General features: G+C 45.6%; 1 protein-coding gene across 3 annotated transcripts; it reads left to right on the forward strand.

The window, feature by feature from the left end:
* Window positions 1–31,962: 31,962 nt before the first annotated feature.
* On the forward strand, window positions 31,963–41,336 carry Iyd (iodotyrosine deiodinase). Of its 3 annotated transcripts, none has more exons than XM_048354280.1 (5): window positions 31,963–32,175; window positions 33,024–33,218; window positions 34,950–35,112; window positions 37,486–37,642; window positions 41,152–41,336. In XM_048354280.1, the coding sequence occupies exons 1-5, from the start codon at window positions 31,974–31,976 to the stop codon at window positions 41,332–41,334; spliced, it is 900 nt and encodes a 299-aa protein (XP_048210237.1). In that variant the 5' UTR covers window positions 31,963–31,973; the 3' UTR covers window positions 41,335–41,336. The 3 variants fall into 3 exon arrangements, with proteins under 3 accessions (XP_048210237.1, XP_048210238.1, XP_048210239.1); XM_048354281.1 differs by having other exon boundaries at window positions 34,953–35,112; XM_048354282.1 differs by lacking the exon at window positions 31,963–32,175 and having other exon boundaries at window positions 33,024–33,150; window positions 34,953–35,112.
* The last annotated feature ends 30,124 nt before the right edge of the window (window positions 41,337–71,460 follow it).

Consider the following 71,460-nt stretch of genomic DNA (forward strand, 5'->3'; position numbering starts at 1 on the left):
TGTTTCAGCAAGTGACTGAACCGAGGGAGGGGATTGTGGGAATGCCCCAAGTTATAGTTTGTTTGTCAAAAGAAGAGCAGTGGTCCCAGCTTGGCTATTGGTGTGTGTGTGTGTGTGTGTGTGTGTGTGTGTGTGTGTGTGTGTGTGTGTGTTGCTCAGGCATTCATGCACGGAGGAATGGAGTTTCTGTTGGAATTGTGCCCTTACCCTGCAGTAGTGTCAGAAGTGAGTTGAGTCAGGGGATGATCAGTGTTGGGAAATTGGTTAGTTTCTGATGGAATTGTGCCCTTACCCTGCAGTAGTGTCAGAAGTGAGTTGAGTCAGGGGATGATCAGTGTTGGGAAATTGGTTGGTGTAGGAAAAAAAACCACAGACAAACAAACCCAACCCACACAGTTGGTCACAGAGGTGGTGGTGTTGAGTACTGGGAGTATAGTAAGGAGAAAACAAAAAGGCTTGGCTGTTCTAGCCTCATATGCTCAAGTTGAATTGTGCTAATTTTTTTTTATTGTTGTTCATTCTTTGAATTTTCATTAAAGCACTTTTGACACAGCTAATCTTGTGTTGGTGATCAAGGAATGAGGGAATTGGTATGGTGTCAAAATAGCAATGAGGCAGAAGGATGGAGGAAGATTGAGAGGAGAGAATTAAGAGCAACCTATCTCTCAGAGAGAAGAGCGGGTAGAGGGAGGTGGGGAAGAGAGAGGGAGGGAGGGAGAGAGAACCAAAAGGGCTCCATTTCTCTGAGACTCCCAGCAGATATAGGACACGGGGCTTCAGAAGGAATATCGGATGGGCCCAACCCACCGTTCTTGAGCGTTGAAGGAAAGGGCGATGTTCTATAGAAAGCCTTGAGAACTGACATCGCGGGAGCAGATGCTTAGATTACATCAGAAGGGTTCTGTGAAATGAAAGAACGCCTGTCATGCCACACATATTCCTGCCCCCAGTTCTGATGGACACCCCCTCCTCAATCCTGGGGCTGAGACCGCCCATCCTCATGCACATCCAGCTGTTCTTCATGCTCCATCTCTGTGCTCCCCAAAGAATAAAGCCGTAAGTACTCCATCATGAGGCAGACAGGTTTACAATAGCTGGAGCCAGATACTTAATTCGAATCCCAGGAAGGGGCTTGGGTTGTCAAGGAAAAAGTAAGGGATCTCCCTAGCTCTCCCCAGCTTTTGTAGTCTGTAATTTTAGCAAGAGAAGAGCCAAACTCCGGTTTTGTACATTGATGAATAAAAATGGCCTGGCTGGGTGTCAGCTGGCCTGCCGGTGCTGGCAGCTGAAGGGGAAAGAATAGAGAACGTCCAAGCAACTGGCTCGATCTGTAAATGAGATTTGTCCATACATGCTCTTTTGCATATAGAGTATATAATAATATCCATGGCATGCAGAGAGGGCCAGGAGCCTTGGGAATAAAGGCAGCTCCGAAGTGCACCATTTCTAGGGCAACACAAATCAGAATAGAGATCCTGGTGTCATGCCTGGGGTGAGCTCCGCTGCCAGGGGCTGTTCAGCAGCTAGGGAGGCACATGTGAGGACAAAGGAAGTCATTTCCATAGTGAGGGCCCCAACCGGAAGCTGGAGGGGTGTTGCCTGGCAACGGCAGTCTTCCTTTCTTTCCCTTTGCCCCAGTCACAGTGCAATAAGACGTCTCTTTCGTTTTCCTTCTTTTCTGAGAGACTTTCATTGCTTACCTGGTTTTACCTGAAATTTGTTGGGAACCCAGTGTGATTTGTCTGAGGCCTCATTGGGATACCGATTAACAGACAGGTTGTTCCTCACAGGAAAACGGAGCCCCAGGGAGCTAAATCTGAAGCATCTGCTTGCTCCTACAAGTTTGCCAACTTCTACTGTGGGCAAAATGTGGTGACACAAGCTCCCAGCTAGAAGGAGGAAAATGACATGATCCTGAATGCCTGTGGGAACAGGAGGTATTTTACTGATGCATTTGTATGATTGTTCCTACTCTTGAGAATTGGGCATTGGCTTCCAATCCAAGATTCACGGTTTGTGGCCACTTTGCCTCTTGAGGCCTCATAGTCTCAGTTACCTTTAGTATGACGTTCTAACGTACCTTGTAGGAGGGTGAAAGAAAACCCACTGGATTATAAAGACTTGAGAGTGGTATCAGCACTTCTCATCTCTATTTACTTTATAGGCACCACTCAATTAATTTATAAACTATATTGGATGACTGAAAAGTCTCTCTCTTTTTTTTTTTTTTTAAAGGAAGCACTGTACTTCTGGGCTGCACTGACCTTGGTCTTTCCCATTCCCTCTCTCCATTTTCCCTTAATATTCAAGAAAAGGGGTGGCCCTCAGAGTAAAGATTTTTGAGAGGGATGTCCTTCCCTGACTTGAAGCTTTGACTGTGGCAAAGATGGAAGAAAATGGAGGGAAGGAGGTCCTGTAAGAAGCACCTGACGTAACGCTGAATGAGTCTGTGAGAGTCATCGGGACTCATGCCGGAAGCTTTATAGTTTGGGTTTCTGGTATGGTGACCCAGTAACTCTTTGTAGCTTTTCTCTGGTTTTTGGTTATCGTTGCTTTCTTTTTGGCGGATCTGAACCAATTTTATTTTATTTTATTTTTAACTGAGCATTTATTCTTTAACTCACCTCTCATTTCTATCTTGTAAATGCCTGTCCCAAGCAAAGCTGTAGCAGTGACAGAGGCCCAGTTTGCTTCCGGCTGGTCAGGCTAGCTTCAGGCTACCCACCCAGGCAGGGTGCAGTGTGGCCTTGGCAAGCAAGCCCAAGTCTTTCTTTGTTACTTTGTTGAGTCAAGGATTTCTCTGGCTTCTTGGTTTTCTTTCTTTGAGGATGTTGGTGATGTGGTCATCAATGTCTCTAGATTGGAAGCGTCTCTCCTCAACTTCTCTGACACTTGTCTGAAAATTCAAGAAAGCTACGGACAGATGATTTGTGAAAAGCACACTTCTTTGATATTTCCTCAGTTCTGACTCTACATTTATGAAAATCAATTCCCATGAAGAATAATTCCCACTTCCTCAGAAAAGAGCATTGTAAACCATCAAAACTACAGCCAGAGCTGGGCACGGGCGGGGGGAGGTGGGGAGGCTTAGGCCGGTAATCCTAGCTACTCAGGAGGCTGAGACCTGAGGATCCTGGTTTGAAGCCAGCATGGGCAGGAAAATCTGTGAGACTCTCCAGTTAACTACCAGAAAACCAGAAATGGTGCTGTGCCTCAAAGTGGTAGAACACTAGCCTTGAGCAAAAAAACTCAGGGACAGTGCTGAGACCCTAAGTTCAAGTCCCCAACTGCCCAAAGAAAGGGGAAAAAGAAAAAAAAAGTTAGGGCCAGATAAATAAAAAACGTTGGTTCCCACTGCCCTCTGTTCCTGGAAGGGAAGCCTGGATAGTTTTTCAAAGTGAACAGCTGGCGACTCATGAACAAGAATGCACCAAGAACATAAAACACCAAGTCAGAACTGGTACCAAGTAGAGCCTGACCTTGACCCTCCACATGACCCTGCCCCCAGGCCCATGCTCCGTGCTTTTCTACTTCTTCTTACTGAGCTGACTTGAAAGTGGTAGGTTGAGAAAAGATTGCTCCTTCCTACCACTGAAGGAGAATATTCACACAAGACCAGACAGGCCAGGCTCCAAGGTCAGATGTATTGATTCATAAATGAGTGGGCCCCAACCGCTCCCTCCTGAATTTTAACTTTGACATAGCTTTCTGATGAAGTCAGAATGTTTTTCCCTGTGATGTCAAGAAGAGACATGTCAGATATCGACGGAGCAGGCTCTAAGTCTCAGGAATGGGAAGATCTAGGCCGGGGACCAGTAGAAGCAGCGCCGGGTCCGTGGGTGGGAGAAGGATGGTATGGGTACCATGCAGGATTCACAGTGGAAAGGAGAGTGGAGAGCATCCGTTACCGCACCTGAAAAGTGCCCTGTCATAGTGTGAGGGCAGCGGAAGTCACTGGGCTCTGATCATCACCGGCTGAAAGTTCCCGCAGAGATTCCCAGTTGCAAGACTACTTTAATGACTTGTTCAGTCTCGCTGAGTTGGAAATGCAGTCTCTGGGACACTTAGTTTATGTCACAAAGCCAACAAATTGGCTTAGAGGTCACATTGTTAGGATGCTGGCTAACATGAGTCAGTTTATCCAAGACTGGATTCCCCTCGGAAGACCTGAAATCCTATTTTCAAAAATGCCTCTTTGAGGACTAAGACTCTGTGGGAAACAATTCCTTGGGGCCCTCCAAGGACGTTATTGTGTGGTATAGACCCCTCCCCAGAGTGACTCTAGGTCCTTGAGTTGTTTATCCTGACATCTCTCCCTTCCCCTCATCCCTGCTGGGTGATTGATGGTCATTTGAGAGGGGAGTTAACTTTGTGTTGCCAGTTATGAAGCTGGTATCCATAGCTGCCTTTCCAAGAATGTGTTGGAAAACAGAGTAGGGGAATGCCTTTTTCCCTGGCCTCTCTGATGCCAGTCACAAAGAAGCCACTTGGTGCTCTGTGTTTCTTGGAGCCGAGTCCAGGGTCCAGTGCCCAACAGGGACTGGAAAACTGTGATGCAATGAGACTTGCAGACATACCCAGCATGAGCCACCATGCCTAGAGAGAAGTGCTCACTCCCGCTAAGCACTGCTCTTGCTCTCACCTCTCCCGGCTCCTTGAGTCGCAGTCCAACACAATTCACACTTTCTGCTTGTGTGTGAGAAAAAATTGTTCTCGCACAAAGTTCTTGAAAAGAGTAATTTTTCAGCATGGTCCCTGGCCTGAGAAGACGTGTTGTGATAAGCCTGGGCTTTTCTGCTCTCTAATTTTGATCTGGTTAGTGAGGCGGCAGATGGGAAGGCAAGGAATGAAACCATGGTGGTCCTTAAAGGGATTGGAAAGGGTTGAGATTTCTGTCGGAGACCCAGTGTTCATATCAGTTGTGTCATCTGGGCTGCAAGTCTTCATAATGGATGATGGAGGTCCAGCTTGCTGGGGCTGGATTTTGCTGTGTAAAATAGAACACAAATAATATAACACAATCTAGATGCTCCTGTGACAGTCTGGACATAAGGATGCCTTCTTAACTGTATTCGTTTGTGTTCTGTTGCTAATTATAAAACAGACTAGATTGGGTAAGTTTTAACCAAATGAGATTTAGTATCTCATGGATCTGGAGGTCCAAGACCAAAAAGCCAAATCTATTGATGGGTTAAGTTTTCACTCTCTTCGCACCTCAGAATGGCCTTGGCAGATGCAAATATTTCACTTCAGTGCATAAATGCCTGTATTAAAAGATAAGGCTAAGATACTAAGAGCTTAAAAGCATGACAATAGGAAATATTTAAAAAATGATTCAAAGAGGTGATGTTGTCCAAAAAGAAATATACTCATTACCTGATTTATGTAATGGTAAGTCCTCTGTATAATCACCTTTATAATAACAATCGAATAAAACTATGTCCAAGGTTTCAGTTTTAAAGGTGACCCACCTGTAGATCAAATCCTATATTTCCCCTCTGGGAGGGGACAGCTATTGCTGACACACAGGTCTTATGTAGACATGAAGGAGGGTCCTCCTCTGTTAGAACCCCCTCAGTAGATTCTCTAAGCAAACAACCTGGTTCTTGGTGGTTTTACCTCCTCACACTGGAACCTGTGCGACCACACCCCATAGATTGCTGTGATCTCTTTTCAATTCTAAGAAGTCCTCTCCCACGGAACTGGACCTGTCCTTGGCTAGCCCAGGCACCAAACTCTGAACTCTAATCCTGCCCCTGTGACCTCATGAGGACATTAGAGTGGACTCCCTGAGACCTTGGCCTGGGCACTCTGACAAAAATGCTCTGCTTTTTATTCAGATTAGATTGCAGAGGAGGAAAGGGGATACCAGATGAATATCTCAAATCAGAATCCGAGATACAGACTAAGGAACCACCCAGTTCTCCAGAAGATTCAGTCTGGTGATGGTCCCACGTCAGGAGATGGTGATAATTGGGCTTATCACTGGATGAAAGCCTTCTAAGCCAAAATTTCCTTTGGTTTTGGTCAAGGGTCAGAGGTCTTGGTGTGGTAGAACTGAGCAGAGAGGGAAGCAGGCGGGCACACCAGAAAGCCAGGCAGCCCCGGGCCAGGAAGATGAGATGAACTTAGGTTAGACGACCCCAAATCACAGAGCCACTGTTCCTTTAAGGATAAAGGCGTTTCACCTAGAAGAAGGAGCACAGAGCTGGCCGAGGGGTCTTGTGGTCAGCTCGAGAGGCTGGGAGTGGGTGGAAGGCCCTCAGCACCAGCTAGGAAAAGTTGGGCATGACCTACTTCCCCCACCACTCGTGGCTAATTATAGGCGAGCATGCTTGCTAGCTAGCACCCGAGTATCACTGCCCGGAACCCGGCGTAGAGAAAACCGCTTACCCAGGGCTGTGTCCAGCTGTGTCTTCTGTCAGTCCCAGTGTATTTCAGCTTTACTTTGGAGCTCAGGTAACAGCTCAGGTTTACTTAGTAGAGAATTTTAGGGACCTATTTACTGCTACACCATTCTTTTTTATGGCTATGGGGCTTGAACTCAGGGCCTGGGTACTGTCCCTGAGCCTCTTTGTGCTCAAGGCGAGGGCTCTACCACTGAAGACACAGCACTACTTTTGGGTTTGTTTGTTTTTCTGTGATTAATTGGAGATAAGAGACTCATAGACTTTCCTGCCCAGGTTGGCTTTGAGCCGCAATCCTCAGATCTCATACTCCTAAGTAGCTAGGATTACAGGTATGAGCCACCAACCCTGCCCCCTCTGCCCCCCACCCCCCACCTTCCCCCACCATCACAATACATTTTAAGGGAGAAGCCAAGTGTGTTATAGTTTGGATAGCAAAGTGTCCCAGGGGCTCCTGTGTTCCTGTGTTCAAGTCTTGTGGTGCTGGTTGAGAGGTGATGGGTTCATGGAGGTGCTAACGTCATCAGCAGCAATGGACTAGTCCACAAGTTGGTTTATATGGAATGAACTATTGGGAGGTGAAGCCTGGTTGCAGGAAGTAGGTCATGAATAGGGGTGGGGACAGTGTGCCTTTGAAGACCTTACCTTGTCCAAATTCCTCCCTCCCTCCCTCCCTCCCTCCCTCCCTCCCTCCCTCCCTCCCTCCCTCCCTCCCTTCCTTCCTTCCTTCCTTCCTTCCTTCCTTCCTTCCTTCCTCCTTCTCTCCCTTCTTCCTCCCCTCCCTCCTCCCTTCCTTCCTGCCTCCTCTCTTTACCTCTCTCTCTCTCCTTCCCTCCCCTCTCTTCCTCCTGCCCTCCTTCCCCTTTTTGGCCACTCTTTGGCCACCAGCTTTGTTCTGCCATACCCTCTGCGATGCGTGTTGTCACCTGTGCCCAGAAACAACAGAGTCAGCATGGACTGAATCATGTAATACTGTGAGCCAAAATACATTTCTTCCTTTAAGCTGTTTTTCTCAGGCATTTTGTCACAGCCACAAAACCGAACACACCAAGGTTCTAGCAAGTTAACGAAAAACACCAAGTCACAGTTCTGGTGAACAAATCTGCCCCCGGAGAGCCTGACTTCTCTAGGCCTGTGCTTTTATTCATTTTTTTTTCTGCTGAAATACCCAAGCAAGGTCTTACCAACGAGGTGGTCCAGCCCAATATATCCAGCCCCAGTTCACAGTCAGCACCCTGGAGTTGCAACATAGCTGGAAGCAGCTGTTAGTCAGCAGACTACGGGGCAAGAAGATGGCTGTAAAGCTGCTAATGGATTTTCTTTTTGTGGGCCTTGTGGGCCGCAAGGCCTTCCTCTCATTGTGACATGGGCCAGAGTCAAAGCTTGCTAAGGCTGGCAAACCCTTCAGAGAGCATAAATGATTTATGAAAGAAGCCTTTAGCTCAGGGCATCTAGTGGCTTTGTGCAGCTGTCCTAAATTCCTGGAAGCTTGCCTTCCTATGACCTCCAGGAAGTAAGAGTCCATGTGCTCTCTCCTATCCTTACAGCCCAAAGCACCTCAGACCCCCCCAGTCTGACTCCAACTGTGTGGGTAATGGTGGTTTTATTGCCCCCAGGCCTTTGAGGGTCCACATAAGCTGCACACAGACTCCAGGCTATCCCCCGATGAGAGGAGTTGATGGACTTCCCCTGTGCATTAGTGTCCACTTTTCAGAAGCACATGAAGATGTGTTCATGTCAAATCTGTCTCGACATGGAATAGTAAGCATTTGCGAGTTTATGAGAGCTGAGCCCGGGAGACCAGAGGTGATAGAGAAATCTGTACTCACAAAATGAGTCATTCAAGACCCATTGTTCTCACAAACTGACATGTTGAATTGAAACCCTTTTGTACCAGTACTTCATAAAACGTAAAGATAAATTAAAAAAACAACAACAAAGAAAGGAGTCATCATTCGCAGGCAGTACTTACTTTTCTCTATTGCTTATGTGCCAGGGTCTTGCCTGAGTTGACAAGGAAGGAAGGGAGGGAAGGAGGGAAGGAGGGAGGGAGGGAGGGAGGGAGGGAGGGAGGGAGGGAGGAAGGGAGGAAGCCAGAAAGTCAGAAAGTCAGAATATGCATTTCTAGGCAGTTGGACTCTTTGGATGTTTCTGAAGGTGAAAATGGTCTTAAAGTTACCATGTGTCCTTGGATCCTGGCCCTGAGCCATTTCTCACTCCAGAGCTGCCATCCCTTATGAGAAAATCACTGAGCTAATCTTTGCATGAGCAATCCCTCTAATTCTCTTCAGAAAAAGCCCTTTGGGCCCCACAGTTCATTTCACTCTTTCTGAGTATAGCAGTGTCCATTGAAGCACCCAGTTCTGTTCTTTGGCAGGGGGGAGATGGACTGGAATAAACAAGAGTGTTTTCAGAGCTTTGGGGACAAAGATCAAAAGCTAGCTTACCGCAGGTTTATCACAAAGGAGTGAGATTCACCCTGATGGTGGTAAGCATGGGGAAAGTCTCATAAACCAAGGAGTTTGGAGGTGTTGCAGACAGCAATTACTGGGTGACAGTTCTGTAGGATTCCACTAGCAGGGGTGTGCTAAATTTAGCATTTTGTTTTATTGGTGTTGCCCAGTTGGGTTTCAAGGATGTAGGATGCTAAGCATTCTGATCTTGGTGTTGAAGCCTGAAATCAACAGGAGTTGTGAAGCCCATTTGGCCCAGGAATGGAGTAGAGCTCAGGGTTTCCTAGCTGTGAATGCAGAAATAGGCGGGGAGGATCAGTGGAAGCCGGGTGGGAACCAGCCCTCCCCTGGGTAATTACTACCTGGGTCATCTATTTCAGCCACATGGGCACATAGGGGGCCCAGCTGTCTCTGAAAGATTCCTATCACAGTGAACTTCCGCGGAAGTAATTAAAAGCAGGCTTCTCTTTCTAAAGCTACATAAACTATACTGGTTAAACACATGTAGAGGATTCCCACCACCGGCCCAAGCTTTGCAGGCAGGCCTTTCTGATTCCCCATTCGATGGGCAGACCCTGAGCTCTCTGTGGTTCATTTCTGTTCTCTGTGGGTTTAGCAGAGGTTTCTTGTGCTGTTTTTTTTTCTTTCTTTCAGAGTTTGCTTTGTGATGATGCCTACTGGTTGTTTCCAGGGGACTTTGGATTGTACTTATGGGTGTGTGGCTGTGTGTGTGTGTGTGTGAGAGAGAGAGAGAGAGAGAGAGAGAGAGAGAGAGAGATTGTGGTCTTCAGATAAGAGCAGATGTGGCGAGCAGTAGCTTCTTTCTCTAGGGACTAGCCTTGTACTTTTCCTGGCCACAGTCAGAGCACAGGGACTCCATCCTTCCACCTTGTAGTAACACGAATATGACCCAGCATAGTAAGAAGTAATGAAGAAAATGGCCCAAGTCTGGTTTGGGTATGACAATTAACACCACAGGACATAGAGTGAGTATGAAAACAAAAATAAATAAAAACAAGCTGATTTTCTTCTCCCAGTAATAAAATTTGCCTGGGATGAGCTTCTAACTAAAAGAGACAGGTGAAAGGCAGGAGTGGAAATTAGCTTTCCTCGCCATTCTTGAGGAGCAATCTGGCATTTAGCTGGAGGCAGCTACTGTAAAAGGATGTGTGGCCAGTGACTGTGAAAAAATAAAAAGAAATTTCAGTTTCTTCCATGATGAGAGGTGGGGGGAACCAGAGTATCCGGACTGTGCAGACGGCACCCTCTACCAATGAAGCCACTGAAAATAGATTTTAAAGGATATTTTGGCAGTGTGGCAAAGGATGGTACTCAGACATAATGGATCTGCACTAATAAGAGGCTCTGTGAAAATGTTGATGGCTACGGATGCGGCTGCGGGAGAAATAAAGTAACTTAAAGAGAAAACCAGAACTTGAAATCGCATGTGCCTTCTGCCTGCAGGTCCATACAGCATGCTCATTTCTTTAACACTGAAAGCGTGTGGAGTCATTTGTTGGATTGGATTCGTTTGTAAAGGGCAGGATTATCAGCCCTACGTCATGGTGACTGTGGTGGTTAATTTTGATTGTAAACTTGACTGGATATCAAGCTAGGAAAACACATCTGGGTGTGTCTGTGGGACTTTATCCAGAGGATTAATGAGTGGGGGAGACTTGTTCCAAATGTGGGTGGCACTACCCTATAGGCTAGGAACCCAAATGTGACCATTTTCTTTCTATCTGTTTCTCTCTCTCTCTCTCTCTCTTTGTCTCTGTCTCTCCCTGTCTCTCTTTGTCTCTGTATCTCTTTGTATATGTCTCTGAGCGTGTCTCTGTTCACTGTCTGTCTCTTTCTCTCCTTCCTCCCTTTCCCTCTGCTAACTTGCTGCCCTGACGGGAGATAGTCTGCTTGATGAATTGAGCATTCTGAAACCATGAGCCACAATAAATCTTTCCTCCTTTGCATTATTTTTTCTTAGAGGTTTGTCACAACGATAGAGAAGCTAACACAGTGATAATGCATCAAAAGGAAATGCCACCGTTTCGATCCATGGGTGGAAAGCCAGCAATGGGCCTCATGGTGGCCAGGAAATAAAAAAAAAGGAGAAGGAGGAAGAGGCTGAGGTCCAGAATCCTTTTCAAGGGTGCACCCCAATGACAACTTCCTTTCACTAGGCCCTACCTCCTACAAGTTCCCCTGCATCACAATAGAACCACAGCTGAGGATCAAGCCTTTGGCACACAGACCTCACTGAGGCAGGGTAGATTAGGGCTGCATCCGGTGACATTTAAGATCCAACCATAACACCTCAGCTAATCACTCCATTTCCTCAGAGTCTGAGTTTTCTCATCTAGGAAAAAATGAAAGACAAAATGGAAGAGCTTGAAAGTTCTGTGAAAAAGAAGTTATACTGAAGTTGGTTGATAGTTTTTTCACACCTTTACTGACTATAGTCAGTGTAAGCGAAACAGTACTGTAGCTAACCAGAACCAGAACAGCACGATAACACAGTACTGATGGTTTTTCACATCTTTACTGATTATAGTCAGTGTAAAAAAACCCCACAAAAACAGTACTGTAGCTAATCACAACCGAAACAGCAAAATAACATAGTACTAATGGTTTTTACTGACTGTAGTCAGTGTAAAAAAAACCCACAGTACTGTAGCTAACCGCAACCCAACTGGAAACAGCACAGTAACACAGTACTGATGGCCTTTACTGACTATAGTCAGTGTGAAAAACACAGTACTGTAGCTAACCACAACCCAACTGGAAACAGCACAATAACACAATGCTGATGGCTTTTACTGACTATAGTCAGTGTAAACAACACAGTACTGCAACCGGAAACAGCACGAAGACAGGAAACCAGTCAACTAAGTGAGGAATGAGAGAGAGGATAGGAAAGGGGGACACCAGGGGCTCATCTGCCTTCTGAACCCATCAACAAGCCTTGTTATTTAGCTCTGTATAGGGGAGGTGACTCCAGGTACTGCAGATACTAGGGTATCAATCCATCTTTGAAGTGACAATCATCAACTGAGACATAGTTTGCACACGAGTGATAATTGACCTACTTTGGAAGTAGAGGGAAGCAATAAACACTCCAATATTAACACAGACTTTTATCTGATCTCCAAGATCTTAAACCTTTGGTGCTCAAGCAGCTCACACTTAGGGTAGAACCTTGAACCTCTGGTTGGTCTTTGGGACTGGGGGCAGCCTTCTGAGTGTTGTTGACATGGTTTTGCAATCTCTTAACCCTTTCCAGGCCTCTCAGCTCACCTCCAGAGTTCCCTACATAGTACAACATGTTTTCTCTGGATACCAGCATTCAGGACAGAAGTGGCTTTTAAATTTTCTACCCATGCCAACTTTGCATTCCAGGAAGAGCCCCCCTGTGGCTCCTGGTCCTAGAAAATCAGCACCTTTGCAAGGCATTTGGATCAACCACTGCGTGGGCTGTAATAAAATATAGCCATGATCCTGAAACACTCTTCTCTTGTGTAAACCACCCAAGCTCTAATGCTCGGCATGGAGGATTAGCTGAGAGGACACAGGGAAGTCACTGCTGACTGAGCTGAAACTGTATCTGGGCTTGGACTCAGCTTCTGGGTTTGGTGGGGGTCATTTAGTGCCCGGCCTGGCTTGTTGCCTGGACGCAGGCTATAGAGAGCCTCCGCTGCTTCAACTAGGCCATGTTCCCAAACAGTGAGCAAAGCCATGCCCCGGGAGTCTAGTTTGACTGACACAGTGCATTGATCAAATGGTAGGGGTTGTCCATCCTTTCTTACTAAGTTCAAAGGCAGTTCTCTGTTGAGCAGCATGGACCCTGGAAGGTCATGAGCAGGAACCCCCATCTATAGAAAGGCCTTAAGGAACTAGAAACTCTTTCCGACCTGTCTGAGAGGACATTTAGTGAGGACCAACAGTGTGAAAGCCCGTGCCAAGTGGACAGGGCTCACCTGCTACTTCACTGGATCTTGCTGGGCCGAGGATGAGATTCTGTGAGAGGCTCAAGATCCTGGGCTCCATCCCTAGCACAGCAACAGTAGAAAGCAACCATTGCAGCAGCAACATTCTCTAGGGGGTCTTGCTAAGGTGATTTTTCCTGGAGAGAGATACCCAGAAACACAGCCCCGGGGGCTCCTAGCTCTGTATGAAAATTGCTTTTCAGATCGAGGTCATCCGAGTTCCCAGGCAGTGGTATCTGGATGACAATTACTTGGGAAACACAACCAATGGGTATGGGGCCATTGCCCCCACTCCTGGGGAATACAGAGCATATTTGAGAGAATTAATTCCAAATCTTTATAGTCCAAATAGCTCTACATAAAATTCCCTATTCATTTACCACCATTGCCTTTTCAGCTGTTTTTCCATATTAAACAGTTGTCTTGGGGCCAGGACTTGATCCAAAATCCATATGTGGGACTTTCAGTCCTCATGGCAGTTCTATGAGGTAGGCCCAATTATCTGTAGAAGGACACTGAGGCCCAGAGAGGTGAAGTGCCTTGCCCGCATCCAGGAGGAAGCCCAGTAGGCCCAGTGGCTGCAGGGTCAGTGTTCCTGGCCACCAGGATTCCTGGCCATCATGATTTCACAAGCACTGCATTCTGGACTTGTTTTTGTTTGTTTGTTTGTTTTGTCAGGGGCTTACTCAGAGCCTCTGAGATTGTCCCTGAGTTTTTTTGTGTTTTTTTTTTTTGCTCAAGGCTAGCATGCTACCACTTTAAGCCATAGCTTCACTTCTGTTTTTCAGGTGGTTAATTGGAGATAGGCGTCTCATAGACTTCCCTGCCTGGGCTGGCTTCAAATGGCAATCTTCAGATCTCAGTCTCCTGAGTAGCTAGGATTACAGGCGTGAGCCACCAATGCCTGACCTCCCTTTTTTTTTTTCTGATAGATTGAGATGAAATATGGATAGTGGGTCTAACTGGTTCCATATTAGCATCTTGGTAGATGATGGGGACTTTCTGACAACTCTAGAGGTAGAAGGCCACTTCCGTACCCCCACCCCAGGTGCTAGGCCCCTGAACTCCTAGAAGCAGACGGGGGCAGACGGGGACAATAGGTTCCTAGGCCTGCCCAGACCTATACCATGAACTCACAAGACTCTTTGAACTCTTGAGCTCCCTGTGACCCCGCCCCTTGACCATGGTCCTATGTAGGCCTCTCTATCTTTGCTGCCGTTGTGCCATGCCTCCTGTCTCTCACCTCTCTTCAGGTCACCATGGTGTCCCTCTTCAACTCTCCATTAGAGCTGCTCTGTTTGGTGTTCGGTTCTGATTGTTTTCTGTTCTTTCTACTCTAATACCCTTGTGGCTCAGTTTCCTAACAGTATGAAGTGCACTCGAGGCTTCGAGTCTTTGGGAGATGAGTTCACTTGCAGTCACTGGCTTTCTGATAAAGACTCCCACTTCAGCCTCTCAAAAGGTGGCTTCTCTGTATCTTGTGATCGAATTCCTATGTAACAGAATCAAGGGTCTCACACTTGGTAGGACAACTGCTCTAGCACTGAGCTCAGTTCTCAGTTTCTGTAGTTTGATTCTAAAAAGACTCACGTGTTGAAAGCTTGGTTGCCCATCTGTGTTGCTGCTAGGAGGGGCTTGAACTTCGGGCCTGAGCACTGTACCTGACCTTCTTTTGCTCAAGGCTAGCACTTTACCACTTGAGCCACAGCGCCACTTCTGGCCTTTTCTGTTTATGTGGTGCTGAGGAATCAAACCCAGGGATTCATGCGTTCTAGGCAAGCACTCTAACATTAAGCCACATTCCCAGCCCAATTCTGAATATTAAAAAAAGATATTTTAACGTATCTAAGTGGGGCTGTTTATTTCTCAGTGATTCTATTCCTTAAGTGAGTGAGTTGGTGGTTTGTCCCTCAGAAACTAGCGTAGCCCTGTGGCAATGAGCCCTGGGTTCAGCATCCATGTGCCTGCTCAACCAAGTTTTTCTCAGGGATGACCTCCCAGGTCCTCACAACTGCCATGGGCTCTTGAGTGGACCCAGAGGGACTGAGGGACAGACAGGATTTCAGGCCTCAGCAACTGGTGGTGACTCTGGCCAGATCACCTGTCAGACCCCAAGGAAGACAGAGGAGACCCTCTGAGGTCCATTTCTGAATCTAGACCAGAAGACCTCAGGGAAACCCGAGGCCCTGAACAACACAGAGAGCCTCTCTGGAGGTCAGTGTAGGTGATCTGAGAATGGAAACAGCTCTGAGCACTCCCTTCATTTGCATTTTATTCCACATTTGGGGCCAGAAAAGGCTAGCATGCTCCTAGTCAGCACCCCAATAGTTAAAGCAAAGAGAGAATGTCTGCGTGCTCATAGTGAGAACCCTGACACACATGACATGTGTGACAGATAAACAGAGAGAGAGAGGGAGAGACAGACAGACAGACCAACAGTGGCTCAGGAGCAACTTCCTGCTATTGTGAGGAATTCATCTGAGTTGCTATTTACAAACAGAGAGCATTGGCTCAAAATCTCAGCTACCAGAAATCTGACACACACACACACACACACACACACACTCACACACACACACACACACACACCAGTGTCCCAGTCTTCAGCCAGTCTCTCTCTCTTCTAGGCATTCACGTAATCCCACATACCTAGTTGTTCATATGGTAAGTTGATCAGGGGTACTGCCTGGCATGCCATTGCTGCTTGATAATCCCTGGTGAATACATAAATAGATGGACAAACAAGGAGTCACCACAAATCCATTCAAAGGTCACCACCAGCAGGCATCAAAAAGTCACTTCTCTCTGTGGTCTCTCTCCCCATTTTTCTCTGCAGACTCGCTGGGCCTGGTTTTAGTCCTCCTCCCTTCCCTAGGGTCCCAGCTCTGGTCAGTTGGTGGAGGAGCTAAGACAATTCTGTCTGGGTCTATCTCAGCAGGAAGTCCTCGCCCTTACAGTGAAATCGCTGTCACGTCTCAGCATAACTCTAATGCAGCATTTGTTTTACAGAGTCTCCCTTAGCTGCTTTTCCTGAAGCCAGAAAGAAAAAAAAAGTTCATAGCAAACCCAGGAAGTTATTGGTGAGGTGGTAAGATGCCAGGCTGCTTCACCAGGACACCAGGACTCAGACTCACTCTGAACCCCAGGAACGAGGCCTTCCTCTTAAGGCTACGGATGGAAGAAGGGAGAATACGTGGCCCGGGCCTCTCAGGACACAGAGCAAAGCTGAACATCTGGCCCTGGCCACAGAGACACTCACAGGAAGCAGAGCCAGACTGTATGGGATCCAGAGGAGCTTGAATTAAGCACTCTGGGCCCAGTGACCAAACCCTACCCTAAGGTGAGCCAGCTCCCGCTGCTCTATCCTGTGGGCAGCCATCTCCCCTCTCCCAGTGTCTGTCTTGGCCTGCTGCCTCTGTCCTCAACCCTCTTCATCTCACTCTCCACCCTTCTGGTGCCTGTCTATAGATCTTTTGCAGACAGTCCACCACTCACTAGTCACACAACTTCCATTCACTCCTTCCATGCAAATTCAAGAGCAAGAAAGGCTTCATCTGCTTTGTGTTGCTCTAACAAAATACCCAAGGCCGAGTGGTTAATGAAGTAAAGAGGTTGGTTTGGCTTGTGATTCTGGTGGTTGGAGGGCCCAAAAAGTACGGTTCCAGTATCCTTATGGGGACCCTTTTCGGCTGCATTGAAACAGGGTAGAGAAGTAGAGAGGAAAACAGTGGTGTGCGGAAGGGGCTCTTCCTCTTCCACTTCTTCCTCTGCTTCCTCCCCCTCTCCTCTTCCTCCTCCTCCTCTTCCTTCTCTTCTTGCTCTTTCTCCTACTCCCCTTCTCATCCTGCAGGTGATCTGAAATGTGAGACAAAATCCTTAACTAGAGCCAAAGAAATGAATGAGATATCCACTACATTTACGAACAAAGCACTCGGGGATGGACTGGGACTTGAACCTCTGTGTGCATTTCCTTCCTGAGCTGGTATTTCCCCATTTGTGCATAGTATGCTAAAGTTGAGTCTATCATGGGGATGAATGTGCCTTTGAAAGATGTTGAGAAGTTGTATTTAACAAAAGTGACTTCTCTCCACCAAGGAAAGAGCATTTCCACCCTAGTCATTTTTGAAAGGAAAAAGAAATAATTAAGTGCATATATACCATCCTAAAACCTCTTAGAAATGAGCCTTCGGTACCACTGCTGTCAAGGTCATTATCTGAGGCACAAGGAGAGAGAGAGAGAGAGAGAGAGAGAGAGAGAGAGAGAGACAGAGACAGAGACAGAGACAGAGACAGAGACAGAGACAGAGAGACAGAGACAAGACAGACAGAGACAGAAACAGGCAGAGAGAAACAGAGAGGTGGAGAGAGACAGAAGGTGGGAGGGAGGGAGGGAGGGAGGGAGGGAGAGAAGGAGGGAGAGAAGTCCCCTGGACACATTTCCACCCAGCTAGGCTGTGGAGGGTAGCAGCAGTCACAGCCACCTGCTGTCAAGGGCATTGTAACCCTAAGGGTGATAATACCCAGTTTTTTTTTTACTAAACACCATTTTGGGGCTTGTGCCTTATACATGTTACCCCTGATCCCCCCGCCAAGCAATTTTTTTTTCTTTTTGTCGATTGTGGAGCGTGAACTCAGTGCCTGGGACTGTCCTTGAGTTCTTCTGGTCAAGGCCAGTGCTCTACCACTTAGAGCCGCAGCTCCATATCCTGTTTTCTGGTGGTTAATTGGCTCTCACAGACTTTCCTGCTGTCACTGGTTTGCACTGTGATCCTCAGATCTCAGCTTCCTGTGTAGCTAAGATTACATGGGTGAGCCACTGGCACCAGCTTCCCCAAGCAACTTTTTAACGCAATATTTTACACGTTGACTGGCAAACTAAGCCTAGGAACAATGACTAACAATACAAAGACACAGATCTAAATTGTCAAGTACTCGATAAGGAAAGCTAAGTGGCTGGAGTTGTGGAAGGAGAGGTGGCATTCATCACCTAGAGTGGCCAGCGGGAGGGGGAGCCAGCCACGTCCCAGAGGTGCGACTTGCACAGGAAGTGGAGAAAGAAGGATGGAGAAGGGGCAGTAAAGGAGAGATGGCTCATCTGGCTGCTGTGGGAAAGGCAGTCCTTCCACTGAGTTGATGAGTTGCTCCTCAACATGTATTTCTATACATCAATCTCTACAAAGGGGGCTCTCTGTGTGCACTGACGTTGGTTCGAGTCCCCAGGGCCATCTTTCCCAGGCCCAGGAAGCCTCCTGCCACTGTTCTGTGTCTTGCTGACCACTGCCTGCACTGACTGCAGAGTCTGCCTGGCTGGGGCTGTTGGAGGATTGGCGCACTGCCTCGGCTCTCTGGTGGGCCTGGCTAGTGCCCCCAGGGCACTGAGTTCCTGGAGGTCACAGGTGGCATTCTGCCCTTTCCACCTCTAGGTTGTCCAGGCTGGCGACCCAGTGGCCTTCCTCAGCCACCAATTATACATGACTTGAAACCCTCATCTCCAATCTCCAGTCCTTGTCTCACACAAGAACTACTCCAGAGTCTTCAATTGTGTGCGAGACAGAGGCCCGGCACGTCTTGTCATCACTCAGATATGACTCATCCGAAATAGAATCATCTATATGCAGTGTGAACCAGCGCTACAACCAACTTCGTCGCTTTTGTCAAGTGGATTACAGTTCACTCCATCATGCAATCTTACTAAAGAACAAACAAGAGATCAAACATGAGTTTACTTGAAGCCCAGTATACTGGGGCTCACCCCATGGGCTCTCTAGCAGGGAGGGTAATCGTGCAGTGGCTGATTTGGAATCCCTCCAGCTGCTCACCCAACAGCTTATTAATTAATTAATTTGTGATAGCGGGATTGGCACCTAAGACCTCATGCGTGAGCTACTCCACTAGCCCTTTTTTACATTGGTTATTTTTGAAGTAGGGTCTCACTTTATAACCAGGCCAGCCTGGAGCTGCGCGTCCTGCTTAGGCTGGGGTGACAGGAAGGTGCCACTCTGCTTAGGCACGGTGCTTCCCTCATAGCTGGGATTACAGTCACACTCGTCCGTTGGTTGATATGGAGTCTTGTGAACGCTGATGACTGGGCTGGTCTTGAACTGTAGTCCTTAATATCCACCTCCCCAAGTAGCCAGCCAGCATGCTTGGCTCATGGCTTTGCCCACTCAGAGTCCGTTTATGCTTGCTCTATGCTTAGTTGTCCCCTGGTGATCTGGTTTGCAGCTCCAGGGCAGAAGCAGGGATGTGTAGGGAGAGGGAAGCTCAGAGAGCTTAGCCTGGGCAAGATAACCCTTTAGGAGGAAGGGAACAACCTTCAAGCCCAAGAGACGCCTGGCAGAGTGGCACCCTGAAACTGTGGGAGGCTGAGCAGAAAGCCTGCGGCACCCCGTCGCTAGTAAAGCCGCTACTACTGTGTACCACCCGCCCGTCATATTTGCCAGCGTTCCCCAATCCTTCTCTCAGCTTCCTTCTGCAGGAAATAAGACACGCATTACTCATCTTGTGTACAGAAGGAAACAGAATTGGAGTGATTTTTCCCAAGGCCTGGGAGACAGAAAGGGGCAGAGCCGGGAGACTGGGGCCTTCCTCCTCCTCCTCTTCTCCTCCCCTCCCCCTCCCCCACAGGTACCAAATCCATCTTCCCCAAATGACACCTTTTCTCTGGCTTCTAATGTCTCAAATGCCTCCAAAAGCCCCTTCTCCCTAGTGAACCAACCAGAGCTCCCCAGCGCCCCCCCCCCAGCCCCGGCCCCCCTCTCCCCTCTGAGCAGCTGCTTGTCCCTCACCTGCCCCCCTGGGGGTCACTGCCCTGGACCCTTCTGCTCACCGTCTCTTGCTGCCTTAAATATAATAATATGAACCTTAGCCATACTTAAGACCTAGTCTACCTGCCACCTCCTCCCACAAGCCTTCCTTGTTTGCTGGGCATTGTTTCCTCTTTTCAATGATAGTTTTTTTGTGTGCTTTATTTTGCACGTGTGTGTGTGTGTGTGTTAGCTGTGCACTATCTGTCACTGTTGCTTCTCTAATATAATGGAAAGGGGTCCGTGTCACAGTCACTTTGGTGGTTGTGTTCCTGGCAGGGCTAAGCCAGGAAACCCTGTGGGGAGAGAAGGTGTGACAGTAGAATCTCAGCAGAATGTAGCTGTTGTTGGAGCTCCGGGACTCAGTGACTGGGGACAGAAATCGGTCGGAAGTCCCTTGGAGTTCCTGGCACAAGTTCTCATGAAGTTTCTGGGTTAGTACAACTGCAGGGTGGGGTGGATCATTGAGCTGACACCTTTGTGGGGGAAGCCAACGCCTGCAGCTCCTTCCTTCTGTCCTTTCTGCTCTTCCTTCCTTTGTAGCATAGGATGAGCAGGATTTGCTTCCTGAGACCACATTACTCATTCCTCTAGACCACAAGCCTCTGGAGTTAAGCGCTAAGGCCTCGCTGTAGCTCAGATCTCCAATGCCCCCACAGGGCCATAAGTTGAAGACTTCGTTGTTGGCTCTTGGCAGAACCTTTGGGGAGAGGGGTGCTAGTGGAAGGATGTTGGGTCCTTGGAGGGGTGTCTGTGAAGGGGATATTGGAGTTCTGACATCTTCCTTAGCCCCTTTTTGCCTTTGACCACCATGAGGTTAACAACTTCCATCATCTTGAGCTCCTGCACGGGGTACTGCCCTGCCGCAGGCCCGAAGCACCACGGTTGAGCGACTATGACCTGGAACTTCTGCAACCTGAGCCCAGACAAACCTTTCTTCCTTTAAGTGGCCTGTCTCAGGTATTGTGTCACTGCAGTGGAAAGCTGTGCTCCTAGCAAGATCTTGAAAAACCTCGAAAGCTAGGTTTTCTAACTCCAGTTCAATTCCTGGATAAAAGCCCTGCACTAGCTGTTGTTTTCTCCCAAACATTTCTAGTGATACATACTTTACAGGATGTATTTTGAAGTGACAGGCAATCGGGACATTTTTTTTCCCAAATATTTTTTTTTCCTAGAAAATATACAACTATTGGTATCACTGTCACCCGTCCAACTGCTGATGCCATAAGCTTCCGTTATTCTTGACTCCACATCTCCTTCCAGCAACATCTACTCTCGGGTGATCCAATTTGTTGCTCTGTTTTTCAGGTGCCTTTGCTGGCAGAACCTCAGTTCTAAGCCATTTCTTACCTCATCTGGGGCAAAAATCCTCCTACCCATTCTCTAGACTGAGCCAGAATACTCTTCTTTGTTTGTTTTTGTTGCCAGTCCTGGGGCTTGAACTCAGGGCCTGAGCACTGTCCCTGGCTTCTTTTTGCTCAAGGCTAGCACTCTGCCACTTGAGCCACAGCGCCCCTTCTGGCCATTTTCTATATATGTGGTGCTGAGGAATGGAACCCAGGGCTTCATGTATATGAGGCAGGCACTCTTGCCATTAGGCCATATTCCCAGCCCACAGAATACTCTTCTCAATTCTAAACTTTAATCCCTTGAAATCATGATGGGTGACAGCAGGCTGTAAAACCCAGCAAAGTTGATGTTCAGGGAGATCCCAGGTACCTTTGGCCAGTTTCTCCTCTGTGATAATGTCTGGCACAACTAGAACATCTAACCTACGAGCTGATGTGAGTATGATCCAGAGACTTCATTAGATTTGCTCCAGTGTTTGTGTGTCTGTGAGTCCTCCCTCCCCTCTCTGTATGCGTGCACACATGTGTGTAGTCACCTACATGGAAAGATCCTTGGTGTGGCTAGAGAATTGCTCACAAAAATTTGTGTGTTTCTGGGCTGGGAATGTGGCTTAGTGGTAGAGTGCTTGCCTAGCATTCATGAAGCCCTGGGTTCGATTCCTCAGCACCACATAAACAGAAAAAGCCGGAAGTGGTAGCCTTGAGCAAAAAGAAGCCAGGGACAGTGCTCAGGCCCTGAGTTCAAGCCTCAGGACTGGCAAAACATTTTTTTTTCTTGTGTTTGGAGATTTGGTCCCTGGTATGGTGATGTGGGAAACGGTCGAACATTTAACAGGTAAAATATAGTGGAACGTCTGAAGGGATTAAAGTACTGTGTGTGTGTGTGTGTGTGTGTGTGTGTGTGTGTGTGTGTGTTTGTGTCCTGGGACTTGAACTCAGGCCCTGGGCACTGTCCTTGAGCTTATTTGCTCAATACCAGTGCTCTAGCACTTGAACCACAGCCCCACCTTTAGCTTTTTTGATAGTTAATTAGAGATAAGAACCTATTGTACTTTTCTGCCCAGGCTGAGTTTGAACCATGATCCTCAGATCTCAGCTTCCTTAGTAACTAGGATTATAGGCATGAGCCACTGGTATTGGGCTTAATGTACTTCTTATGGAACTCTGGGTAGCTATCAAGAGTGAGTTTCCCTAAGGCAAGGCTGTACAGTAAGACATGTAGAGCAAACCTCATATTCAAAAAGAACAAAAGAGTTTCCTTGTGCTGAATATAAGTAGTACTTTAAGAATAAAAAGTCATAAGCCTTTGTAAATGAAAAAAAATAAATATGCATCCAGTATTCTTTAAGGAGCTGAAAGGAAAATTGCCCTTGTTATTCTCTATCAAATTGCTTTTACTCGGTAAGTGTTTAAGATTGCTCTCTTTCTTGGTATTCTATTTTTGTATCTTTTTTGTGTGTGTGTATGCCAGTCCTGGGGCTTGAACTCGGGGCCTGGGCACTGACCTTGAGCTTCTTTTGCTCAAGGCTAGCACTCAACCACTTGAGCCAACACACAATTCCTGGTTTCTTGGGTAATTCATTGGAGATAAGAGTCTCATGGACTTTCCTGTCCAGGCTGGCTTGGAACCATGAACAATAGCTCCCGGCTCTATTTTGTATCTTAAGCAAGGTATAGGGCAGAGTGTGGACGACAAGGTGTGTGTGTTTATAGGAGAGAATGTGCAGCCTGGATTGGCCTCCGCTTCCTTCAGCCTGCATGCAGACACAGGAGGACTTCCTGACTGGTGACGGGGCTTCCATTTACCCTGAGTGTGCGCATTCAGGACACGTCATCACCTTAGTGCAAACTGGCGTGTGAGAGACAGCGGCTGGCATGTCCCAGAGCCTTGGCACACATTGTTCTTCTCTCAGATTCCCTAGGGTGCACATGCATCGTTTTAAAGTATGGGGGATAATAACGCAATCTGAAACAATTTCCAGCATTTCTCAAGTCAGACTTTATGAGGCACTTAGGCAGAAAGTACATGTAGGTCAGAATGGCTGAATTATCATAAATGTGGCTCTGACACCATGTCATGTGGAAAGCTGTTTAGATGCCTGTTGGAAAGAAAATCACGCTTTTTTGTAGAATAGGAACCATGTGTACAATGAAACACCTGCCAGGCACGGGTGGCTCTTGCCTGTAATCATAGCTACTCAAGAATGTAAAAGCCAGAGGATTGAGATTCAAAGCCAGCCAGGGCAGAAGAGTCTGCAAGACTCCATCTCCAAGATAACCAGCCAACAGCTGGACTGGAGGCATGGTTGAAATGACAGAGTACCAACTGAGCAAGCACAAGGCCCTGAGTTCAAACTCCATCTTGGCAAACAAGACAGGACAATCAGCCAACTGAATAAACGAAAAACGCTGGATATATTTGTTAGTTTTTCTTTTGTCTGGATGGTGTGTCGAGTTGAGTTTTTTAAAAATTTGGTGGGGAAATTTTGGGGTAAGATTTGTAAGTAAATTCTTGGTAGGATTCTGGTTTTGATTTGTACATATGGTCTTCTTTTCTTTTCTGACTTTCTGAGACCCTCAGAATGTAAATAAACAAAGCTACTCCTCTGCTCTTAGCAGACTGTGAGTCCTGTACCTCTTGTGGAACAATTCATGTCATCCAGGTGAGAAAAAGCAGAAGGAAAGCCAGAGGCTGATGAGAGATGGGTCGGGGGCTGGCAAGAACCCTGTGGAAGAAGGGAGTTGGGGAGAAAGGCCAGACAGGCTGCCCACCCCCAGCCCCCCGTGCCCAGAGCCCAAGCTTCAGCCCAGCTGTGGCCTGGTCTCCCTGGCCAACTGAGCTGTCCCCTGGGCTGGGAGAGCAGGGCAGGCGCCGTGGGCCATCTCAGGGTTTATGTGAGGGCATCCGCTGCTGGCCTTCCTGTTCACTGCCTTGCCCTCAAGCTGCCATGTCTGGAAACAGGCTGCTGCATGGTGGCTGCATTAGGCCACTCCCACTGCTAAAGCAGCTCTCTGCACAGGTAAGTGTGTGGAAGAAGAGAACGTCACAGAGGTTCCAATCCAGAGGATTAGCCGCCATCTATGTGTACGTGGTGCGGGGAAGGGAGGGAGGAACAGGCAAGAGGAGTGGGGGCAGAGTCAGAGGATGACTCCTGGGGTAGTGGGAACAACAGGAAGAGTTGATTTGGGCAACCCCGTGGGTCTTCCTATTGGGAGGAATCCCTGGGGCAGCCTCAGGGCGCAGGTCCTGCCTGGACACGCCTGGAAGCTGGGGCAGGCTCTGAGAATGGCCACTGGATGGTAAGATGTATGGTCGCCTGATCCTAGTGTGGAACGTCCTGAGGTCACGCACACGTGTGTGTGTGTGTGTGTGTGAAAATCCATAGCCTGCTATCTGGGAGGCTGCTCCCAGCCCCCCCCCCCGTGGCTCCCCCCACTTCCCCACTCTGCCTTCCTCCCCGGGGGTGCGGAAGGGTCCTCTCATCCCAGGAGGAGCTGGGTGGAGGGACTGGGCGCTTCACTTTCCTGTGGGAGTTGAGAGGAGCAGACCACGTCCTTCACGGAGGCTTCCTGGGCCTCATCCCCACCTACCACGAGGGAGCTCCAGTTCCCTCCAGGGGATCGGATGGGGCGCTAGAACCATCTAATTCGTGGTGGGTAAACAGCGGGCCTGTGGGCGGCGCTGGCTGGTGTAGACGAGGCGCAGGGGGCACCGGCTGGAACCAGGCCCGGGCTGGCGGGCTCACTTCCGCCTGACCTGGGACTCTCCGTCCCCTGTTTGGCTTCTATCAGCGGGGGGTGGGGTAACCGGTCCTTGTGAGTCAGGGGTGCAGCACCCTCCTAAATGCTCTGTCACTTGAGCCACATTCTCAGCCGCCCCTTCCCTCTGGCTGTTTTCTTTTAACTTTTCAGATAAGGTTTTGTGGTAACCTTATCAAGATTGGCCTCAACCCATGACTCTCCTATCTCCACCTCCCCCCGGCTAAAGCCTCCGAGATTCACCACCACGCCCAGCTTCCCTGTGTTCCAGACTCTGCCATTCATTCCCACATTCGCTCCTCAGGCGCAATCAACCTGGGGAGCTGCCCAGAGGCTCTTGTAGTTTATTACGAAGGATGTTATTAAAGATGTGGGAAAGAGAGCTGGGGATATAGCCTAGTGGCAAGAGTGCCTGCCTCGGATACACAAGGCCCTAGGTTCGATTCCCCAGCACCACATATACAGAAAATGGCCAGAAGTGGCGCTGTGGCTCAAGTGGCAGAGTGCTAGCCTTGAGCAAAATTGAAGCCAGGGACAGTGCTCAGGCCCTGAGTCCAAGGCCCAGGACTGGCCAAAAAAAAAAAAAAGATGTGGGAAAGAGGGCTGGGGATATGGCCTAGTGGCAAGAGAGCTTGCCTCGTATACAAGAGGCCCTGGGTTCGATTCCCCAGCACCACATATACAGAAAACGGCCAGAAGTGGCGCTGTGACTCAAGTGGCAGAGTGCTGGCCTTGAGCGAAAGGAAGCCAGGGACAGTGCTCAGGCCCTGAGTCCAAGGCCCAGGACTGGGAAAAAAAAAAAAAAGATGTGGGAAAGAGAATCATGGGTTGAGGTGCAGGAGAAAGGAGAAGAACTTCTGTGCCCCTTCCCCGGGTACCATTCTCTAGAAGCTTCCATATGTTTAACCATGTGGAAGTTCTTTGAACACTGTCTTATGGGGGGTTATAGAGACTTCATTACATACGTGTGATTCATATGCCCTTGCGATCATCTTAACCTTTGGGTCCTCTCCTCCCTGGACCTTCAGCCCTAACCTCTTAGTCCTGCCTTCCTCTTGGTCTTTCCAGCCCACAGTCTCCATCCTGAGCAACCTCACAGCTGCCAGGCCTCCCCAGCCTCCTTTAGCATGGAAAGACACTGTCTGGGAGATTCCAAGGATTCGGGGAATTTTTTTGCCAGGAAGTAGGAGGAAGACCAAATATACATCTGATCGCTCATTTTCCTTCTCCGGGAGCATCCGCATTCCTACCGTGCACGGAGGGAGACTGTGATTTCAAGGGACTCGCTGGGGCCCCTTTGAGACAATTCCTATTTCAGCCAACCACACAGTGCTGTGTGGGGAGCCCTGCTCACTCCCCAGTGGAAGTTTTGTTCAAGTTCAGCTTCCGTCACACCCAGGCCCACCCACATCCCCTGGCTTATGTCTCAAGTAGCACCAGGGAGCCCCCCCCACCCCCCTTCGTGGGTCATCACTAGCCCCCCCACCTCTGGGGACTGGCATTCAGTTTAGTTCCAAGTATAGAGTAGTGAGGATGGTGCCTAGGAGAAGAGCACTCAGCTTACATGGCAGCTGTCTCCTGGGGGTCATTACCATCTGCTCAGGTGATCTCAGAGGGGCTGGAAATGTAGACAATGCCGGGTCTCGGGCTTACTGTGTAAGCTTGAACAGAAGCTGGGCGGGTGGGGGGGGGGGGGAATCTGCCTGGGATCTAAAGTTCTGGGCTTCTCTGCCTTCAGTTTACTTCCTACATTAGGTTTGCTCTACCTTGGTTTTTGGCTTTGATTGTACCACAGTGGCCCCACCCTGTGGCCATTTGAATGTACTGCAGGTCCCGTTCTTCCGCGGAGCCTCGGGAAAAGAACCTGCCAATCCGAAAGTATTTGGAAATGCTAACCTCACGGTCATTTTTTCAGAGTGCTATTATTAAAGGAAAGGATGAGGGGTTATTTCTGGCCCCATTCGGTACGGTATTATCCAATCGGGGGTCTATACGGGATCCTTTCGCTTTTTTTTTTTTGTCTTTTCTGGTAATTACTTGTATCAACAAGCTCAAGTAGGTGAAACTGCCTCAAGGAATGTTATCCACAACATAAATTTGTGTATAATTACATGGTAATCATTGGATTAAATTCAAGTTTCACGGAGAAGTGGGAGGTATAAACAAAATGATATTCTTTGAACAAATCCATATGACAAGCTGTTTCTCTTTTTTCTTTTTTCCCTCCCCCAAATAGACATCCTGGAGCAGAGTAGAATACAGAGCATAAAAATAAAACATGTTTCTGTAAGTTTCCTTACCTGTGGGGTTTTATTTTTAAATCAATTTTTGGGGTATGAGGCGATTCTTCAAGAATCATCTTGTAGGGAAACAGAGGCATGTGTTGGGTGTGAAATTTATTGGAGTTTCTAATAAATTTTTTTTCTATTTTTTTCTTATTTATTGTCAGAGTGTTGTACAAAGAGGTTACAGTTTCATACGTTAGGCCCTGGGTACATTCCTTATACTGTTTGTTACCTCCTCCTCCCTCATTCTCTAATAAAATTTTTAAATAGTAAAAAGTAAATAATAAGCTAGGCGCTGGTGACTCACCAGTGTAATCCTAGCTATTCGGGACTCTACAATCTGATGATCATGGTTTGAAGCCATGGGGAAGGAAAGTCCATGAGGCTCTTGTCTTCAATTAACTACCAAAAAGCCAGAAATAGAACTGTGGCTTAAGTGGTAAAGCACTAGCTTTGAGCTCAGGGACAGTGCCCATACCCTGAGTTCAAGCCTCAAGATCAGCATGAGTGGAAAAAAGGTAAATAATAAAAAATATTAAAAACAAAAATGTGAATAGCAAAAAGTAAATATCTATATATTTTTCTATTGAATAGTCTCTCATTTACCCCTTCAGTGTATATTTAGTCAGTGCCTGTATGGCACTGCTAATGACATCCATTTTCTCTTTCTCAATTATATGCAATTCCAGACTTGGTATTGGAATAAGAGATGGCACAAATAATGACGCTATTATTTCTTATGTTTGCAAAATGGAAACTACCGCTGGAACTATTTTATAGAGGGGAATCCTGAAGTCACACAAAACAGTTTAATAGCTTACAGTAACTGCCCTTTCTCTTACATTTCAGATAGGTTGCAAGTCTTACTAGGACAATGGAAACTCCTTATATATGCTTCCTCCTCATGATTAGCTCCTTTACCCTTAGGCAGGTTCTAGAAAGAAGGGGAAAAGGGGGGGGGGGGAGAGGGGGGAGATATCAGCATGCTTCAAGAAACTTGACAGCAAATCGGATGCCAAGAATTCTGACATTCCTAAATTATGTCAAATTCTGTACACTAAGGTATTAAAAAACACACACCAGAGTTTCATCCTGTTTTGCCACCTAGTTGTTGGATGGTCTCCAGTGAAGATCAAGAAGCCCTGACCTGTTGTGACTGACACCTCTTGGAAGTAACAAGCCCTTGTTGGAAGTAACAAGCCCCCCCCCCCCCCCAGGTGACAGCCTCTTGGAAGTAACAAGCCCCCGTTGTTAAGATAAAGGGAAAATTCCTGTAGTTTGGGGCATATAAGAAGCCTTCTGAGATGGCTCAGGACTGCATCTTGAGATCCCGAACTGCAGTCCTGCTTGCCAATATTTTTTTGCTCAATAAAATCTTTAAAAAAATTTTAATCTGAGTGTCTCATTGACTGTCAATACATGGACCCCATAACATCCCCAAAGTTCTGTGATTCTCTCTGCTAGTGGGATATATGGTCATCCATTTTACTTGTCCATTGATCCAAGAATTTCCCAAGGCATGGAAATTAGGGATATGGGCTAATAATTTCTCTCCTTTAAATATAAAAAGCTGAAAAGTTGCTACGGAATTAGCAGAATTCCCCAGTATTTCCAAGACTCCTTAAGTAATTTGTACTGCCTAAATCCAGAGCTAAGCTGTTGGCAAGCTGCCTAATTATAATGTGGCAGCCATCTCTCTCGAGTGTTACCCAACAATTAGTTCTGCCTGCACTTCTTTCTTAGGAAAACTGTCATTTTTAGAGTGTCAATAATGAGCTGACAATGACAAAGTTTGAATTCTGGGTGTTGTAACTGAGAATTGTCCATTTCCTCCTCCCCTATCCCCCAATCTCACCCACATTTTCTTCTATAACTTTCCTGCCAGTGTTTCTGACAGCAAACTGGCTTTCCCCCCATTATTAATGATATTCAGCTTGTCTTCATTTCTATGGTAGCTTCTTGCCAAAAAGAGAAATAAACACATTGACATTCTCTAAGCTCCATATGAAATCCATGTGAAGACATGGGTTTTGTTTGGATAAGGCAGCCGCCATTCCTAACTCCTGCAGTCCTGGGACTCCATTTCTCGTCAGCAATACCTTTCTCCTCTCTTGGAAGCATCCCGCTCTTATCATTGCCGTGTGGTTTCTTGACTGTAGACCAGTGGTGATTCAAGTGAACAGTCTATTATACGGTGAGAGGATGAAGTGTCTTCACTGCCAGGAGTCCAATTCTATCATGCTTGTTGGGACAATCTCCCTTCTGATTTTATTTTGTTCTGCTGGATTCCCTAGGGTGACAGACAGCTTCTGATTCTCATTCAGTTGTTATTCACTTGAGGGCACTCTCTAGAAAAGAGAGAAGATTCTCTTTTCCCCCACCAGGATTCAAGTTTTGAGGGGAAGACACGGACAATATCCAGCATCCATTAAGTGTTCTCTGTTGCCACCAGACAAATAGGGTGTGTAGTCTTGCTGGCACCTGACAAAGGAGAAGGGAAGAGGAGGATGCCGGCCTGTGCTGTCATTCCAATAAAGCCCACACACTTCCCTACCGGCATGGCCCAGAGAGCCGTCAGATTTGGTGTCAAGGGCTGGGATGCTGAATATGAGACAAGACACCTGCTGCTAAGCACAACCCAATGGGGATGGCAGCTGGGCTGAGCGGCAGTCATCCTCCCAGTGCCTAGAAAGGACACATTTGGACGTCACCGTAGGTTCTAAAATGAGCCTCGTCTGCCCCCCTGCCACTTCAACTCCCTTCCTTACCAGTCATGATGTGTTTTGCTCTGGCCAGATACCAACATCCTCCTTTGAATGTGGCCTTATTAAAGATACTTTTAAATGTCAGGATTAGAATCTCCTATCCTCGGGCCCAGCCATTTAGGGGAACAACCTTTTTAACTATTCCTACAGCCTCAGGAGGCCCTTGGCCTACCCACTTCCTAATTTTGCCAGCAGGTGTCGCTATTGCTCCAAGGGCCAAGAGCATTGCAATTAAAAGGCATGCACCACCTCTGAAATGGAAAAAGTAATTACTGGTGGGCCATTTTCAAAACTCACCGTCCAATCCGACCCTGAGTTCTCAGTGGCCATCGTACAGTTCGGAAGGCGGAAGGTCCTTAGACAAACAGAGGAGGCACCTAGGCCAATCAGAAAGGACCAACCAGCAGCGGGAAGAGCGGACCAGGATCAAAGGAGAAAATAAGCAAAGATGGTGTGCATGCCAGAATAGCACATACCCAGAAGAGTCTGCCTGCCACAAGAGAACTAGCGGGATGGAGACAACCAAAGCCCACTTTCCAAATCCAGCCAGTCCCAACAGGTGCCTATAATCAAGTCACTCAATAGAAAATAATGAAGCTTAGGTGACATTGGGGAAGGTTATACACCCGGCAGTACTCAGCCGATGAGGAGCTGGGGGAGGGGCCTGTGCATTAGGAAAATAAAATGCTTGCCTTGACCCCACTGTGGCTGTCTTCCCTCCAGATACCCGACCCTGCGAGGCCACCATTAACCACTGGAGGCTCACTTCTGCTGTACTGAATGTCTCCTTAGCGTGGATGAGTGTGCTTCTTACAGAACTCTATGCAAAGTCTGCCAACTTCCTTCACAGTTGAGACCCCTACCTCCTGTCATCTGATCTCCTACACACCTTTGTAAAGGAGCTCTCTGCCACAGCCATTTTGGGGGCTGAGACCTACCTGCTGGTGCTTCGGGACAAAAGGCCCTGGACTTGGGGCCCGGGCTCTCCAGCCCTCAGTTCACTGCCCGGTCGCTCACCTCTCCCCGAGGGGGTGGCCAGGTGGGGCTCCTCTCCGCTCTACTTCCATTTTGAGATGTTTTTTCTACGCGCCTCTTAAGCCTAGCAGGAGCCGGGTACCTCTTGTTCCCACATTGGGGGGGGGGAGCCTGTGCTCCCCGCTTTCTGCCCCCTCTCAAGCTGATTCCCCAACACTAGGCTTTGAGCTCCGGTAAATGACAGGGCTCCTCTTAGGCGAACGCACAGGGGCTGCGTTGGTCGCATTTATTTAATGCTGACTTTTGGCATATTATTTGGCCTATTTGGCCTCAGTGTATTCATGTGGAAAAAGTGAGGACACTCAATCATGGGACTGATTGCATGAGGTTTTAAATGTCATAGGTGAGTTGACATGTATAGAATTTACCCTGTGAGTGTCAGCGCCCTCCTCGCTCTTCTCTCTCGCCAATAAACACACACCAGCAAGAACAGAATCTGCTGATGCCTTTGACCTAAAACCTGCCCACTTCAGCATAGAACTATAATTTAAGTCACCCAGCCAATGGTATTTTATTACAGCAGTCAGAACTGAGGCATTTGCTGAGCTGCAGGGCAAAACAAACACCTGTGGAAAGTGAAATCATTTGCTACCACCTGTTTCTGGATGCAAGTTTTCTCCAATGGAAGGCAGTGCTTCTCCTTGATAACTCCATGTGTTAGCAGAGGCATATTTAGGAAAGAAGACACAACTTCAGGACAGTGCCCCCTGCCCAGCTTTCAAATGCAACTGAGCACCGTATTCCATATTTCTGGAAATGTTCTTTCAGCAGATCTGAGCTGGAACCCTGAAATCCGTTCTTTTCTAAATGTTCAGGGCCTGTCCAACAAGTGGAAGAAAAATTAGAGAAAAGTTCTACAGGAGGAAGTTTAGTTAAACGCCCTTTGGAGTGCTAGCATGGTTGAGTGCTAGAGGGTTTGTGATGTTTCCTGGTGAGGACTAAGAAAACACTGATCAGGACCCGATTCAAAACCCAGTGCCTTGGCCCATCAGCAAACCCCACTGGCACTCACGCATGCGCCTGTGGTCTGTGCGCTGTAGTCGCAGAGTCTGAGAGGTCTGCACTTTGCCCCTTCCTGGCTCCCCTCCCGGTCCGTCTGGCTTCCGCTCCCGGCTTCCTTCCGTCTCTCTTGAAATGCAGGGCGAGCCCCTTCAGCACCAGGCCCCCGCCATGTCTCTCCTGACTCCGGTCTTGGTGGCTGTCGTGTGCATTTTGATTGTGTGGATCTATAAAGCTGCTGATGGACGCCTGGAGAGAAAGAAGGAGGAGGCCCCAACTCCCCCGTGGGTGGATGAAGACCTAGGAGACACCACGGCTCCCCACAACGTGGAAGAAGGTAAAGTCCTCACAGCCTGGCCCAGCGGGGTGAACTGGGGTGATGCAGGATTGTGGGGGCAAAAAGACTTGGAGCAAAACCATGAGTGAGGCCCCCATCTCAATCAATAAGCCAAGTGAGATGGTGCATCTGTATGGTCCCAGCTTCATGGGTGGCAGAGGTAGGAGGGTTGAAGTCTAAAGTCAGTCAGTCGATGAGAGACTTTATCCCCAAAAGTAACTATAGGTGTACAACAGGTGGTAGAGAGCCTCTCTAGCAAACACGGGCCCGGAGTGCAAAACCCAGCATTTTTTACTGTGGGTTAGAGACAAGCCTGGGCTCTGTGCTCAGTAAGGTGAGAGTCAGCTCAGGAGAAGACGATACAAGGAACTGCGGGGAAGGCATGTAAGGCAGGATGGACAGGAGACAAATAGCAGTGGAAGGGAGTAGATTAGGTAGGAGAAGGAGCTTGATCTAGGGAAGGCCCAGGAGAGACCTGGAGAAGCTGGGAGTATCCACAGAGAGGAGGAGGAGCAAGGTCCCACCGTGATACTAGAAGCCCTTGGGGGCTGATGTGTTTACAGGCCATGCCCTCCTGAGGCTGCTGCTTTGGGCACCTGAGAGTTCTCACTGGGAGTTTAGGCTGTGGCTGCTGATCTTCGTGTGCCCTTGATCCCTGAAAGACATAAAATGAACATTCAAACGCCTAGGAATGAGCCTCTTTGCGCTCAAGGCTAGCACTCTACCACTTGAGCTACCTCGCCACTTTGGTTTTCGAGTGGAAAGTTGGAGTCTCACGGGGGACTCCTCTGCCCGGGCTGGCTTCGAACGGCGATCCTCAGCTCTCACTCTTCTCATCTTGTTTGCAGATGCTGATGAGTGGCCAGAGGAGGAGGAGGAAAGCGTCGAGCTCATCCCGTACCGCCACACTCGCTATCCAGAGGAGGAAATGGCCACCAGGTCTCGGGAGTTTTACGAACTCCTGCGTCAGCGACGGTCGGTGCGGTGTATCAGTGAGGAGCAAGTGCCCATGGAAGTCATCGAGAACGCCATCAAGGCAGCAGGTCAGTCGTGGTGCACTGGCTCTTTGAGAACACCAGCTGCCCTGCTGCCGTAAAGGTTGAAGCCCAAAATGTGAATAAAGCCTGGAGTGAGGTCTTTAGAAGGTCGCTACCCAGCGCACTGTAAGCAACTGCCAGCAACAGTGCTTTCAACTCTGCATTTTAACGGCTACTACGTGCTTTTTGAAAGCAGATGTGACAACTGTTCAAAACTTAGAAATCAGTCAACCTCAGGAACTTTCATTTATAACTGAGGTTCCTGAAACACACTAGTATATAGTAGTAGAGAAATATCTATCTTCTTTCTTGTCTTTCCCTTTAACTCTCTCTCTCTCTCTCTCTCTCTCACACACACACACATTTACATTTATTTTCTTGGCAACAAAGTTCTTATATATCCTGATTTTCTACATCAATTCTAATGAGCTGGAAAAATCTACCCATGTAAATTTTTAAGGCAAACCAAAGCAAGATAAACCCATTTTAATGTAAATGAACACTTTTCTCAGAGGGGAAAATTGAGAGCTTTATAGAAAAAGAGGAGGAGGTGGAAGAGAAGGGCTCCTATTTGGGGTCTCCTTTGATTGGAGTCCTAGTCTTTTTTAAATCAAATTCAAGTTCACTTGCAAAAATTATTGCATGCCCATTGCCTAAAGAAATCAAGAATCAACTACTTCATTTCAAATAAAAAGGATGGCTACAGAGTTTTATCTATCTAGGAGTAGTTTGTCTAGATTTCCTCTTGATATCTGAGAATATACACATGAAATTAAAGCAAATTTTGCATAATTGAGAATAATACAGAGAGCAATTCTTGTGTTTACGGATGCAAATATTAGTGAACAAATAATATGGGTACAAAGTACCTCGAATCGCTCAGCAAAAATGTAGGCATCCTTCTGGAGTTGGCATAGTATATGCCAGCTAAGCGCTCCTCCAAGAGTCCCCAGGCCTCTTGTCCTTGCTCTATAGGCGGAGCTTGTTCTACTAAACTACTCACATGGAAGGAAGGTATCACTGATTGTGAAATATCCCACCTGCGGGTCACGTGGCCCATCCTTGGAAAGAGTGGGCTCCATTTAGGACAGAGGGCTAAGATCCAGGTCAGCAGTTAGTTCCTAATCTCCCTCTGAAATGTCAAAGGGAATTCAGGCCTCTTGCACCAAGGTGCTAACCATGAACTCTGCCCTGGAACAGGTCCACGAGTGAGTGGAGGGTTCCCAGAGGCACGTGAACAGAAAGACACTGTTGTGTGAATGAGACACTCAGAGGCAGGACTTCCCTAACTCCTGTGTGCCCCCCAGCAAGACCACTGTGTAGCCCTCTGAACTCTGAGAGAGCACTAAACAATGTCCTGTTCACCATTGACATTCTACCATCTCCAATAAGCTTCATACTTCTTCCTGGTAAATGGCAATTTGGAGAATTTGGGCTGGACAGTCAGAGCAGCTCTTGAGTTTCCTCAGTGGCTGTGTCATTAGTTAGTTATGTTTTCTCCCCCATGATTTGAACATCAGGGATATGCTTCTGCAGTCTGGCAACTCCTGGCCTTGCTGTCAGTCAGGTTGGGAGATAACCACAGAGATGATGAACGGAATAGAGTCAGCTACTGAATGCTGGAGTCCGCTTGCAGATCATCTGGCCTCATATTGATCAAGGACAGTGTGTTATGTTTATTCTTAAACAGATTCACACTCCCCTCCAGTTAACTTCTGGTTTCAATTGCACGGGCACTAGGAACAGCACCGAGTGGGGCCCACACGGAGCCCTGGACCTTTGTGGTTGTGAAGGACCGAGTTGTGAAGCATAAGGTCCGGGAGATAATCGAGGAGGAAGAGAAAATTAACTACATGAAAAGAATGGGACGCCGATGGGTCACCGATGTGAAGAAACTGAGGTACAAAGTTCACTCAGGGGTGTTTGCCTTGCTGGGTTTACTACCTGCTTTTCAATTAGCACATACTAACTGTGCGTGTTAATGTCATTCGGTGTGGTATTTCAGTACATGCGTGTAACTAGCATTGATCAAATCCCATCCCATTCCATTGTAAGTATTAAGACATGTGATTCTGCCTCTGGAAGGAACGGAAGAACTGAACTTAGGCCATGCCTTTGTAGAAGCTCTGACCCAAATGATGGCTTCTTCAGTCAAGCTTCCAGGAATGACTTCGCGGTTCACCCATCTGGAACATAAGATTGCAAAATACTTTCTAAGGGCTTCAGTGAAGTGAATTGTGTTTTGCTCAAGTGATCTGATCTTCCAAATGATTTTCCTTAGCAAGCTTTAGGTCAAGGACAAGTTTAGAACAGACAAAATATCTGGGAGGCCTTGGTTACTTGGGCTCCCATATCTCTAAGGAAGACATGCCGTAGAACTGGGGGTAACTACAGGGAAGGCGGATGGAGGACTCCAGGTGGGAGACACTGGCCAGCAGTATTTTTAAATCAGTGACCTGTTTTTAAAGATACAGGCAAACTGTTTAATGGTCATCTATTTTTTGAATTTATATTATTTTCCTTCTCTATGTAATTTATATGCTCTTAAAATTACTTTTATTAATTAGACAAATCAAAATTTTAAATCATGAGACTAACAATAATGACTTCAAGGTCATTCAACTTGGCCAAGTTAGTCTGACTCCAGAATTGATCTCATAGACCATTAACCTTCTCCTCTATACGGAAAAAAGAACCAGCAACACTCAAAGGGACAGAACCAGTTGTAGTATGATAAAATGGCTTTCAAGCATAACATATAGCTGTTAATAGCATTAAGAACCACAGAAAACAATGCTGATCATATAAAGTAATATTTATCTAAGTGAATTCCAGGAAATGGAAACAAAAAGAACCACAGGAAAAAAACGTGCACGTGACTTCGGTGTACTGTAAATCAGTGAAGCACAGCCAGGCAAAAATCAAAACACGAAGTAAACATCTCTTGTTGAAGACATAAAATGTCCTAAGGAAAACTCCCAATATCTTGGCTTGTATGACTTTACTGGGTTAAATGTAGCATTAGAATGTTCTAGAATGGAATTCCTGCCCAAATGCGTAGGACAGGACCATGGTACCAAGAAAGATGTGTTCTGAGAAGGATTCCGAGTTCACATTTCCTCATGCTCCCACCAAAGTTACCTTCTTGTTTTCTGAGCCACGCCTCTGTCTTTGCGGTCTTCTTCCTGACAGTCCCTACCCGTCCCTGCACCCACTTCTCCTTGCTTCCCCACCCCCTTCTGCCTGGGCTGTTGCCATGGTTTCCTGTTTGGCTTTCCTCCCCTCTGGGATGACTTTGTAGTGGTTGACGTTTCAATGAGTCACCCGTGGTGACATCACTGTCACCACCACCTTCCATCTCTTTCTAAAGCTGATCTGATTGTGTGAGCCTGAATCTGCTGGGCAACCCACCAGCCATGTCCCAGCATGCACCCCGTCCTGCAGCTTGCCCAGCTTCTGGAAACGGTCATGCATTCCCCTTCCTGCTTCTGCCCTCACTCATCCCTGGGGTGTTTTCCCCAAGCCCCCTGCTCTGCCCGGCTTTCTTTCAGCCTGGGGCCATTTCTATGGACTTTCCCTAATCTTCTAGGTGTCCCTCCCAACCTCGTGCCAGAGTTTGAACCCAGGACCTCAGGCTTACTAGGCTCCAAACCAGATTTTTGCCAGTTATTCTGGAGAGAAAGTCTCTTGGAATTTTCTGTCCAGTCTGGCCTCAAACCTCAGCCTCTAGAGTAGTGAGGCTACAAGTGTGAGTCACCAGCATGAGGCTCATCCGGGATTTTAATTGTTTACTACTTTTGTGGTTGTTGCTTTGAGACGGAATCTTGCTTTTTAGGACAACCGAGCCTCAAGCTCAGGATGTAGTCCAGGCTGGCCTGGGTCAGGTCTTGATCCTCCTGCCTTAGCTTCCCACATCCTGGGATTACAGCTGTGGAGTTTTTCTTAATCTTATTCAAAATGAACATTTCAGGTTTTGGGGTACTCCCGAGGCGCATGATCTCTATTTTTTGGTAGCCCTCTAAGGCTTAAGTGGCTTAATGACTTGTAGGTTATGACATCTCTCTTTGTATCTTTCAGCAGTTCATATACTTTTTCACACTAGACACTAATGCATGATTTCTAAATTCAATGGAAAAAATGAGTAAGACAAAACTCAAGGATTCTACTCTTCTGATTCAAGTATCAAAGAGAAGTATATTTTTAAAAATCATAAGTAAGGTAAGGTAGTAAAAAAGCAAGAGCACATAACTTCCTGAATCTCTCCCCACTCCAGAACGAACTGGGTTAAAGAATACTTGGATACTGCCCCTGTTCTGATTCTCATCTTCAAACAAGTGCATGGTTTTGCTGCGAATGGCAGGAGAAAGGTGCACTACTACAACGAGATCAGCGTTTCTATCGCCTGTGGCATGCTGCTTTCTGCACTGCAGGTAGGTTTTCCATCCTCAGGCCCTCGGCCAGAGGTGAGACTCAAAGCCTCACACAACAGCCTTCGCAGAAAACCTTAGCTGGCTTTCCAATCTTGACAAGTAAGGTAACTCCGATGTGAAAACTGACTGACTCTGGAAACCCGGATTGTTGGGTGTGATTGTTCAGTAAGTGGGAATTCACAGCGCAGGGCATTGTGTAGCGTCAGTGGTTTAGAAGGCACACGGGGAGAACTTGGAGCGATGCTCTTACTACCTGAGCGGGTGGGATTCTTAGAAAGCTGTAAGGAAGGCTTGAGGACAGGTCACACTGAATTGTCTTAGAAAGATGGTGTTGTGTTGACACAGATTTCTCTCCACATGAGAGTCAGGGCAGTGCTACCACAGAAGTGCTAGAGTGAAGTGGAGCAGGGCTGAAGTGGGCCTTTCAATCCATGGGCCATTCCTAGAAGGCTCTGGGATGGTATATCTCAGGAACTGTAAGTCCTGGTGGGGACTGGCGTCCAGAGAGAGGGTGGAGAGATGGGAAACTCATAAACTAAAGCAAAAAAAGAGATGGTAAGAGTGAATGATCCCACTTCCAAGAGATAATTCAAAAGGATTATGAGCTTCTTTAATCTCAGAAAGAGCCATTTGGAAGTTAGTAACACCTTACAAGATGTAGTCATGGCTGCAGAGGAAACAGGCTTCCGGACTACTCTGAGAACTGACTTGAAGAAGATTGCCTCAGTTTTCCCTTTTTAATCTGCTTTCCTGTTGGGTTTGCTGCCCTCTAGCGGCCACCAGGCATCATTTTTTAAAATTTTATTTTATTGTAAAGGTGAAGTGCAGAGGGGTTACAGTTACATAAGTAAGGTAATGAGTATATTCCTTTTCAAACAGTGTTACCCCCTCCCTCCTTTGCTCCCACTTTCCCCTAACTCCCTTCCCCCCAAGTTGTAAAGTTCGTTTCCAACATAGTGTCTAGTGAGTATCACTGTTGTGTTGGTTCACCCTTTGTCCCACCGTTTCTGTGATTCCCCTTCCCTTACCAAAATCACACAAACTTATACCCAAGACAAAGGGTATCTGAAATCAGAAACAGTGACCATAGGGAATAAACCAGAGGAGAAAATAAGGAAGAGAAAAAAAGCAATAACTGCAAACAGTATACTAAAAAAAACAAAGAAAAAGAAAACACCCCCCCCCCTCCACCCAGACCACCCTTGTTTCTGTCTCATGGAGTTCATTTTGATTAGCATCATTTTATATGGCCATGTGTACATAGCTATTGGGATATTGTGATCCTCCGTTAGGACCATCCTAGGCATGTACTAATTATTACAAATGAGGGAAAACATAGAGTCTGTGTTCCTTTGGGCCTGGCTCACTTCACTTCATATGATTTTTTCCAAGTCTTTCCATTTCCTAATGAATGGGATGATGTCATTCTTTCTGATGGAGGTGTAGAATTCCATTGTATTTTCTTGATCCATTCGTCTACTAAGGGACATCTGGGTTGATTCCATATGTTGGCTATGGTAAATAATCACCAGGCATAATTCTAAGGGTAGCTTACTGTACGGAGCCTCATCTTGACCTGGCTCAGTGAGCTCCCTATGCAGGAAGCACAGAGGCAGCCCCAGAGCCCCAGACCATTTTGGCCCTGGCTTCAAGGTGGTGATGTGGTTGGAAAAGCAAAGGCAGAGAAGAGAGCAGTTGGGGAAGTAGCTAGAAGCAACCCATTGGTCTTACTTAGGTGCTCATTATTTAGAGGCTTAGGAAAAGAGGGGGAGAGGGGCTGTCCACCCTCAAATCCCCATGGCACTGAGGTCCTGGGGCTCCAGAATGTTCTCAGTAGGACGGTTCACTGCTTCCATTTGTCGGTGCTGTGGTCATAGGCCTGCCTTGTCCCTGTTGTTGTTCAGAATATGTAAGCCTTTATTAATAATTATATACAGCACTCAACAATTTTAAAGTAATGAATATAGTGATAGTCTAGGAGTACCATAATGATTACAAAGTGATCTGTAAATGCATGTTATTTACTTAGTTGTTTTTTTTTGTTTTTTTACAGTACTGGGGCTTGAACTCAGAGCTGGTGCTCTATCATTTGAGCCATGCCTCTAGTCCAGCATTTTGCTAGTTCACTGAGAATAAGAGTTTCTTAGATTTGTCTGTGTGGGCTGGCTTCAAGTCTCAGTGCTCAGACCTCAGCTTACTAAGTAGCTAGGACTTACCGGCATGGGTCAATACCAAGAGCCCAGGTTGGCCTTGCCTGTCCTTCCTACCTTGGCCTCTCAAATGCTGGGATTACAGATGTGAACCACAGCACTCAGGTTAACAGCAGTGTATGTCTGTGGATGTAATGGGTGACAAAATCTTAAATGTTGCTAATGCTGCTGTTTATGTTTGTAACCAAGTAACTGCCAAATTTCAGTTAGAGGTTAGTGAGCGTAAATATCTATTTCCTTTTCCATGTTCAGAGACCTGCTGAATTCAACCCTTGGCCTTTCATGGGTCTGAGGATTCCAGGTATAAAACTCTGGCCAGTGGTAATACGAAATAGTCACATTGAAAGAGATTGATACGAACTGAAATCAGCTTTGGTTAGCAAGAGGAACTGTGGCACATATTCCGTGTTCTTACTGATTGTACTGCCAAAGATTCACAGAATCCCATGTGGAGTCAAAGCTGTGTCTTGAAGGCTAACCAAAATATCAAGTAACACTGAATAAGCATGTTAACATTTTCTTCGTGAAAGGTCAAGATGTATCTATTCCGAACTCAAGTACTACATTAAGACGCGGCTAAAGAAGAGAAATGGCATTATGAGGTAGAGACAGTGTAAGCTCGCAGGAAAGAAGAACCCAGTAGATATTGTCAATGCACAAGCCGTTGAGAGCAGCCCTATAGGCAGCGTAGACTCCATGAGAAGATGTGGTGATGTAGGGGTGAGATTTTCAGAGATGAGATGCAGCTACTCCAGGTACTCACGCTTTTGCAAATTCACATATTACAGCCATTGACAGCCAACCACAACCAGATGGATGGCTAGAATTCAGGGGAGAGTACATAGCAGGAAAGCCATAGTAGAACCCGGGCCAGAACACCGCCGTAGCAGACTGCAGCTACCACCATGGCCGCGTTCAGCGCGTAGAGCCATCCCTGAGCTCCGAGGAATTCTCTGGCTCTTCTGCCATCCCTCTGGCTCAGCGGATCTCTCACATCTCTTTCTATAAAATCTAACCACTCCTAATGCCCAAGCACGCCTGCAAAGACGAAGCTGGCATCCATTCTTCTTCCAGATGCTTCCTATTGCTTTGGTAGAAGAAGGCAATGGGTGGGGACAGGGAGGGGTACAGGTGGGATTCTTGATGTCTGTAACCTGAGCTCAACGCTGGCAAAAGCGGGCACAGCAATGGGGGAGACCCCCCCCCCCCCCGCAGCCCGGGGCTGGAAGCAGAGCTGGGATTTCGTTTTGTTTTCCTATCTGACTTTTCCATGTACCCCTTGTCTCTTTCCCATTCCAGAATGCAGGGCTCGTGACCGTCACTACCACACCCCTCAACTGTGGTCCTCGTCTGAGGGTGCTCCTGGGCCGCCCCACAAACGAAAAGCTGCTGGTGCTGCTCCCTGTGGGGTACCCCAGCCAAGAGGCCATGGTACCCAACCTCAGGAGGAAAGCGCTGGACCAGATCATGGTGACCGTGTAGCGGGAGCCCATCTGGGAGGGGCTCAGCGTGCCCGCCGCCCTCCTCTCCGGGAGTCAAGTCTCGCCATGCCGGTTTGCAGGGGAGGCTGTTCCATGTGGCACGATGCCGTTCTCTGCTCTCCAGAACTCTGAGTCCCATAGTCCTGGGTTGTCATGAAGCGTGTGAAGAGGGGAATGCATTAGGCAAGAGACCAGCAAGGGCGTCCACTTGGATTTCTTATCCGCACCGGAAGTACCTTGAATATGCTCCACGTTGGACATGTTAAAAACCACTGCAGAAGGGGCTGGGGATATGGTCTAGTGGTAGAGTGCTTGCCTTGCTGCATACATGAAGCCCTGGGTTCGATTCCTCAGCACCACATACACCGAAAAAGCCAGAAGTGGCGCTGTGGCTCAAGTGGTAGAGTGCTAGCCTTGAGCAGAAAGAAGCCAGCGACAGTGCTCAGGCCCTGAGTCCAAGGCCCAGGACTGGCAAAATAACAATAACAACAACAAAAACATTGTAGAAAGTTGTTGCTAAGATTTTAAATTAAAAACAACAACAACAAAACCCTCTTGCTGGTGCCAGTAGCTCATGCCTATAATCCTAGCTACTGAGGAGGCTCAGATGTGAGGATCATGGTTCTAAGTCAACCCAGGTGGGAATGTCTGTAAGACTAGTTTCTCCAATTAACTACCCGAAAGCCCCAAAGTGGAGGTGTAGATCAAGTGTGAGCACTCGCCTTGAGCAAAGAGCTCAGGGACAGCACCGGGGTCCTGAGTTCAAAGCTCAGGACTGGCACACACACACACGCACACACACGCACACACACACACACACACACCCTCAGAGAAATGTGTAATCAGAAAACTTAATGTAGTTGAAAGAACTCAACTATGTGATGACTCTTGGATTTGAATTTGTACGAAAGCAAATAGCTTCCTGCCCTCTGAGTTCTGGTGGCTTTTAGAGGAAGGCTGTGCCTTTGGGATGCACTCTTTTACCGAAATCCGTGGCTCTTCTACTAGTTTTGAATACATATTTTGCCTATTTTAACTTTACATAGACAGGATCTTACTTTATATGCTGTTCTTCAACATGTTCCTTAAGTCGTAGGCATAGGCAGATCTAGTTCTTTGATTTTTCATGCTCTTTACCACTATCTGAATTTACTGCCTGCTCTTTGTTTTCTTTTGACATTCAAATCCTGTTACCTTCATTCATTTCCCTTGAGTGAATGCTTAAGAATTTCTCTAAAGTACATATCTAGGATAGCAGCGCTGGGCCAAAGGGTAGTCCTCTTTCAATATCAATGGCAATATCTTTATCGGATATTGACACACGATTCTGCAATACTTTTCTTCTTCCTAAAAAAATTAAAATTCCCTTTTTTTCAGTTTCTTACATAGCCAGATGATAAATTGTGCTATGGCTTAGACATAGTTTATGGTTTGTTTGTCCTCCAAGTGTCCGTGTGCTTTGTCTCTAGAGTGGTGGTACTAGAAAGTGATGGGCTTTTTAGGGTGGTGGACTCTGTGGGGAACCTTTAGGAAGGTGTGAACTAAGTTAGCCCTCCTAGTAGTTCTCTAGAGAGGCCTGTTATAAAAAGAGCCATGTCTCTTTCTATTTCTCTCTGCTTCCTAGTTTAAGTAATGTATCTGAGGTATAGCATTATAAGCAATAAAAACAGAGCCACACGGGCTGGGGATATAGCCTAGTGGCAAGAGTGCCTGCCTCGGATACCCGAGGCCCTAGGTTCGATTCCCCAGCACCACATATACAGAAAACGGCCAGAAGCGGTGCTATGGCTCAAGTGGCAGAGTGCTAGCCTTGAGCGGGAAGAAGCCAGGGACAGTGCTCAGGCCCTGAGTCCAAGGCCCAGGACTGGCCAAAAAAAAAAAAAAAAAAAAAACAAAAAACAGAGCCACACAAACCCTAAGCCAGCTTATTGGTCATGCTCACCTCCAGGCCCCTGGTACCTAGCACAGTGGCTCCCATGTGAATAGTTGTTGAATGGTTGGATTAATGGAGGCCAAGGGCTATTGAGTCTTGTCTTGGTGTCACATCATAGCGATCCAGCGGGATTGGAGTCCAGACTGCTGACCCCATAAAGCCTGGTGTAGAGGAAGCAGTGATTGTCAAGGCAATCTGAGTTATGGTTCCACAGGCTCTGTCCCCTGGGGGGGGGGGGAACTTTCTACGACTTCATACTTCCCATGGTGTGTCTGTGTTGGTATGAGCCAGACACATGCTCTTAGTACGCAATGGAGTTGCAGTTCTAGAAGATTCTTCAGTAGCTCAGGACTCGAAGTCAAGGATACAGGAACAGAGCATCTGGGGCCATGGGACGGCAATGCCCCAGGATCCTGGCAGTGGGGAGGAGCAGGGGACCGGAACCACTGTGGACCCAGCAGAGGTCCCTTTTGTAAAGCTGGAGGTTACCTAGGTCTTTCATTTAAAAGGCAAAGAAGGAATCTCCAAGAGGCTTTCTCCCCAGCTCTCCCTGCACCCCTGGGAGGACAGTCCACATTGCTTTGAGCCAAGATGGAGAGCCCTAGAGAGACAGCTCAGATGTACACACAGGCTCCGAGGCTGCTTTTTGGGGGGTGTCATTTGTGTTTATTCTGGCTTTTCTTTCTAGTCATTTGCATGTGGTTTTCCTCCCACATCGTTTTGGATCCAGCCTGGAATGTATAAATTACTTACTGAGCAAGCAAACTGCAAGGCCACCAAAGGAACTGCAAATAAAATCCCAAAAGTGGGGTTGAGGAAGGGCAATTGGGGGGGGGGGTGGGAAGAGTGAGGGCAACCTGGAGACGGGGGAGCAAAAGAACTGAGGACATGAGCCCCAAGAGACTGGTGACAGTAACTCCTGGTCCTCTGAGGACCAGAACCAGCAAGTCAGAAAGAGAGAGAGAGAGAGAGAGAGAGAGAGAGAGAGAGAGAGAGAGAGACAGAGACAGAGAGAGACAGAGAGAGAGACAGAGAGAGAGAGACAGAGAGAGACAGAGAGAGAGACAGAGAGAGACAGAGAGAGAGACAGAGAGAGACAGAGAGAGAGAGACAGAGACAGAGGCCAGAGATGGAGAGGATGCAACACATATACCGAAGAAGCAGAGGAGACCACAGGCCCAAAGATCCCCCAAGTGATAGTCAAACTCCTGTGGAGGTCCTGGTTAGTCAGATTAGACTATGTGCTGTACCCCCAAGTCCTCACTTCTTGGTAAGATGAACATCACAGATCGTCCCTGGACTCAGAATGGTCTCACTGGATGGTTTGAAGACATTAGCAAAACCATTTCTGCATTTGGGTGGGAGACTGTTGGGGTGAAAGTTTCTGAGTCTCAGATTGAGTGGCTGGAGAGGCCATCTTCAACACAGCCCGCATGATTATGGGGAGTCTGGGAGTATGTGTTTGGAAGGTGGGGTTGTGGGAAGAGATTGAACTATTACAACCTCTACTCTTTGGTCCTCTGGGTTTATAATGTAATTTCTGGTCATCTAGGGAGCAGAAGGCGGATTAAAGATGATGCTTTTGTAACATTTGGGGCTGCAGAAGGAACTGAAAGGCTATTTCTAAGCCCAGATTCCACTCTTGGGAGGGATGAAAGACCTATGGTGTTAGACTCTAAAACGGGGATTAGAGGACACACCAGACAGGCCCACAGCCAGCTAGACAGACATTGTTCTGACTGTTTCCAGAAGAATCTTCAAACAAGAACATGGTTCCAGATTCTGACACATCAAAGGGGACAGTGGGGCTCTGGGTGATTCGCCCTCTCAGTGCTCCAGGGCCAGCGGGGCTGGAGACCACGGCAGCCTTCCAGGAGGGAGCAGGGCCCAGGGCAAGGCAGCCACAGCCAGGAAACCTGTGCGAGGTGGCGTCAGAAGGGAGAAATGCTCTGACTTGCCTCTCCCTCCTGCGTATTCCATTCCTGAAGCATGCTCCCTCCCTCCTCCTTCTCCTCCTTCCTCCTTCCTTCTTTTCCTAGTTTTAAGACCAACATCTTGAAGAGAAGGCAAACATTCATAGCTACCTAGTAACCCTAGAAAAGAAAGCAGTATATACAAATATTTACACACACACACACACACACACACACACACACACACACACACACATCTTCTCTATCACTATGACAGCCAGGAGGAATTGATATCTTTTCTTCCCTGACCCCACAGCATCCATGTAAAGTGAAGAACACCCCACCACCCTATCCTGTGACCTTGGGGAAGAATTTCAACATCCCCATCAAGTAGTTCCTTCATAGAAAGGAGGAAATGAGAGCGGAGTGCCACACCTCAAGGAAGGCTGGGTTTTGATGCATGTGAGGGTTTGAGAGTGGGTGCCACAGTGGTCCAGGGCCCGGCTGTCTTCGCGCAGAGCCTGACCAAATGGCAGGTCTGCTCCGCTCCTCCTCCTCCTCCAGGGGCAACGCTTGGACTTACAGATCAAATCACATCCATGTTTAGCCTTTCATCAAGCGCCTCACTGGCTTCCTGCCAAATGTCACCTGGCTGGAATGAAAGGAGAAACAGGAAGTAGGAAAGATGAAACAAGCCTCCCTCCTAATGACTGTCAAGTTCAGCTGCTGCCCCAACACAAATCCAGTTTGAGGTGCTGCACCTTCAGGGTTAGGGCCCTGCAGTCTGACGTAGCCCCCCCACCCCCCCCTACCCCGGGGCCAGGCCAGAGGGCCCAGGGAGCCAGTAAGGACCTGGGCCTCACTATTTGATTGGCAGACCTGGCCGGTTTTATCTAAAGCCTGTGACACTGTAAATTGGCTTCTCAGTGTGGCTCCCCCCCACCTAGTTCTGGAAAGTTCTTTTCCAATACATAGCATATATTAATACTATAATAATGCACTCGTTTCTGAAAGAGTAAACACTGAGCTAGTGATTTCAAAGGCATCTGTGGCCTTCTGGCTCAACAGCTTAATCGCTGAAATGAAACAAGACTGTATGAAATGTGCAAGACTTCGCAAATATCAAGCATTTAGTTCATAACATTGACACGAGGTCTTAGAAACTCATCTATGTCACAGGCTCTTTCATGTACCTCAAGCTAGTGGACTTCTGCTTTTCAATGAGGCGTTTAAATGTAATTAAGTGAACACTTCTGCCTTTCTCTTAATTAAGGGCTAAGAAATGAAGTGATTTAACTGATGCCAATTTTCACCCATGCATGATTTTTTTTTCCACGTTGAAAGCAGACCTCAGAGTTTCCTAGCTTAGAGGCAGAAACTAAACCAGAGCCAGCATGAACTCTGGCAGTGACCTATAAAGGGAAAATTGTGGAGGAAGACACCATAGTTTAAAAGAGGAAGGACATCCACTAATTAAAACTCATACAGGATATGAAAATCAAAGGTGATGGATGGTAGCTTTCATTCTTTAAGACTTTGTATCTGAAGACTTGTTTTAATGGCCATGTCCATACTTGATGCATATTTGTTAAATGCATGAAATGTCCCTCATTTACATCCGTCTCCCCGTTTTCATGCAGGTGATTGAATTTAGGGTGTTGTGCGCGCCCAGGTAAACACTCTACCACTAAGATACAGCCACAGCTTTCACTTATTTTTTTTTATTCTCAATAAAGTTTTAAGCCAGTTGGTTACATTGAAACTTATTTGAAAGCCACAGATCAGAATAAACAGAAGGATTTAAGATGATAAGAAAGACTACTTCTGACTAGCCATGCCCCCATTCAGCACTTGGGTGCAAGTGCATAAAACTTAATTCAAGATGATCGCATTGCACTGAGTTATCTGTGCATGAGCTCTATTGAAAAGTAGCCAGCTGTAGCAAGATTTCTCTAAAGAGTACCTCAATGTTTGTTCTTTATCACGTAAAACTTGAACCTTCACCTTTTTTTTTTAATACAACACATGGCATTTCAGTTATAGCAGAGGCTATTTATCACAGACATTGAGATAAATGGCTCACTTCAAAATGATAAATTATACTGCGGCATTAAAACATCTCCAAGTCTCACATACAAGCAGATAGGATTTTTATTGCCATTTCTATGATGGATCATAGAAAGCGAACTGAACTTTGTGCCAGCAAAAGAACAGATCTATCTTTTTAAAGACAAGTTTAGAAGGAAGAGGCTCGGGTGGCTCACTGACTTTTTCTGTAGTTAGTTGTGCATGGTGGTTGTTTATTCATTTAGGGGATGAGGACCTGTAGTGTATCATTTTAAAATGATAAAGAGGAGAATGTAGGCAAAAACAGTCCTATAGGAATGATAGGTCTGATTCACAGTGAGATTTAATAGACATGAAGAAAAAGTCTCATAAGCTTCAAAAAATGCCAGTGGGGTCATTTGAAAAAGTCTTGGGGGTTTTAGCTGATTGGTGCAAGCACAATTTGAGCTGATCCATCACCTAGTTGCAAAAGTCATAGTCTTAAGCTGCGTTATTAAGAGAAACAGCAGTGCAGCGAAATAATGCTCTCATTGCATTCTCCAATGGCCAGAGCACATTTTTTTTTTTTTTTTTTTTTTGCCAGTCCTGGGCCTTGGACTCAGGGCCTGAGTACTGTCCTTGGCTTCTTTTTGCTCAAGGCTAGCACTCTGCCACTTGAGCCACAGCACCACTTCTGGCCATTTTCTATATATGTGCTGGGGAATCGAACCCAGGGCTTCATGAATGCCAGGCAAGCACTCTTGCTACTAGGCCATACTCCCAGCCCACCCAGAGCACATTTTGTGCATAGTTGAGGGCTGGCTACCTGTTTTCAATACTGACACATTTTACTATCCAGAAAAACATATCAGAGATGGTAAAGTGATGGAAACCATGGTTTCATTTTAAAAAAGAAAAGGAAAGGAAGCAAAGGTCTGACGATGTTGGTGTTAGGGAGAAGAGGATTGAGGACAGGAACATACATTCTTGGCATTATTTTAAAACTTGTCACATGATCTCAAGCTTTACAGAAAGTTAGAAGGCAACAGACTTTAAATGTAAGGAAGGGCTTTCAAGAAATTACAAATAAAATGGTGAAGGCTTATGAAGGAAAGGAGTTCCCTGTCAGTGGGTAAATCTGAAGGGATTACCTGTTCTGTAGAGAACTACCCGGGTTTGGTGGCACACACCTGAAATTTACGCTATCAGAAGGCTGAGACAGGGGTATTGTGGTCAGAGACCAGCCGTGGGAAAAAGTGAAACCATATATGACAAATAAAGCAAAAAGGACTGCGAGTATGGCTCAAGTGCTAATCTACCTAGCAAATGTGAAGTTCTGAGTTCAAACTCCAGTTCCATAAAAGCTACAACAACATGCCCAAGAAACCCATACCCCAAACACCCATGACCAAGAAAATAGCAAGTGTTGGCAAGAGTATAGAGAAATTGGCATCTCATGCATTGTTGGTGGGAAGGCAAACTGATATAGCTACTGTGCAACACAACCTGGCAATTCTTCCAAGAGTTAAACATAGAATTACTAAGTGGTGTAGCAATTCTATTCCTCAATTACACACCCAAGAACACTGATTCCGTGTGTGTGTGTGTGTGTGTGTGTGTGTGTGTGTGTGTGTGTAACCTCTACAGGAAAATTTATAGTGATATTATTCAAAATATTCAAACAAGTATAAATAGCCACTAATGGATATGCAAATAAGGCATGGGATGGCCACAAGAGGAAATATTGTTCAACCTTCAATGTGAAGGAATAAAGTATGGCAATGTTACCAGAGAGATGAACTTTGGAAGTGAGAGAATCCAGACATCAAAGGTTACTTGGAGCATTCCACTTTTTCCACCAGCTGGGCACTGGCTCACACCTGTCATACTCTCTATTCAGGAAGCTGAGATCTGAGGACCACAGTTTAAAGCCAGCCTGGACAAGAAAGGTCGTGAGGCTTTTTATCTCCAAATAACCACCAAAAAGCTGCAAATGGAGCCATTGTTCACATAATAGAGAGCTAGCCTTGATCAAGAAAGATAAGGACCAGCACCTAGGCCCCGAGTTCAAGCCCCAGGACAACCACAAAGAAAAATAAATAATAAAAAAAGAATTCCACTTACATGGAATGTCCTGAATGGGCAAACCTATAGAGACAAAAGGCAGAATTATGGTTTCCCGAGTCTGGATCAGTAAAGGGGAAATGAGGAGGTACTGCTGCGGCCCTTCTTTAGGGACTAATAAAAGTGTTCTAAAATTAGTCTGACGTGCTATACAACTTCATGAATACACCGAAACCAACGAGCTGTGTGTGACCTTTTAAAATGGTGAAGTTCCTGTTCTGAGAATTGTACATCAATAAATGTCAATGATTCGGAATATTCTAATTTCAAGAGTAGAATATGTTGTTATTTTGAAATCATCTGTAAGATAAACGGTAACTCTTTCTTCCCTGGAGATTCTTTCCTGACTTTTTCTTTTCTGCATTTCTTCTGCATCTTTCCGCACTGAGAGCAGGTGTCTGAGCAGAGACCTGTGCAGAAATGGAATCATTTCAGAGCTGTGGACAACCTCGAGTCCTGAATTGAACACTGGTCAGAACACGGGAGATTCTGAGTACAGTAGTGTATAGCTAGAAGCTTGGAGGAGGGGCGCTCCACCATGAGAGCTAGAATTATTTACATCTCATCCAAATTGCAGAGCAAGGAAATTTGGAAGGTCCACGTTATTATCCTGTGTAAAAGTCCAGTCTCTGCTTATTTGAAGTTGGCCACTGAGTTTGGGGTTTCTTCTGCATCCCCATTAGCTGTTCCCAGTAGTGTCACTAGCTCCTGGCACCTGATACACAGAAACAAAAGAGGATAAGCCATGGCGGGTGGGGGCCGTGGCTGAGTCCACAGAGCTGGGGGGGTATTTGATATACAGCCATGGTACATAGTGTGTCACTGAGTGGATGCTTCTAGATGATGACATCAGAGATTTGAAATTGGGTCTTTGGTGTTGGTGAGTCTAAGTAATCTGGAAGGAGCTGCACGGATGCCACTGATACAGGCATTTGATCTTTGTAGCTAGGAGGGATTTCAAGGCGCCTTTTGGAACTGAAGCTGATCCGTTTAGAACCACTAGATGGCGCAGGCAGGCCGGATGTGAGCAAGACCAGCAGAGAGGAGGAAAATGAGTTTTTCTGGATACATCAGATACTTAAGGAGCTGAGTTTATCTGCTCCCTCCCCCTTTTTTTTTCCTCCAGTATTTTCCTAAGTGTTGGTCATTTATGTCTCCAAAATCATATAAATACAGATGCGTTAGTCACTGAAAGCAATTGTTAGGTCACTCCAGCCAAGCTATAAAAAGGGCCACTTCTCTTTGTTTTTGGTTCAAGTATTTTGAGTATTCCTCTGCCACCCATTCATTCATTTTCCACACAGTTACATCAGTGGCCTGGGTCGCTGTGTCTTTGTACACACGCTGATAGAGAATAAAATGACTCATCTTTAACATACTAGAAATTCTTTAACAGCACATAAATTTTTCTAAGCCTCTTAAAGATGTCATTCATTTTCTTTTGCACTGTTAGGGCGCTAGCTTTAGGAAAGATGTCAAGAGAAAAAAAAAAAGAAGAAATGACCCAAGACATAGAGTAGATGATGTATTTTATAAAGGTAAGAAAGGAGGATTTTCATTTACACTAAGGGCATACACTGGCAAGACCAGGGGGGTTAGAAAGCTCTGTCCATGACCATGGGCTATCCCCTTAACACAGGCCTTGCCCTCCATCCGTGCTGACTGCAGCCAAACGCACTTGAACCTCAGGGAAGAAACTTGGTCGGTCTTCATTTGGGACAAGGAAGTTCAAGTCAACCAAAGAAAGCAATGGAAGAGTCTTATAAGCAAGCATAGACTGATTTAGCCAGACATCACCAAAGATTCTTGGGTGGAATCTAGAAACCAGAGCAACCTGCAAGCTCTGAGGCCCAGTGGAAGCTGGGAATTCCAGGCAGGGCAGCCCCAGAGTACAGGATGCTACAGAAAAGACCACATAGTCAGAGCACCAGTGGCTCATGTCCACTAGAATCCCAGCTACCCAGGAGGCTGAGCTCTAAAGAAAGTCTCCGTCTCCATAACCAGCAAAAAAAAAAAAAAAGCCGACCAGAGGCATTGCTGAAGTGGTGGGAGGGAGGGAGGGGGATAGAGAGAGGAGAATAAAAGGAAGGAAAGAGAGAGCGCAAGCAAGCAAGCAAAAAGGCAAAAAAAAAAAAAAAAAGCCAAGAGAGAAAGAGAAGAGCGTATCTGGGAAGGAGGAAGATGGGCCATTGTCTAAGCTTTTCCCTTATTGGGACTCAGTTTCCTCAGCTTAAGGACACAAATGAAATCTAAATGACGGAATAAAGGTGTAGTCTCAGTTTTTATTGGGATTGACAAACAAGCCTTAATTGTGTGGACAGGGTCTTAGAAGCTATTCGTAAGTGGGTTGGTGAGGTCTCCAGAGAGGACCTTTAATTCTAGAACTGTATAGTTAAAGATTTTGTTGTTTTCCTCACCGCCCCCCCCCACCCCCCGGCCACTGGCTCTTACCCTGGGATATAAAAAGAACCTTGTGGTACTTTGATATTTATTAAGTGGTAGAGTGCCCTTAAATTCTGAGTGCATTGGATCAATTTTTATACAGCACCGCATCTTTATAACCTTTAATTGCTGTTTATTTTTAAATCCCACCTTCCTGTCTATTCTTTTGATCCAGATGTCAGTAATAAGCTGTGATATTACACATTGGCAGCTCAGCACTCTTACTATTTTTTTTTTTTAAGAAATGGCAAATACTATGAGAAAACACAAATGTTAAGAGAGTAAGCAGGGATCCAGTTTCATAATAATTAGATCAAATCTCAGGAAGGTAAAGATTTAAGTATGATTTATACTTGACATTTCTCACAGCAAGTCATGCTGACTGCATTAAGAAAAATCCCAACCATTCCAGGGCTTCATACAATGAAAGTTTATTTCTCATTGTCCTCACAGATGCATTGGGGGTGGGGGGGGGCGGGGAGAGGAAGAAGCTCTGCTCCATACACACATCCAGGATCCAGGTTCTTTAGGTTAACTTAGGTTAAGCTTCTCTAACCAGTCTATGGAGAAAGTTGCAGGTAACCCAGAAGGTGACATTCTACTGGAACCACTGGGAGCCACGGCTGCCTGACACCACCATGGCCCCTGCCCATTGCATTTGAGTGAGGATCAAGGAGAGTCTTAACAGTCATCTGGAAGAATCTACATCTTCAGATGGGATTCTTATCACACGCAGCTGATTTCTGCTGGAAAGTGCTTTGGATCTGCTAAAACTTAAATTTGGGGGGGGGACATTCTTGAGTTAACTGGAGTTAACTAGCTCTATTAGGAAAATTGGATATTGTAAGAAATTTTCAAGCAGACTGGCCTGCTGCTAAATTCAAAGCATGTATGACAGGCTGGAGAGTCACTTCCAGGCAATGCCTGGGGTGGGGGGGGTATGTCCAAGAGTGTTGGAGTATGTCCAGATGGATTGGGGTGTGGCCTCGGAGAAGAGAGGGAGGTAGCTGCCATCGGGTGTGCCAGGTACCAGGGTGGCTGGACGGAGATTTGAACTGCTGGGGGCATCTTCATGGAGCCCTCCTGGGGGTGGATCTTGCAGATGCCACTGGCCAACCTTAGGCACTTGGAGGAACTGGAAACTGGAGAAATCTACTCTAGAATAGTTGGCTCATGATATAGAATAGATATAGAATATAGAATATAGATATAGAATATAGAATATATTTTTCATCCTATCAACCAATGAAAATAAAGAGGAGAAGGTAAATAAGTCATATTCCACATCTAACTTCTGTTTACATTCCATTAGTGTGAATAATTCCCAAAGACTTAAGTCCAGGAAGAAGAGAACTGAATATTAATGTAATATATTATGGCATCTACTACACACACACACACACACACACACACACACACACACATACACACACACATTGGGTGTATCGAGTTCAGGAGGCCACTGGACTCTTTGTTTCAAGTTAGGAAATGCCATGGATTAGTATATACTGAGTACCTGCCCACTCACGCCATACCTATTAAGAAATAAGAAAATCCTGGCCTTGGGGAAATAGTGTCCTCTTTCCAGCACATGTCTAGACTAAGAAATTTAGATATGGTATAGATCAAGGGGCTTTTGAGTAAAAGATGTGTTTTCCAAGTTGATTTAAGCCTTTTTGGTTGGTTGTGGGGCTTGAACTCAGGGACTAGGTACTGTTCCTGAGCCTCTTTGTGCTCAAGGCTAATGTTCTACAACTTGAGCCACAGTGCTACTTCCAGATGTCAGCCTCTTATTAATCTGAGAGTTACTCAAAGTAGCTGTTTATTTAAGTCCTTTGTTAATGTGGGTACCACCAACAGTCCTGCAACCTGGTGTACTTACATCCTGTTCTGTCTCCTCCCATGGTGAATAGAAATGGCTTGTGTAACCAATAGGATCTTGTAAAAATGATGCAGCGTGACTTTTCAGGCAAGGTTGTAAAAGTCATTGCAGTCTTCCTTGGTCTCTCTCCGATGGCTTGCTATTGTGAAGACTGGCTGCCATATTGTAAGGACCCTCAAGGAACACCATGGAAAGCCACATGTGGAGGAAATAAAGTCTTCTTCCAATAGCCAGCACTGAATGTGCCATCCTGCAATCTGACCTCCAATGCCCATTAGACCTCCAGCTACCTGCAGCTCTAAATGACCTTGGGACTGTGACCTCCGGAGAAGCCTGAGCCAGAGCCACTCAGTCAGGCTCCTCCCAAATTCCTAATCCACATAAATAGTCTGACATGGTTATTGTTGGTTTAAGCCACTAAATTCAGGAGTAATTTATTCCAATAAGAACAACTAACGAATGCATGTGTACCTATCTGTTCTGTTCTGGCCTCTGGTGTAGATAAAAGGCAGTTAGAAACCTATTTTATTGAAACGAAATTCACTTTCTGCCTTTTTTAATGTTCACAAAAGCATTGCTATGCCCATTTTTTTCTTCCTGAGAAGAGAATATTTACCTTACTAGAAAGCCATTCACTTACATCTTCACATGAACCATATACTGGAGGTTATTGCCATTTACAGATGTGAGATGAAGTCTTGCAGAGTTTTAATCTCTAGGCCATATTCTAAACCACAGTTTTCAGGCCCAGGGAGGGGCCTTTCTAGAAAGGGAAGTGTTTCCTCCATACTGGCATAGGCAAGTGGGCCGCACTTCTCTGTGAGGTTGAGGGCCTCAGGGGGAGGGCCGAGTGTTCTAAACCACATGGTGGCCCATGAGTGTTACTGCATCTCGAAGTCAAGTCAGTTCACTTCAACCACACTTGACGGAGCACCAACTTAATCACATAAATGCTCCCTTTGGTCCTAGTGGCTGGTGGATTCTTTTTGGCCAGCCTATTTTCTTTCATCTTTTTTTCCTTCCCAGTAAACTCAGAGACAGCAAAATCTCCATAAACTCACAATGTGACAGCAGACAGTGGCCCAGCCTTTTCCAGATGAGAAATGCATAAATGCAGAAAATGGCAGTGTCTCTCCAGGACCACAAGTGTCCCAAATCCTAGCTCTGGCTTGTGGATTCTTGATGATGGTGATGATAGCCATCTATCAGATCTTACCCTAATTCATTTACATCTATTAATTCAATCCTGACAATTATTCAGTGATGGGAGTTATTATTATCAGTCATTTGCTGGCAAGGCTCCAAGGAAAAGAGATGAAATAATCTACCTGATATCGCCAGTAGGATTAGAGGTGGATCTTGGACTCAGATTGAGAGAAGCTGACAGGGGCGCCTGTGTACCTGACCTTGTGTGAAGTGTGCACCCTTTCTGGGCTGCAGAGCCAATGAGTTAGTCTTCCTCTACATCTTCTGGTCCAGTAACAACTCCCCTACCCAATGCCTCCTGTGCCCCGCCTTCCACTCAGGTCTTGCTGCTGCCACGGCTGATCAGCCCACCTACGAACAGGTGCTCTGCAAGTCTACCATGCTGACACTCAAGTGTATGTGTTGTCTACAACCCTGGGAGCCCTTGGAGCATTTCTACTCTCTGCCAGAGCTGGATGGGTATTAGACAGCTATAGCTTGATTTCCCCAACTCTGACATAGCTTGAATCAAATTTCAGAGAGAGAGAGAGCTAAGAAATCTGTTCTAGCAGAGTCAGGTGGTTTTTAAGCTGAAGTGGATAAGAGAATTGTGTGTGTGTGTGTGTGTGTGTGTGTGTGTGTGTGTGTGTGTGTGTGTGTGTGTGTTTAATACAGGTCCCCAGGCTTCTGTGGGGAATTTGGAGCCTGGAGCCTAGAGCTGTGGGAAGGGCTGACTCTTCTGAGGCAGGAGGACCACTCTTGGTCCTGAGTAGAAACAGCAGGGAAATATGCCTCCCTCCCAGAATGCTCAAGTACCATCCCATGCTGTGTTGGTCCATGCCAGCTGCTGAAGGAGCAGCATAGAGAGGTAGCTTCTAAACAACAGCAATTTATTTCTTCTAGTCCCAGGAGCTGGGAGGTCCGAGGGCACGGTTCTGGTACATTGGAATTTGGTGAGAGGAGTCTGCTTTCTGGTTTATTAGATTGCCACCTTCTTTCTCTGTCCCCACATGGCAGAAAGGGAATGGTGTGACCTCTTTTATAGGGCATCCATCTCGTCTACGAGGACTCTGCCTTTATGACCTCATTACCTTCCAAAGGCTTTCCCTGCTTCTCCTGTCTACCTCCATAAACTAAGATTTACTGGCACATAGCCAGGCTTACTTGTTCATGTGTTATGCTTTTGTGGGTTGAGTCGCTGCAGAGATTGTGAGCCCTGCAAGGCTTCCAATATTTACCATCTGACTGAGGAGAACAGGAGTGTGCTGACCTTTGGTCCAGGAAGAAGCGACACTCTACCAAGTGGCATGAGGCCAGAAAACACAGAGTGCAAGGAGAGCCACCTGCTCTGAGCACCGTCCTTAGAGCAAGAAGGCTAAGCAAGAGAGAAGAGGCGGAGAGAACTGGGGGACTGAGTCATCAGGTGGCTGTGGCTCTTATGTAGATCTGGCCAATGGATAATTGGGGGGAGGGAGGGGCAGAATGCAGAAAGCCACAGTATAAAGAACAGAATGCCAAGGCCCAGGTGCAAACAGTGGGTCAAGTTGGGTACTTACCAGTTTGAGAAGATGGAGGTCCAATGGTAGAAGAGTAGAAAGTACAGAGAGGGAGCTAGGAAGTTGTAGGGAGGGTGGCTCACCAGGCCATTTCTCAGACACAACCCATCATGGTACTGTCACATCAGCTTGCTCTTCAGTTTAGTGTAGTTTATAAATTAATGAGTGAAAAGGTCTTATCTCTGTTACTTATTTTCCAAATCCTTAAGGAGTATCTCCAGTGGGAAGTCACCCTCCCTTTTGTCTTATTCTCAGCTCAGGGACCTGAAAATATGATAATGTGCCCAAAAGACAATTTTTTTTGTCAGTCCTGGGGCTTGAACTCAGGGTCTGAGCACTGTCCCTGGCTTCATTTTGCTCAAGGCTAGCACTCTACCACTTGAGCCACAGAGCCACTTCTGGCTTTTTCTATATATGTGGTGCTGAGGAATCGAACCCAGGGCTTCATGTATGCAGCAAGGCAAGCACTCTACCACTGAGCCATATTCCCAGCCCCCCAAAAGGCAATTTATAATCAACAAAGGACCATTTATTCCAATGTCAGCTGATCTACTGAAACAAAATTAGGGCACGGTCACAGTAAGACAGTTTAGATGGTTCAATGTTCTTTGCTTCAACACTGGTCCCTATTTACAGGTTGTTTTGTAAGTGGTTATTCTTAATTCCATGTCACTCTTTGTGTGGATTTTGGTATGATATTGAGTAATCAGTTTAGCAAACAGATCAGTTGTCTCTGTTCTAGGGAAAAGAAGTATCATCACCCTCTGTATGATGAACTCTAGGTTATTCAACTCAAAGTCTCAGGGAGAGAGGACTAAAGATTTATAAGGTACCCTGGTCTTCTTTGATAATTATCCAGTGAGAGGTTCTTCCAGTAAAGGCATGGCCCCGTGGGTTCTGGGAGTATGGGAAGATGGAAAGACTGCACCTGCACTTTTTTTTCTTATTTATTGTCAAAGTGATGTACAGAGAGGTTACAGTTTCATACATTAGGCCTTGGGTACATTTCTTGTACTGTTTGTTACCTCCTCCCTTGTTCTTCCCTCCCCCCTCTCCCTTTCCCTCTCACCCCATGAGTTGTTCAGTTGGTTTACACCAAATGGTTTTACAAGTATTACTTTTGGAGTCATTTGTCTTTTTATCCTTTGTCTCTCAATTTTGATATTCCCTTTCACTTCCCTAGTTCTAATACCAGTATATACAGTTTCCAATGTACTCAGATAAGATACAGTGATAGTGCGGGTACAACCACAGGAAGGGGATATAAGAGGATCGATCATCAACAATAGAAGCTACGGTTTCACATGGCATGTTGAAAGTAATTACAACAGTGATATAACAGTAATTTCCATAACATGGAGTTCATTTCACTTAGCATCATCTTATGTGTTTATAAGGGTATAGGTATTGGGCCTTGTGATGCTCTGCTATGACTTGCCTAAACCTGTGCTAATTACTCCCTATGAGGGAGACCATAGAGTCCATGTTTGGGTTTGGCTCACTTCACTTAGTATAATTTCTTCCAAGTCCTTCCATTTCCTTACGAATGGTGCAATGTCATTCTTTCTGATAGAGGCATAAAATTCCATTGTGTATATGTACCACATTTTCCTGATCCATTTGTCTACTGAGGGGCATCTGGGTTAGTTCCATATTTTAGCTATGAAAAATTGTGCTGTGATGAACATTGTTGTGCTGGTGGCTTTAGTGTGTTCTTGTTTGTGGTCTTTTGTGTAGATGCCCAAAAGTGGGGCTGCTGGGTCATAGGGGAGTTCTATGTTTAAGCCTTCTGAGGAATCTCCATACTGCTTGCCAGAGTGGCTGAACCAGTTTACATTCCCACCAACAATGAAGTAGGGTTCCCTTTGGGCCACATACCCTCTAACAATTGTTATTGTTAGTTTTCTTGATAAAGGACATTCTTACTGGGGTGAGATGCAATCTCAATGTTGTTTTGATTTGCATGGCATGGCCCCGTGGGTGCTGGGAGTGTGGGAAGATGGGAGCCCTGCGCCTGCACTTTCAGACAAGCAAAAGGACAAGAAAGCTATGTGAAATGCTTTCTCAGCACTATGTTGTCTTCCTTTGTGTGTGTTGGAGGAGCTAAGTCAAAATTACTTTTTAAGTTAAAAAAAATAACTTTAAGTATCTGCACAAAGCGGTGTCGATTCAACATGTTAGCTTATCAGTACAATTCACCTTGATCAATGTCCCCTCTTCCATCTTACCCTCCCAACCCACCCCCTCCCCATCTAGCCCCTCGATTTTCCAGGTTCTGTTTTCACATATATCCATTGAACATTAGGACCGTATTTGCTTACCGTTCCTCTCCTCATTTGTCTGTCCCTCTCTCCCCTTGACCTCCCCTTACACAAAACACGTTTCATCTTCCTGGAATTATTTTTAAATTAGAAAGATGATGAAAACCAAACCATTAAAAAAAAGCCAAATTAAATATTTATAAGCCCAAGTCTATATCCTCTCTGGGCAATCACCCGTGAGGAGGTGGGCTGTCTGCCTTCTACCTAGGGACGAGCTTCCATTCCACCTGCACTGCTTTGCCCCTAAGAACCACAGCTTGCTAAGAATCCAACTTGAGTTGTTTTGAATTAGACAACCAGTCATCAGTAACAACCTTTTAGTCAGTAATGTTGAAATAACAGGGCTTCTACCATGTGAATTGAATCAGGAGCTAGAATTTTTATTTATAATGAACTATTTTCAATGAGTTGAATAACCAGCTTGCTTGCACACGGCACCTTTAAAGGCTTAGGTCAAGCTGTGTGGAGCTAGCAGATGTTCCTGCAGGACATGGCCCCTGACCTTTGGAACTTCTTGCAGGAAGAGGTGCAGTGACAACAATGACAAGAAGCCTCCGCCCCCACCTGCCTCCACTCCTCCCTGCTGCCCTGCTGAGCTGGCTTGAAGGGGTGAGGGCAGGGCCCAGCTGGCTGTAGGCCCTGAGCCCTGCCCTCTGGGAACTGCTGTGCTGCTCAGGGGAGATAAGGCTGCCTTGGTGTGTGTGTGTGTGCGTGTGTGTGTGTGTAATAAGCACTTCACACAGCTCCGCGCTAGTTAGTATTCCTGTATGTAATGTCGAACCATTACATCTCCTGTCACCACTGCCAAGCGTGGGAGTAAAAACCACTCAAGTTTCGTTTTCTTGGACTTAGTCTCAGAGTAAAAATATAGATAAAGGAGCAGGAGAGAACTGGACGTATTTGTTATCTATGTCCTGCAGAATATATGGTATCTCCCACCACTAAAAATGTTTAAAGGAGGAGAGATGGAAATCTTGAGACATCTAGGGGCTTTCACACTCTCACCTGCTAGTTGTTGATGGCCAGCCTGAACCCTCCTGGAACTAGCCTGATGTCATTTTCATATTCTGGGCACTGACTTCCAGGCCTTCGGCAGGATGAATGAAGCCTGGGACAGGGAGCAAGCTGGTAGGGGCTTGTCTGACAGTGTACCCTCTCTCTAGTTCTAATCTTCCTTAATTCTTTACTCCTTTGTCAGCTCTATGTTTTCTTTGGCAGAGATTTTGGTTTATTCTTGTAGAAGGTTTGGGTTTTTATTAATATGACCAATGGCTCAAGAGTCAAAAAAGGTGTCTCATTTATGTTTAACTACCCTGTGTTCATAAAGAGGTAGGTGGGTGTGTCACCTGGCTTCTCATTACTACAATAGAATATCTGAGATCATCCACCTGTAAAGAGAAAATGTTTGTTCTGGCTTAGAGTCGGTCCATTGCTTTGGGCCCAGGGCAAGGAAGTACATCATGGCCAAACTGCATGGTGAAGCCAAACCACTCACCTCATCACGATTCAGGATCAAGAACTAAGGGAAGCCCAGTGTGGTGGTGCATGCCTATATTCCTAGCACTAAGGAGATTGAAGCAAAAAGACGAAAGGCCAGCTTGGGCTGCATAACAAGACTTTGTCTGAGAGAGAGAGACAGAGAGAGACAGAGACAGAGTCAGAGACAGAAAGATACAAAGGCACAGAAACAGAGGCAGAGAGATCAATCTGGAATCTGTGGGGTCCAGAATCTCCATCAAAGACACTCCCCACCCGCCCTCCCTGCAATGGTCTAGAGTCACCTCCCACAAGACTGACTGCCTCTCTCTCTCTCTCTCTCTCTTTCTGTCTCTCCCCAGTCCGGGGACTTGAACTCAAGGCCTGGGCACTGTCCCTGAGCTTCTTTTTGCTCAAGGTTAGCACTCTACCACTTGAGCCACAGTGCTACTTCTGGCTTTTTCTGTGTATGTGGTGCTGAGGAATCGAACCCAGGGCTTCATGCATGCCAGGCAAGCACTCTAAGCCACATTCCCAATGCCTTTTAATGCCTTCTATCATCTCTCAATAGTGTCGACCTCAGGGACCAAGATTTTAAGAAATGATAATGTGGGGGACATTTACTATCCAAATCATGGCAGTGGGTTTGGGAGGCAGAGAGAGCCCCAACCCCTACCGTCTGTGGTAGTTCCTGACTGGCACAACGTTATTGTCTCTGTAGTCTCACTTGGAGCTGCTGCTTTACTACAAAAGAGACAAAACCTTCGAAACCTCACCACACACTCCTGAGGCATCTCAGGGACTTTAAGAATTCCACTTTCCAGTATCTGGGTTTGGAGTCTGGGCATTCACATACCAACAGTCAGACTAAATGAGGATACCCTTAGGGGAAGAACCCAAAGGTATAACTCCTCTGAACTAATTGTTTATTGAAAAAATTGCTGAAAATGGAAACATGTTTTTCTTTTCTTTTCTTTGTTGGTTGGTAGTGTTTGTTTATGCTTTGACTTTTTTTTCTTTTTAAAAGGAAAAGAAGAGGAGAGAGGGAAAAGGAAGGATGAACAAATACAATCATGCTATTTAGTATATACTATGTGGAAATTGAACTATATAACTGTGGGCAGGGATGGGAGGGACAAGTTGGGAGAAAATGAAGGAAAGGGTGGCATTGTCCCAAAAAAGAAATGTACTCATTACCTGACTCATGAAATGGTAACCTCTCTGTACAGCACCTTAATAATAACAATAAAATTATTATTCACCCCTGCAGCCCGACATGGTGACAGATAGATAACTTTGTTCCAGGGGTGATGTGATGCTATGTTTAGATTCTGTCTAAGGAGGGACTTACTGTTTTGTTTGGATACAATGTGGAAGATATTAATCAAAAAGGAAGGCCTTATTCTATGCTACAGTACAGAGAGAATGGGGGGGGGGCTAGAGAAAACAGCTGCTTGCTCAGCTTCAAAAGGAGAACTAAGGACATTCTCTTATCATAGGCAGCTTCTGCTCCTCTTCCCACAGGAAGTTTCCAGTTGCTCTCTCATTCTCCTCTCAGTCTTTTCCCCATCAGATTTTTATACACATTATCTGTGTAGACACCACCTATGATAGCATCTTTATCTTAACCTGTGGCTATCGCCTCATAATGGAGGCTGGGACGTTTATAATGCATAGAGGTTGGCTTAGTTCACAGGTCTGACTGTTGGGAAGCCTAAAGGCATGATCCTGTTTTAATGCCTGATTGCATTATAACATGGCGAGGCCATCCCAACCAAAAAAATGTGCTGGCTCAGGCGTTTCTTCCTCTTCTTTCTAATGACCTCACCTAACCCTAGTTAACTTTCCAGTCCCTATGTCTAAATACCATGAATAACGAATTTGAAGATGATGCTCCCAACACACGAACTCTCGGAGACACAGCAAGCTGTCAGAGTCCTGGGCCATTTTCCCTTATCAAATTCAGCAGTCCATTCTCAATGCACATCTTACTTGCTCTCCTTGCAGCTTTTCATCAATTGAACACTTGACTTCCAGGTCACCAATTACATTAGTTTCCTTTTAGCCCACTGGTCTTTCCTCCCCAGTCTTCTTTTGATGTATTATGAGACTCAGTCCTTAGCCTTCCTGGGGCAAGTACAGCCGTTGACATAGGGGCCAGTGTTGTTTATAGAATAGTGGTTCCCAGACTTGTAGCTTTGACCTCAAGTCCTGACCTCTGAATAGCTGTCAACTTGATTTCTACTGGGCATCACAGATTGTTTACAGCCAAACAGAATCGCTCATATCGACCCCTACACCTGCTCTCTCCACATGATGCAGTAATACTATTAGTACCCTTGAAAGTAATTTAAAAGGGATATGAAAACCTTTCATCAATCCCACTGTGTACCTGTTCTAAACTTTCTAGCTCATCGCTAGGAAAAGATATCAACAATAAGAACACAGTCTAGTTCAGAGAACAAGTCAAAATCCTAAAATGTAGACAGCCAAGTAGCAGATATTGGATCAAGGAATGAGCGAATGAGAGAAAGGAGCGACTTATAATGCAACCATAGATTTTCAGGGACCCAGTTTTCTGGGTATATATTTGGCAGTGTGAAAATATTCTAGGATGTAAGAACCTTCCTCTGGCTGGTCAGATCTCATGCCTGCTGCTGTCTGTGGTTTTCTGTTTGAACTCCAAGTTGAGCATTCATCAACAAATGGACAGTAATCCTTTGAAATAGGAAGATTTTTATTTTTAAAATTTGAAAGTATAGGTAGGATTCAGTAGGCCCAGGAGATCTCAAGCCTCTGTTATGCTAATTCAAACCTTTTCAAACTCATCACTTGGTTCAGATGTTTTTCAAGTGGTTCAACAATAACCTTATACTTATTGCCCCTCATGAAGATTTAGGAAAGGACAGGGCTTGTACATGTCAGCTTTCCCTCTCTCAGAAAATTATCTGAAAAGAGAGAGGTCATGTGTTAAAAGATCAATTCAGGTCATTTCTATATAGGTCTGTAAAATAAACTAGACAGTTTCCATATAAGACAGACATTCTCTTTTTGTTCTTGGATTCTTTTCTTTTATGTCACCTCTCTTTGGAGAACTGTCTTTTAAAATGACTCCAAACATCTTAACATTGACCATGTCAGTGGTGAGGGAATTGAGGGCGGATGAGGAAACGAATAGCAGAGGGGAAGTGTGAGGTCATGAAAGCATGATGTCACTTATCTGCCTCATTACATGCTGCAGGTTCCTTTCTGAGGTACAAGAAAGGGCTAGGCCCTGAGTCAAGCCCCATCAACAATACTGAGGGGAAGTCAGCTGTTCTCTTCAGTGGCCGACCTGTGACTAACAGGGGTAAGAACAGGACCGGATATGGTGAAGAGGAAAAAGGACAAAGGTTAATAGAAAGGCGCTCAGTGGCCACCTCTGCTATAACCAGGGAAAGCAGCCTAAGTCCCCTCCATTTCTCTGGGACTTTCCCTTCCCCTTTTCTTTTCCTGCATTTAATGGGTACAATTCCTATCATTCCCCGAGTTCTTCCTTGCCTGTCACCGAAGCAACCTGTGCCCTTATTGTCTCCTCAAGTTTCACAGAGAGGGAGCAAGGGAGGAAAGGCCTTGCGGTGTTGCTGCCCACACCGAGGGCCTCATCACTCCCCTCGTTGCCGCAGGAACCTTCTGCCTGAAGGAGAGGAGCCCGGAAGTGAGGATCGGATAGTGGGCACCACGTGCTGCTGCCATCTCTGGTACCCCTCGCTCCAGGGTGGGCATTACAGGCTGCAGGAGTGGGATGGTGCAAGCCGAACCCCTACGTTCTTCTCCACCCCCCACATTCTTACAACTCAGACTTGTTGGACTAAGCCACTGCAGCAGGGGCTTGCTCAAGCTCCACACCATGGGCATAGTGAGGTTCAGAAGCGATCCCTCTTTTCATCACCAATGATATTTGGTGACATGAGGGACAGAATCAAACTGGGGAGTCACCGGCTAGGCTGCTGGTGTGGAGGCTGGAATGGGGCACTGATGGCAGGGGCGGAAGAGAGAGAAGGGCTCTTGACACAGAATGAGATTCATTCCTCCATGGGGAAGTCATTATCAATGGTGCACAATTTCTTTCAGGTGTATAGTAAACTTATGGATATGCATTTACATATAATGGTATGTTAATGTTTATAATTGTATGCATGTAGGCACACAATTACATGCATACATACTTTTCTTCTTCAGAAATGGTACCGACTCAACAGGACATTGAGACTAGGCTAGAACCTACTCACTGTATTTTAAGAAACCCTAAGCATACAGCAAACAGCTCAATCAATTGCTAAATACTTGCATTATTTAACTATCTGTATTTACTCGCAAAGATGAAGCATTGTATAGGATTCCTATTTTACTTAGTTTGAAACTCCATCTTAAGCCCAGAGAACTGCATGTATGTACTCCCATTCTTAGTGAAAAAACACAGGCAAAAGCAGAGTAGTTGAAGAGGAAAATTGCTAGATGGCATTGACAAGGGTATTGTGGGATCATTTGGGGTTCCAGGTAAGGAGCAGCTTGTGAAGTGATCTCGTGTGATTCTATTTTAGTGACTCCCACCTCAAGATGTTCCGGCCACAGGCACTGCAGTTGGATTGATATTTCTTTCTCCTGTCTTTATGCATTACCTCAGGAGACACTGACACATAGCACTGGCTGCATTTCCTTTATACAGCAGGTAGAAAGTCTAAAGTGATGTTGGATTTGCCTTGCTTGTGACTTTTGTCTCAATACTTACATAGAAGTATCTCTGAGCGAAAGAAGGAAAGCCCAAAACCAAGGAAAAAACAAAACTAGGATTTGGCTCAGGGAGAGAGAGAACAGAGTCCTGAGATCTACCGGGGCTCTTCCTTCCCCCTACAACTCCCTCGGTACAGAAGCCTCAGGAGGGAAGGGAAAGGAAGATAAACTCTATTTTCTAGGAAAGCGTGGGTAGTCCTTTCGTAATAGCAGATCTCACTGTGGTGTCAGAGAAAGAATGAGCAGGGCTCCTTGAACTGCTGTGTGACTTGAAATGGTGTCATTGTGCCATTCTGGGCATCAGCTTTCCTTATGAGTGAACGGAATGGGTGTCCATGGCAGATACTGAAGTTGCCCACCAACTTTCCTTTTCCTAGTCTGTGATAAGTCAGCTCTCTCGTGGTGGCCATGGATTCTCAGAGACAATGGCCCAAGAGGTGAGAATCTCATCGGTCTGATTCAAGCACAGTGGGTCTGCTGTTCTAGTGATTGGGTTAGAGGTGGGCATGGGTTAGGATTTATATTGTGCCCTCCAAAACATAGGTTAGAGTACTAGAATGACACCTTATTGAACACTGGGTCTTTGTGGACATAACTGAGTTTTATGGAGGTCATTGGGATGAGCTCTAGTCTACTAAGACCAGTGCCCTTCTAAGGGAAATCTGGGCAGAGACATAGAGTAGAGGGAATGCAACATGACAAAGCACAGGACAGGAGGTCATGTACACCGTTACCTATGTTGAACCATTCTTGCCTCATTGGGATGAAACCAACTTGATCATGATTTATGATCTTTTTAATATGTTGTTGAATTCAGTGTGCAAGAAATTTATTGAGAATTTTTCATCAATGTTCATCAAAGACATTGAACTCTAATCCTCTCTTTTTTGTTGTGTCTCTGTCCAGTTTTGGAATGAGTGTAATACTCAAATTGTAGAATGAGTTTAGTAATGTTCCTTCCCATTCTGTTTCATGGGAGAGTTTGAGGAGTAGTGGTGTTAGCTTTTCTTTGAAGGTCTGATAGAATTGAGTTATGTAGCCTGGTGGCCCTGCTTGTCTGGGTTGAGAGATTCTATTACTACTTCAGTGTATCTTAAAAATTATCTATTTCTTCTAGATTTTCCATTGCATTTGAGTATAGGTTTTCAAAGTATTCTTTTATGATCCTTTGGGGTTTTGTTGTATTTGTTTTGATACTTCCTTTTCATCTCTAATTCCATCGATCTGAGTCCCCCCCCCCCCTTTTTGGGGGGTGGTGAAGTTAGCTAGGGATTTGTCAATCTTGTTCTTTTTTTTTTGTGAAGAACCAACTTTTTGTTTCATTGCTTCTTTGTATATTTTTTAAAGTCTCCATTTCATTAAGTTAAGCCCTAAGATTTGCAATTTAGTTCTATCTTCTAGCTTTGAGTTCAATTTAGTTCTATTTTTCTAGAAGTTTGAGGTGCAGTATTGGACTGTTTATTTGAGAGTTCTCCATTTCTTTGTTTTAGCTAAGCACTCAAAACTATAAATTTTCCTCTGAAAGGTTTTGGTAGGTTACGTTTTTATTAGATTTGAGGAACTTTTTAATTTCTCATTTTATTTCTTCATTTCTTTTGACCCTCGTTTATTTACTAATGCGTTGTCTCCATGTGTTCAAGTCTTTTCTGTAATATCTTTTGACATTGAATTCTAGTTTAGCATCCATTATAGTATGATAAAATGCAAATTATTTTAATTTTCTTGTGTTTGCTAAGACTTCCTTTATGACCTAAAAGGTGATTTGTTTTAGAGAAAATTTCATGGGCTATTGACCAAAATGAGTATTGTACAGCCAGTGGATAAAATACCTCCTATGGAGGTCTCCTGTGTGTATTTGGTTTATAGTGTTATTTAATTCTGAGGTCTCTTTGTGATTTTGTTTGGATGAGCAATTTATCTATTGGGGAGAGTGGGATACTGAAATCTCTCGCTATCATTGTGCTGGGGTCAGTCAGTGTTTGTAAGTCCAAAAATATTTGTTTAACAGCCCCAAATATGTACTATTTGGTATGCACCAATTGTAATTATGTTAACAATGTTAACAACTGTAATTTCCTCTTTGTGGATATTTTTCCCTTTATTAATCTAATGTTACTTTCTGACTTTAGTTTGAAGTCTATTTTATTATATATAAGAATGGCTACTTCTGGATGTTTTCAGTGTCCATATTTTGAAAGATGATTTTTTTTTCATTCTTTAACTCTATATTGCTCTATATTGGTCTTTGTAAGTGAGATGTGTATCTCATAGGCAACAAGTGGTTTGATCTTGCTTTTCATCTGAATTGCTGGCCTACATCTTTTTTGTCAGACAGGTAAGTCTGTTTACATTTAACACTAATGCTGAAATTTGTCATATTTCCTGACATTAAAAATTGTATTTGGGGCTGGGGATATGGCCTAGTGGCAAGAGTGCCTGCCTCATACACATGAGGCCCTGGGTTCGATTCCCCAGCACCACATATACAGAAAATGGCCTGAAGTGGCGCTGTGGCTCAAGTGGCAGAGTGCTAGCCTTGAGCAAAAAGAAGCCAGGGACAGTGCTCAGGCCCAGAGTCCAAGCCCCAGGACTGGCCAAAAAAAAAAAAAAAAATTGTATTTGATTCTTGCCATTCCTGCTTTGCTAATCGAGTAGGGTTTATTCATTTTACTTTTACACTTTCTTATTTTGTGGAGGGGAATTCCTTTTCAGCATTTTCTGCAGTTCTGATTTAATAGTTATAACTTCCTTTCACTTTTGTGTATCACAGGAATTTTTTTTATTTTAATATTTTTAATTTTTTTCCAGTCCCCTTTTCTTTAATTTATATATGTATATATGTATATATATTTATCAAACTGAATAACAGAGAGGATACAGTTTCATACATTAGGCATTGGATACATTTCTTGTACTGTTTGTTACCTCATCCCTCATTCCCCCCGCCCCCCCTCCCCCTTTTCCTTCCCCCCCCCCATGAGTTGTTCAGTTCATTTACACCAAACAGTTTTGCAAGTATTGCTTTTGTAGTTGTTTGTCTTTTTTTACCCTGTGTCTCTGGATTTTGGTATTCCCTTCCAATTTCCTAGTTCTAATACCAGTATACTCGGTTTCCAATACACTCAGATAAGATTACAGAGATAGTGTAGGTACAACCACAGGAAGGTGATACAAGAAGATCATCAATAATAGAGGCTATAGTTACATATGGCACGTTGAAAGTAGTTACAACAATCGTTTCCATAACATGGAGTTCATTTCACTTAGTATTATCTTATGTGTTCATAAGGGTATAGCTCTTGGGCTCCTTTCACAGGAATTTTTTACTTCTCTTTCAATTATAAGCAATAGTGTTGCTGGGTATAATAGACTAGCTGAGCTACTGCTACCTCTAAAAGCTTGACTTATGTCCTCCCATGATATCCAACAGATTTGTGTTGAGAAATCTGCTGTTATGAATGGGCTAGTCATTGTAACTTATCTCCTTTCATTTCCATATTTCAATATTTTTTCTTTTTTCAGTATATCTGTGGTTTTAACTATAATGTATCTAAGAGTGTTTCTTCTCTGACCTTTCCTGTTTGATGTCTTGTAAGCCTCTGCCGTATGAATGATTCTCTCTTTCTCAAGGTCATAGAAGCTTTTGTCATTATTTAACTGACTAGGCACTCAATATCTTAGTTTTTGTTTCTTCTTCCTCGCACATGCCCATAATTCAAAGGTTTGATCTTTTGGTGGCATCTAAGAGGGCTTATAAATCCTCTTGCTAGCTAATTGTATGTATTTTCAACCTCTGATGCCTTGTTTTCGGGTTCTTCTTAGCTACGGATTACAATTTTGATTGAGTTTTTAAAAAAATTTGGGCTATTGGGCTGGGGATATAGCCTAGTGGCAAGAGTGCCTGCCTCGGATACACGAGGCCCTAGGTTCGATTCCCCAGCACCACATATACAGAAAACGGCCAGAAGTGGCGCTGTGGCTCAAGTGGCAGAGTGCTAGCCTTGAGCGGGAAGAAGCCAGGGACAGTGCTCAGGCCCTGAGTCCAAGGCCCAGGACTGGCCAAAAAAAAAAAAAAAAAAAAAATTTGGGCTATTGACCTCTTCATTGCCAATATTTCAATTTGTTTTTTTTTCAAGATTTCTATATCTTGATTGATTTTCTCTTTCATATCTTGCATTGCATTCTTTCGTTCAGCTATTTGTTTTTATTCTCTAGTTGCTTGCTTGTATTCATTTTCTTGCTTGAATCCACTCTGAATTTGTCCAGCTGTTTAAACGTTATCTTCTTTATTTTATTGACCATTCTTGTCATATTAATGAATTTGTTTGAGCCCTCTTCCTGTACATATTGCTTATGTCTTTTACTGGGGAGTTATTGGTACCTGTAATGGTACCTATGTAGAGACTGGGAATATGGAAGTTGGAGGCCAATTCCAGGGGAAAAATTAGCAAGACCTTCATCCCAATAAACAAGTCAGTAATGATGATGCGTATCTGTAATGTCAGATACTGGGATGCTTAGATAGAGGGATCAGAGCCAGAGACCAGCAATGAGCAAAACTACTAGACCTTATATGTAAAGTAACTAAAGCAAAAAGGTTTTGAGTGGTGGATCACTTGCCTAGCAAGCACGGGTTCAAATCCCAGTATGGCTAGTGGTAGGGAACACTGAGGCATTGAGATGTAAGAAATGATTAGGCCAAAGTCTGAGTGGAAGTTGGAATGATGGGAGGAGAAGGACTGAAGTGGCTTTGCTCTAAGGGCATTTACCAGTGAACTTGAGCTTCTGGTTCAGCATGCTCCTGGGGCCTATCAGACAGAAGGGACTCATCACTGCTGTGTCACGAATCAGCCAATGTGCCTTCATAAGTGTCCTGGAAAATAGTTTTATTCTTTTTATGAAAATCAGCATTTCTCTGGATGAATCTATAACATCTTTGGTACTAGTGTGAGAAAGAATGATTGCAGCTGACACATTTGCCATGTATCAAATATTTTGGATGCTAGAGGACATGAGCATAATTGAATTACACCTTGCTAAATTGGATCACCATATAAAATTTCTCAATTCCCAATTTTGTCTGAAACATATGTAAAATGGCATGACCAATAGCCCAGGAGGAAAGCAAATACCTCATCAGTGGCAGAGAAATGCCTCTCAGGACAGAATAACTTTGCAACACAAATCCTCACTCTGCAGCAGATTTTGCTAGGCTCTCTTCCAAATTAGCCTACTAAATCGGTGTTATTATTTTTTGGTGAAGAGAGGTTGAACAATAACCACTTTTATTCACCTACAGAAGCACATTCTAGAAACATCCCAGTGAGTGCTTAAATACAAAAGTCTTTTCATGCTTAGTATTGCCTTCCATAAGCAGGTGCTCCAGAAAAACTGAAAACACCAAAAATTGTTCAGAAATAGACAGCTTTAGGCTACTTATTTCTTCTGGAACTTCTGGACTAGGGTCGATGCCTGCTTCATAACTTGAGGCATGAAGCAGTCTGGCTTATAACCTAGTTATGACTCTCTAGTTATAGAATTCTTAACCAGAAATTACCATTGGGCACGTCAAATTATGGATTCTGAGGCCACACTCAAAGCTTGTTTGGTAAAATACACTGGAGTAAAGTTAGGTTTTACTTCTCTTTTAATGGTCTGATGCATAGAAATACTAAAAATAATCTCAAGCATATCTAACTCTGCATTGAGACAAATGCTGTCATCACAGTATAAGAAAAGGCACTTCTGATTCCTCCTATGGGAGAATCATTTTCAGTGGTCAGGAGATAAAGTGTAAGAACAAACAGAAACCATAATCTTAAGGCTGTTGGTTAGTTAAGTGGTTGGTTGGCTTTAAAAAAAAAAAAAAGACAAGTTCTGAAAAAAAACAAGTATTTGTTCCAAAGGATTCACTAATGAAGGTTTAGTTTTGCTCAAGTGAAAGGAACTGCTCTAGCTTTTTTACTTCTATATTTGCAGTCACACTCAAGATGTGTACTGAGGCTGCTTGAGGAGGGGGGGAGAGGTAACAGGAGGAATTCGAATGTGTTGGAGAAGGTGAATTTGTTGTTGGAGAAGGTGAATACCGCAATGAAATCACCTCAGGCTCCCAATGTATGCGAATCCAAAAATAAAAGTCATTAAGAATGTATATTGGACCCAACACATTCTGAGAGATATTTTATGGTGGCTTTGTTTTTCAAAAGCCATGTCATCAATTTGTTTCCTTGAATTTCCTAACTTCTTCACCCTAAATGTACAGTACAGAGGATGTTGGATTAAGAGAGAGAGACTGAGAGAGAGATAGAGGGAGGGAGGAAGGAAGAGAGGGAGGAAGGGAGGAAGGGAGGGAGGAAGGGAGGGAGGGAGGAAGGGAGGAAGGGAAGGAGGGAGGGAGGGAGGGAGGGAGGGAGGGAGGGAGAGAGAGAGAGGTGAAGGAGAAGAAAAGAAATGAAAACAACTAGCCACTTCCAAGA

The sequence above is a fragment of the Perognathus longimembris genome, chromosome 9 (assembly GCF_023159225.1).
Source record: "Perognathus longimembris pacificus isolate PPM17 chromosome 9, ASM2315922v1, whole genome shotgun sequence".
Classification (NCBI taxonomy): Eukaryota; Metazoa; Chordata; class Mammalia; order Rodentia; family Heteromyidae; genus Perognathus; species Perognathus longimembris.

Coding starts and splice junctions, on each gene's coding strand:
- Iyd (XM_048354280.1), top strand. CDS start 31,974: ATGCAGGGCGAGCCCCTTCAGCACCAGGCCCCCGCCATGTCTCTCCTG. Junction 33,219..34,949: donor GAACGCCATCAAGGCAGCAG/GTCAGTCGTGGT, acceptor TTGCACGGGCAC/TAGGAACAGCACCGAGTGGG. Junction 37,643..41,151: donor TGCTGCTTTCTGCACTGCAG/GTAGGTTTTCCA, acceptor TTCCCATTCCAG/AATGCAGGGCTCGTGACCGT.